General features: G+C 46.1%; 1 protein-coding gene across 1 annotated transcript; it reads right to left on the reverse strand.

Annotated features, from left to right (window-relative positions):
- Positions 1-13,454: 13,454 nt before the first annotated feature.
- Positions 13,455-39,592, reverse strand: LOC144935806 (delta-type opioid receptor-like). The gene is made up of 5 exons (XM_078862578.1): positions 39,458-39,592; positions 37,268-37,610; positions 18,908-19,263; positions 16,271-16,482; positions 13,455-15,408 (listed from the first exon to the last, which is right to left on the reverse strand). Exons 2-5 carry the CDS (start codon positions 37,549-37,551, stop codon positions 14,938-14,940), a joined length of 1,323 nt encoding a protein of 440 aa, XP_078718704.1. The 5' UTR covers positions 37,552-37,610; positions 39,458-39,592; the 3' UTR covers positions 13,455-14,937.
- Between the last annotated feature and the right edge of the window lie 32,497 nt (positions 39,593-72,089).

Below are 72,089 nucleotides of genomic sequence, written 5' to 3' on the forward strand. Positions count from 1 at the left end.
CCGAAGTCTCAACCAGCTCCACGCTGTCTTTCCGACAGCCCTGTTCTTCACCTGAGGACGGCTGCTTGCGTTGTGACCGAAACGTCGTGAGAATTATTTTATTATGTTTTTTTAATTATTATATTATTTCTCTTCTACGTGACTTTCCCGAAAGAACCAAGAAGATGAATCTCTGCAGTCACGAAAGCTTTAAATCGAAAAATGTTTTGTCTACGTGACAAACCTTACTAATTGGCTGCATCGGGTGGTGATCTAACCCAAAAAACCTTATTATTGGCACTTTTGAACCATGACAGCGCGCACAGAGTCAACTACTTTTTTTATTAACACCACGGGATCTTTAACGTCCACTGTGAAGCAGATGGCACGCCTTGACAGTTAACGCACCCCCGGAATGAAACAGGGCAGCCGCTGGGCGCGAATAGCGAACAACCTTTGCATACCTGTCAACCCCTTATCAGTGCCTACCTTATTACAGACTAATTCAGACCTTATTGGTCACCCCGTGCCTTTATAAATCACAAAGTGCATCCTACGAAGTCCCATCACAAGGGAGAAACACAAACAAATAGACAAAAACATGTTTGCCCCTATTGAAACGGCTGTACGCCGTGTGGACCTGAAAACTCAATTTCCCTGAACAAGAATACGGGGTAAACCGTGTGGGTTGACACGGTATGTCTTTGCGACAAGCGGCAAAACGCACTGGTTCACGCACATTTCGGATCAAGTGAAAAATCAATAACAAAAAAAAATACTACTCTAATTTTTTCCTTGTCTGAACAGATGTGATTTAAATGTCCACGAGCAATTCACCGAGAACGCGCCCAACGTCCAGTCAGATCGGAGAAGCTGAGAGCAAGGGTTAAGCGTGCGCGGTGCTTGGGTGGAAAACCAACAAGCGTCCCGTAGACTTTCTGCAGTAGCTCCAGCGATGGGGCAACGGAGGGCAGTGGAGCAACATCGTATCCATTGTTCTGCCCTTCGATGCTCATCAGATATCTTTTTGCTGCCGCTGGGCCTTGACCCACTCGCACTGAGCAGCTCGGTGGAGTGTGGCCAAGTAAGCCTCCACGACCTTATCCTGCGGTGGATTGACAATTACGAGTCCAGAACATCGTTTGAATATTGACGCCAGAGCATGTCTGTTTGCATGTTTTTGTCTGTGCGGCCAATGCAGACTTGTTGCCTTCAAAAAAAAGGTTTCTATTTGGTGTTTGAACATTTTAACACCTGTTTTATTGCCAGAAAGGGTAAAAACTTCATTCTTATTTTTCATCATTTTGGATACTGCAAACAAGAATAAAAAGTGTCCCAAAGACACACCGATTGGGGTGCTGCGACTCGGCGTTCGAGGCACACGCTCTGAAGCCCTCATCACCGCCGCCGCCATCGTGTCACGGCGGCTTTTGATTCAGCCCCGGTAGAGGACACCGCGAACTCATTGCCCCTTTGTTCGCATCCACTTAGCGGTGCCGCAGCGCGTCCCTGGGAACAACAGAAAGCCACCACCGTGTTCTGGAGCGCCGTTCAAGCGTGCGACATCTGCATTGTTTGTCAAATAACAGCACGATCCACCATCGTCGTTGCTCGCGATAAATGTACGCGGCGTACATTTTATACGAATACATTTTAATATTAATAACCCATTGTAATAATACTCTTAGGGTTTTTCGGTAAATTCACGTAGGTAACTACGTGACTTTACCGAAAAAACCTTAGAGTATGAATCCTTGCAGTCACGAAAGCTTCAAATCTAGAATCATTGCAATAATAACCCATTGCTATAATAACCCATTATTATGAATAACACTAAATAGCACAATTTTTGTTCCTGGGTAGTAAGTGTTATTTCGTAATTTCTTATGCCTAAAAAGTTGAGAAAATGGCTATTATTCCCCACAAACTTTGCTTTTGTGATCAGGACAGTGATATTTTGAAATATACCGATTTTCAATGAGAATACGGGCGAATTTGTGTCTTTTCGTTCACATAAAGTCAGAAAAATCAACATATGAATCAAAATTAACATGTATTTATACTAAAGTAATACAAAAATTACTACAAAAGATTTAGAAGTGAGTAGTTTTTTGAGATTTACGATTATACTGTAAATCACTTTCACGAATCAGCCCCCAAATGTAGTCTCCCATCACGTTCTCGTTATACTGTCCTTGGTAGAGGCGTTCAAAGTCCAGTATATCCTTGTGAAAGCACTCGCCTTGCTCCTCCGAGTACGCTCCCATGTTCTCCTTAAATCTATCAAGATGAGGATCAAGAGTCTCAACCAGCTCCACGTAGTTTGTGATTGCTCAGGAAGCCACTAACCACTGCGACAAAGCTGTTCCAAGCCGCTTTCTCCTTACTAGTGAGCTTCTTGGGGAATTAATTGCACTCCAGGATCTTCTTTATCTGTGGTCCAACGAAGACACCGGCTTTGACCTTTGCCTTAGACAGCTTAGGGAAGAAGTCTTGAAGGTATTTGAAGGCTGCCGACTCATTATCTACAGCTCTGACAAATTGTTTCATGAGGCCCAGTTTGATGTGCGGTGGTGGCATCAGCACCTTCCGGGGGTCCACCAGTGGCTCCCACTTGACGTTTCCTCCCCGCAGAGAACTCGGGCCTATGTGGCCAGTCCCGCCTGTGGTTGTGCGCCTTGGTGTCCCTGCTGTCCCAAAGGCAAAAATATCAGGGAAACTTGGTAAAACCGCCTTGGAGACCCATCTGGAATGCCAACATTTTGAAATCTGCGATGACCTCCCAGCCGTACTTATCATACTTCAAGGCGTCCAGCAAGGTCTTGATGCTATTGTAATCCTCTTTGAGGTGCACCGAGTGAGCCAGGGGAAGAGACAGGTACTTGTTACCATTATGGAGCAGCACGGCTTTGGGGCTCCTGGATGAGCTGTCAATGAAGAGGCACCACTCATTCTGGTTACAGGTGATTCCGATTGCCTCGAACAGACTGGTCACATTGTGGCAGAAGCAGAGCCCATCTTTTACAGGTGAAGAAGCTGCAAAAAGTTCTAGATTTGAAGCTTTCGTGGCTGCAAGGATTCATATTCTTAGGTTATTTCAGTAAATTCACATAGGTAAAACATTAAAATTAATGAAAGTATAAGTATAACCCATAAAAACAAAGTTTTTCACTATAAATCCTTTATATGCGTTGCAGCGAACTTAATATAAAGGATTTAAAAATATATTCGCCTGTGGAGGACGCGGGGATCGATCCCGCGACCTTTGGCATGGGAAGCGAGGGCGCTACCAACTACTCCGCCACTCCGCCACGGCCTGTGGAGGGGTTACGCTCTAGGCTCTTACACTGTGACGTTCAGCCAAAGCCATGAATGAGTTCTATTTGAATATATGTAAAAGAAAAATTTTTTGCCTAAAAAGTGTAAAATTTTGGGAATTTTTTTTCACGAACATTAATTGTCTCGCACAACCAGTCTGTGTGGAAAATGTCAGCTCGATTGGATCACGGGAAGTGGGTTAAAAAACGACCGAAAGATTTGCACGGTCGTAAGCAAGCAAGCAAGCACGCAAGCAAGCAAGCAAGCGAACTTAATATAAAAGATTTAATAAAGGATTTAATAATTTTTTTTTGCCTAAAAAGTGTAAAATTTTGGGAATTTTTTTTCACGAACATTAATTGTCTCGCACAACGAGTCTGTGTGGAAAATGTCAGCTCGATTGGATCACGGGAAGTGGGTTAAAAAACGACCGAAAGATTTGCACGGTCGTAAGCAAGCAAGCACGCAAGCAAGCAAGCAAGTAAGCGAACTTAATATAAAGGATTTAAAAATAAAATAAAAATCACGACGTTTCGGAGGCAACACAAGCTTCCGTCTTCAGGTGGATACAGCTGTCGTGGCTGTGACGGTTCCACCTGAAGACGGAAGCTTGTGTTGCCTCCGAAACGTCGTGATTTTTATTTTATTTTACTTTTATTAATTTTAATGTTTTACCTACGTGACTTTACCGAAAAAACCTAAGAATATGAATAAGCTGCAAAAAGGTTGGTGATGCTTCCTCTGATCTGTGACTTGCACACTTTTATCCAACAAGTTCCACTGCTTGAGCCTCAACGTCAAAAGCTCGGCATTGGACTTGGTGAGACCAAGATCTCTGATCAAGTCGTTGAGATATTATTGGTTGGGGTAGTATGGGTTTCTCTCCTCAGCTCCACCTCTGAAATTGTCATCTGGATCTACAACGTCTTCCTCGCTCTCTGACTTGCTGCGCTCTTCTAAAGACGGCTGCTCTCTCTCCGGAGGAGTGGGTACAGGGAGCTCATGGCAGTGTGGCACCGGGGCGATGGATGAAGGAAGGTCTGGATACGTGATAGTAGGGGCATTCTTGGCAGTCCGACGTTTGGAAGGGTCCACCATTCAGAAGTAGCAGCTGCTTGAGTGGTCAGTGGGTTCCCGCCAAATTCTTGGGATATGGAACTTCATGGCTCTCCTTTTCCCTTTGTACCATCCTACAAAAAGAGATTTATTTCACCCATGACTAATGTGTAAGAGATTCTCACAACATTTTTTATATATGATATATTTTTTCAATAACATTGAAAATTATAAAATATTTAAAAATTAAAAACTTTTACAAATTTTTATTTTTACAAATTTTATAACATAAAATTCCAAGCAACAATTTTCCATCTAATTTTCCAGAGTTTTTTTGCTTTGCTCGCTGGTGAAATGAGGTGCCCAGGGTTTGTCTTGATCCCTGACAGGCATGCCGAAATATGCTTTGTAGGCCTCACACATCTTAGCAGAAGCTTTCACAGAGTACTTTTTCGCTTTACATATTCTTTGGTTCTTTCGGTCAAGTCACATGGATAGAAAAATAATAATAATAATAAAGTGAAAATAAAAATAATACTAATAAAATTTAAATAAAAACCACGACGTTTCGATCGCAACACAAGCAGTCGTCATCAGGAAAAGGGGGTTAGCCTCTAAAGGCAAACTGTTTATAAAAGTTTAAAATGGGCGTAGCCCAAGTGTCAGCAGCATGGGCGGGGCAGCTGATGTTAATGTCAGTGATGGTAGTCGTGGGCAACGACGGCGATGGTGGTGGGTTTCCACCAATCAAAGGGCTGCCAGGTAATCATTGCACCTCGCTTTACAAACTCACACTGGTGACGGTAGAGGTTGCTGCTAGAGGTGATGGTAGTAGTGGGTAATGATGGTGCTGGTGGTGGGCTTTCACCAATGAAGGACTACTGCTAGTGGTGATGGTAGTAGTGAGCAGTGACAGTCCTGGTGGTGGGCTTCCACCAATTAAAAGAGCTGCCAAGTCTAAAATGGAAACATTACAGCCAGTTATGACTTGAACTGGTTGATAACGTCCTTCCAGTGATTGCTGAGTTTGTACCCATCTTCTCGGTTGAAGTTGTGTCTATGTCTGATAAATTGGCCGCAGACATAGCAAAATGTGTCTGCTGGATGCTTGCAGCCCTTTGTTGCCATCTCATAAAAATGCAGATATGTATCCACTTAGGCAGCTGGAACTAAACTGAACTGGTGGGCTTAAGGCCCCTGTATTTATACTGCTATTTATATGACTGGAAAGTTCTAGAATGTTCTAGAAGTTACTCCAAGTTGAAACTTGAACTTGACTCAGCACTGAATCTATTTGAAATGTTCTGGAAAATAGGTAAATTTCAAAATATCACTGTCCTGGTCACAAAAGCAAAGTTTGTGGGGAATAATAGCTATTTTCTGTACTTTTGAGGCATAAGCAATTAGGAAATACCCAGGAACAAAAACAAATTGTTACACAGTGTAATAACCCATTACCACCGACGACACGAATAACAAAACGTGGGGCAAAGACATTCCCATTGAAACATTTATTCAAAGACGAACCCGAGTGCATGATGAGTTGAAACACAGTAGGCACATATGTATGTCACGCGTAGCGTTTGAAGGCTTCAATACAGTATAATAGTACAATAGAGAGACACGGTCACGCCACTTTACAGCAAACTACACAGACCTAGCTACAATGCAAGTACTGCATAGTCACTAATTAACTCAAATGACCAGACTATAATGCGCACTCGAAGCATTCCAAGTGTAATTGTGACTATTTTAATGCAGCTATTTTCAAAGCTGTTTAAATTGTGGGTAGCTTTGTCCAATGAGGCATTTTTAAGAGTTGTATTGAATGTTCATTTTAGAACATAACTGTTGTTTTAGAAAGCAAAAATACAAGGTAGTATTAGACAACGAACTAGATTCAGATTATGCTCATATTAATAATATAGGAAAACATTACTATTTAACTGTCAGTGGTAGAGGAAAGATCTTGACATTTTATCCAACTGGTTTTATTCAGCAATTACAAATCATTGTAAATGTTCACTGCTTGAAAGAAAAATTACCTTGAATTTATAGTAATATCCGTATTTTGTGTCAGGATTTATTCATATCAGAATTGTGGCCATTATTAGTTTGACTGCCAACACACACAGATACACTGAAACAAAGATTGTTGCTAACAAACGTCCTTGTATTTTTGCTAAACAACTGATTTTGAAAACGTTGGGTGCAAATAATAATTGTTTTATTTTTTCCATTTTAAAAATGTTTTGCCTTACACTTGGAGCCAGGTGACCCATTAACATTAACGTGAGCGGGGCTTCAAAGAGGTGGATCTATAAGCGCAAAGCAAAGTTGTGCCACAGTAACGAAAAGGCAAAATGGTTTTGATGGCGCTGGCTTCTTACACTGCAGCAATCGAATGGCCATATCTTCCTACCCACAGTAACACTGCACGTGAAACGCCAAAGTTATCTGCAAAGCTTTTGTACCACAACAAAACCTCTGCACCCACGGCTAACTGAACTGCACTTGCCATCCAAATGTGAGGAGTTTTCACACAAAAAAGGACCCGACAGTAGTTTCCACCTCTCCAATCACAAATTACATTCCGTTTCCACCGGCCCTTGCATGTAAACCTTTGTAAATGTAAACTGAATGAGAAGTTCCCCCTCGCCAGGTGAAATTTTATTCAAATTCATCCAAAAAATTGGTTTTGGACAACCCCGCTGGGCATTTGGTTACACCTGGTGGCAGAGTCAATTTGCGTGCGTCCATCGCCACGTTCCGCTGCTCCTGACAAAAGCATCGGAGAGCAGTTCAGACGAGAACCAATATGAGCATGAGCAACTCCGAGGCCTCGTAGTATCCCATCATTCGTGTGTGTGTGCTCCATTGTACTCCCTCAACGTAGCGCGCACACCGATTTGCTTCTTTCTCGCCCCACTTAAACTTGTCAGGCTAAATGTTGGTTTAGATTCAGCACCTTACAGGCATACCAGCACCTGGACGTGCTTTTTTGCCTTATGAGGTTCCTGCTGCAAACAATTGCACTTCTTACATTTGACATAGAATCTTCAAATATTGGAACACCACTGTCGGAGATTAGACGAGCAATGTGTGTGTGTCTGTTAAATCTTCACAACACGATCAACGTCATACATCTGTCAGCGTCTTCAACAATATTTGTATTCTCTGCACTGCGGGGGACATTAATTGTGCAAACGGCTATTTCTTACGTGAGTTGTTGTTTGTTACATTCTCGCCAGCCATGTAGTTCCGCTGCACTGTGTTATCTGTGATATATGCTGTTCTTTAAACAAAAACACACACGTACACACTTGTTTTTGTTACACTGCAGCAAAACCAAAACTCTTTCCCTTCACTGACACAAGTTCCACCGTGTGGCGATCCTCCGAGTCTGCTTCAAGGCGGCAACGGCGTGCGGGATCACGTGACGTGTGTCAGAGTAGCAGCAGTACAAATACAGGATTAAAAATACGTTCCATGACATTCATCCGATCCCCCAAGCAAACTCGCGTACATTTACACAGGCGTCGATGGATTTCTGTTTTTGACCACTTGCAGACTTCAGTTTCCATTACCACTGCCCCCCTCCCTCTCCGTGTTACGGACACAGATTCGGTGCAACCAAACGACTAAGCCAGGGGTGGCCAAATGTTATGACCTTTGCGGACCGCGTGTCGCAATCGTCACATTCGCCCCAGACGCCACAACACGGTAACACCCGGGAGGTGGGATGATTGGAGCGGTTGCGGTCGGAAGATTCACTCGTTCGCTCGCGCCGTTTGGCCGTGGAGTTTGTTTTAATTTAGACATTTACGTTAAGTACTCGTGTCTGTTTCCATAGTGTCTCGGGCCACCCCCACCCCCCACGTTCGCTCACTGGATATCTGCATGTTGAAAAGTTGCAGACAAGCTGCGCGTGGCTCGATCGTTCTTTGGCGGGGAGTCGGATGCGGCTCGCGAAAGCCACAGGTTTGGCCACCCCTGTAACTGAGCCATCGAGAACACATTTTGCAGTCTACCACACACCCCACGGTCATGAATACTAATATCAAAACAACTGCGAATACTTTTTTTTAAACACCGAAAGCTCAAAACACTGAACACAACAACGTGCCTGTATAAGTCCATAAATGACGAAGATGTTTCAAGCTGTCGTATTTTTTTTTTCTAAATCTATTCGCAAACTAAGGATCCTTTGCAGAAAATATAATTACCACAGTTGTGAGATGTACGCTGATTGTGTGCGTGCATCTGCTGCAAACGCACGCGCATGTCTGTACCGTATCACATTAGTCGTCCAAAGGCTTTGAAAACTCAATATGCACTACAGTATACGTATGCACTGACTTATTTTAATTTCAATAGCCACCAATAATATATAACAATGTTGTGTCATATTATGTACGTACACAAAATGTGGTTTTAAGCATCTCAACGATATACTGGTGAAACTTACCGCAAATGTTTTATTCTCAAAACATACTGACTACTCGCAGCTGTACATAATGTATATTAATAATATTTCAGATTTTTTTTTTAATATTTTTTTGCAGTTAAAATTGAATGTACAAACCCAAAGTTCACAGTCAAAAGTACAGCATTTTGAAAAGGTAGTTAATTTGTTTGCGGGATGCATAAATGGTTTACGCGGCCGTGACGATTCTTTAATGACATCAAACACGAGTCAAGATGCCTGGCGCTTAGACTCGACACTGCAGACGGCGTTTTGCTACTGAAAGCGCTATGCTGCGAACGACAGACCTACACACACACACACGTGTCTCTACATAAGTTGCATGGTTTAAGTTTAAAGTCCACATCACCACACACCAATGCGAACGACTGTCTGCTCTTTTCCACTGCACAACCGAGCCACGGCAGGGCCCGTGCCAAGCCAGCCCAGTGTGTGGCATCAGGTGGTTTATTTTTCCACTGCACAACCGAGCCATGGCAGGGCCCGTGCCCAGCCAGCCCAGTGTGTGGCATCAGGTGGTTTTATTTTTCTACTGCAGAACCCGACCCTTGCCACCGATGTAATCAACATCGTTAAAATCGCCCCTGTCTCTAGTTGACCTCAAGTCAGGTTTGGACGTGTTGTGAGGCCAGGGTTTCACAGTTTGGTTATGCATACTCATTGGTTCTTTCGGTAAAGGCACGTGACTTTACCGAAAGAACCAAAGAGTATGGATCCCTGCAGTCACGAAAACTTCAAATCTAGTTTGGTTGTGGCTCGGCTCAGCAACTAGCCAGTGGAAAATCACCCGTGCGTACCACGAGGGCCCCGATACTGGCGCAGCTCAGATGAAGTGGTGAAAAAGAGGCGCGCGCGTGTGCGTGCGTGATTCTGGACGCCCAAGCGAAGCGAGACTGATCACTTTTCCAGTTGAATGGTCGCAGCTGAATCATAAAAGCAAGATACTTCACTCGTATTGAGACATCCATATCGAGGTACATTTTTTTCAGACTTAAAGTACTTGAGCACTTCACGATCGTGGTAAAATATTTCCGGTGTGCGCTTTTATGTCACTGCCAAGGCAGCCCTTGAATTGCGATTTCAACATGTTCACCTCTGAGCTGTGCTACTGTTATTACGCAGCCATCAGGCATCCAACGACGCAACGCTCCATAGATTCTTGCACTCACGATACATGCCACGAATCGTGCGTATGAGAAAAGATTGATTGGCATGCGTGCATTTTAAATATAAATTGTGTGGTGATGTTATATTCAGGCTAACGGAGTGAACTAAACAAAAAAAGAACACAACGAGACAGTATAAACCGACACAATAATAAATTACCACCATAAATCATAGCAATCAAATAATTTTCTTTGTTTTTTTCGGTAAAGTTACGTAGGTAAAAAAATCTAATAAAATAAATGAAAACAACTAAGATAAATCACGACGTTTCGGGCGCAACACCAGCGTCCGTCATCAGGTGGGGACAACCACATCATGGTTGTGGTTGTGGTACCTACGTGACTTTACCGAAAAAACAAAGAATATGAATCCTTGCAGTCTCGAAAGCTTTAAATCTAGAATAAATCAAATAATTTCTGCTTGCCATACTTCCAATAGCCAAGGTTTGTGTGCCAAGCATTCTAACAAGGACACCATCACGATAAATGTGAACATTGATCACGTCTCGAGTGGGTTCGGATTCACGTTAACTTACAAAGGGGTGACCGAAAAGTCCACTGCCTGACATGTAACGCAATGGGTGACCTTGATGAGGCTGTTATTTTTCTACGTAGTCCGCAGAGAAGTGCAGTACACTCGCTCCAATCAAAGTTACAACCGGAAGATCACTTTGCCTGGCACCTCAAAGTACCCCGTCACTATCACTACGTAATATATTATCTTCTTAGTGATTCTCTAGCGGTTCAGACCGGTGAAAATCAACCAGAGCCAGCTCCTGTGAATACAATACAGGTCGTTTGCCCGCTCGACTAAATTTTTCTCCGTATATCTTTCGATTTATTTTTCACGCTTTAATTTTTCATGAACTAAACATCGCAATAATAAACGTGATTCCAAACTTCTGATAATTGTTTTTTTACCCTTTTATCTGGCAACAAAATTGACACCTTATTTTTAACAAGGAGTCATGTTTGCATTGACCACAATACCTGCGGTCGGAATGCAGTTTTGTTGCCAGATTAAAGGGTAAAAAAACAATTATCATATTTTGCTACTGGCAAAGGAGGTTCCAATGGTCCCAACGTCTATTTAATCGACATCGGTAGTCTACTGCTACGGCATTCGGGAACGTGTTCACACTCTTGTACGAACACTCCTATACGAACTTTTATGTCAAGCCACAGACTTTTTCATCACCCCTCGTCGTACGGATGGACTTTTCTCGACTTGGCGAGGAACGAGGCGTTGATTCGTCCATTGAAATGCACATTTAAGCTCACGAGGCATGAGTCAAATGCATCGTGATCGATTGTATTATATGCTAATTAGATCAGTGTGACATTTAGGCTGATGTTGACAACAAAACTGGACCAACGACACAACAAAACATTAAAACATGAAACAGAACAAACGAGGTGGTATAAACTAGACTGAAAAAAATGGATTGCTGAATCGAATCATCTCAATTTGTGCATTTTAATCGAATCGCTAGCGGGAATAGAATCATTACATGCCCATCAGATGCGTGGCATTTTGGATTATAACGTGACACCTTGACGTGAGTGCATGGGTAGGCGAAGTATTCCTGCACCACTGTTACCGAGTTATTGACAGCTGCTAAAACGAGGATACTTGAAACCACTGAGCAGAGTGTGGCTTTAAACGTGCAGTGTCACTTATTAAAGCACGGCTCGTCTGTGGCATTCGCAAAAATTACACCAAAACTCACAAAAGCTGGTAAAAGACTACAGCGCTTAAATCGTCATAGGCAGTGGACACATCCAGTGTTTTGGAATAAAGTTCGGACTACTTGCTTTCAGATTCTTTTTTTTAAATACATTCGCACTTGTAATATATTGATACCACATATGAAACCTGTGCAATGTTGGACGTATCACACTGATATCTTGAATTCTGATGTTTGAGAAATAATGTAACTCAAATGAGGGTTTAAAAAAGGGCGTTTCGCGTGTCAGTATTCATCATTTAATTGAGTGCTTTGTTAATGTTTTTTTATCCCAAGAATATGTTGATATTGAGATTGGGATGTTCACAGGAATGTACCAGTATTAAGGTATCGTCTCTAATATCTTTAATGGGTTATTATATGTCAGTACTTTATCGATGTTGTTCTTGTCACCGGGAATCGCTGTCTGTGGGCACGTTCACACCTTAGCACACGCGAGCATGGTTTTAAGATGACTGCGGTCCAGTATGACACAGTAATTATCCACCTTGAAAGAGCAACACATCCACTACAACAACTGTACACACGTTTCCATACTTATATATTAAAATGTATGTTATATATGCGTACGTACGTATATATATGTTAGTTTTTCAACAACGAACACATACACAGCCTGCATTTTTTTGCAGGGCCATCCCCCGTCCCATATCGTGACCTCCCTCCGATGGGGGTCTGACCCCGACCCTCCCCGTCGAAAGCTCTCCCAGAGAGAGGGAGAGAGGGAAGGGAGAGAGAATCTTGCAGCGAGCCACTTAATCCGCAACAAAAACCCCAGATCGCTCAGAAACCTCAAGTCTCATCAAGTGTTGCGCGAGTGAGTCGCAAGCAGGGCTGCTGCACGGGCGCTCTCCGCCACAGCCAGCGAACTGCGGAGGCGATTCCGACTTCACCGAAGCATTGGTCTGTGTTGAGGTTTCTTTCTTGTTGTGACATTTTTTGTTGTTCAATATCATTTATTGGCAGGAGCCTCGAATGACGTGCGCGCACAGGCGGGCAGTGAGTTAGCAGCGACGCGGTACGCTCACAGACAGCGCGTCGTCCGAAAGGTGTGTGTGTGTTGCGTCGTCTGCCGGGTGTGTGTGTGTGCGTTGCGTCGTCTGCCGGGTGTCTGTGTGTGTGTGCGTTGCGATTCGCCGGGTGGAAAACGCTCCCCAACGTTTCGGATTGCATGTACCGCGTGTGTGTGTGTTGAACTTCTTTCGCACCGTACGTAGCCAACCGTGGCTAATCGGAGGTGCTGGAGAAGGGCAACAAAAACGAGGCTTGTGCCCTAAGGGGAGGGGGATGGGGGTGGGGGGGGCAAAGAACCCCCAGACTAAAGCTGCACAAACTTTGAAATGAAGGTGGTGGTAGCTCTTCACACTTCCAAGTTGTAGGGGAGGGGTGGGGTTGCCGTTCTCCACAGAAAGATAAAACACGTGATGTACATGAGCGGCGTCGACGTTGCGACGAGTTGGGGTTTTCTTTTGCTGCTGCTGCTGCTTCTGCGCGCTAAGTTTTTTTTCGAGGGCTCAAGCGTCCCCCCCCCCTCTTCACCTTTCTCCGATCGAGCCTCTGTTCTGCAACAGCACTTGTATCGCGGCTACTTTAAAATGTCGTTTTAAAAAAAAAAAACGTTTTGCCCCGTTGACACTTTGCGAGTGTGCGGTTGAAGGGCGAGCGACGTGGGAGCGGCGTTGTCGTTCCTCCACGTGCGTCCGTCTCATCTCCGCCTGCGCAATGTGATTGGAGACACGCTTTCAAAACCAAGTGTCGAATACGAGCTCGTCATCGGAAAGACGACGAGGAAAATATTTCACGTCGCTATCCCACAGTTGAAAATAAATGTTATTGCACCATGTGTTTCTTTTTTTTTGGGAACCCAGCACTACGTCTTATTAAAAAAAAAACTGCTGGTATGTTTGTTGTTGTTGTTTTTTATTTATCTATCTATCCACTAACTTTGTCATAAATGTACATAAATATTACAAAATAAACAACTTGGTATTTCTGCCACTGGTACACACTTGCAAAATATAACTGCTTTAAATATATTTTTTCAATGTGAATATTTTATATGTTCACGAAACTATCTGATCGTAACAGGTATATACAGTTTTTTCAGCTTGGTGACAGCAATCATTTGCTCGGCCTTGTATAAACACGATGCAAATTCAAACAATTTTTGCAAATAGAGAATATTTTGATTTCTTTCATCTTTTATCCTGGTCCACTCAGCAACTAAAACTGACAGTTCTGTCAGCATGGAAAGTGCAAAGTATTATGATACAGATGCGATCCGATTATCAGAATGTGAGCACACAGCTTGTTGTTAGAACTGACTCTTAACATAAATAAATTCCTGCATGCCATAGCTTGCAGAATCGATCAGTGTTAACAATCGTGTAACCATTTCACGAAGCCTCCTGGGACAATTGTTTTAAATATATTTACAGTAAATAACGTTAGGTTAAAATGTTAATATCTACAATATTCCAGTTGTATTTTGTTGCAAGCGCAAGATGGAAACCTTCTTCATTTAAAACAAGCATGTGTCCAATGAACACGTCTGATTCCTACCATCATCTACAATGAAATTAAACGTCAAATTCAAATACATTCCCTCGTGGATAAACACAACCTAAATGGAGTGCACCCGCCTTTGTATCTCTTGCCTTGCACAAGTTCTCTTGATGTGTGTGTGTGAAATTTGCTTAAGTTTCTTTTGCATAAAATCACAAGCACAAGGGGGGGGGGGCTCTGGCGGTCTCGCGCTCTCTCCAGTAGCACTCCACCGGCAGAGCCGCGCTGTAAACCTCAAAAGCAGCGCCCACCGTCTGCACCCTCGTAAGGACCCATCTTTCGCGAGCGACGCTGATACCCTCTTTGCACACAAAACCTTCTTGCAGCCGCCTTCACTCGAAGCTTCCCTTCCTCAAGGTCAGGCGAGATCACGCCGCACTTCAACCACCACCACCACGGCTATGATGGGTGTGGGACGTGAAAATGTAGGGGAGTGGGGGGGGGCGCGCGTTAGGGGAAAATAGCAAATAGCCACGGCGGGGGTGGTCGTGGTGATCTCGGCAGTTTAGGGAGGAGGAGGCAGCCTTCGTCCGAGCCCCGTGGTGAGCCTCAGCTAGGACGTGGCGTCGTCCCTCATCCCCGGCGGCGGCGAGGACAACGGCGACAGCTCCACGTCTAGTCATGCGGGCGGGTGTGACGACGTGCGCTCCATGCCGGTGACGGCGGTGGTCTGCTCGGCGAAGAGCGTCGGCGACAGGAGCCCCGCCTGGGTGACCGCTCCGCAGAATCCGACGCCGCCGCCGCTGCTGCCACCGCTGCCCCCCCCGGCGTGGTTGTTGTTGTGGCCGCCGGCGCGCGCCGCGCGGTGGTACGAGGACGACGTGGCGCGGTCGCGGCGCCCGCCGCTGCCACCGCCGCTGCCCCCGCCGCCGCCGCCGGCAGGGAAGCAGAACTCCTTGAAGCAGCGCTTGAAGTTCTCGTCCAGGAAGGCGTAGAGCACGGGGTTGAGGCAGCTGTTGGTGTAGCCGAGCGCCACGCACGAGTACCACGCCGCCGCCACGAACGGTGTCTCCTGGATGGTCATGAGCGCCTTGGCGATGACGAACAGGTGGATGGGCGTCCAGCACACAATGAAGACCGCCACCACCACCTGCGGCCACGGTGCGGGAAAGTGCAGGGCACTTACTACCTTTGTTTTGGGATAAAAATACAGATTCCCCCCCAAGGGTTGCACTGCTCTACGATAGAGCTGAACGGATGCTTTGTCCGGCGGTGTGACGCTAATACCATAATTGGGATGACTTTGGGATTCAAATGTCCACGCTGGCATTATCAGTGTGTGTACTCAGTGGTGTAGGTGATGGAGTGTGCAGGCAGTGCAACTGCACTGGGGCTCATGGGCTGAAGGGGCCAAGGCTCTGGGTAATGAAGGGGGAGACATTGGACAGGGCGTGGGCTCCATTTCATTCCTCGCACCGGGGCCCATGCCAACCACGCAGTGCCACTGTGTCGACTCCGCGTGCATTGCAAATGTTTTTACTCTCTAAGCCAAAATAAAGTTGTTCCCAACAAGGCAATAATATTGCAAACTTCACTCCACGCCAACTACTCCGATCGCATTTAATGCATTTTGGGGGTTTAGCCACTGTGGGTGCACGTGTGTGTGTGTACATGTGTGTGAGTGTGGGTCATGACGTGTGCGTTGTTGTGGGCATCAGTAGTGCAGAGGCTTACACGCTGCGACTCGGGTTCGATTCCCACTCACGTCCAACACCAGTGATGATTATGGTGGGCCTCATCGAGGTCAACTCAGCCTCAAATGAGCACCGTGCAATGTGTAAGCATCACCACTCGGGAGATAAAGACGGCCGGACGTGGTGCTGGCCACCCACCTCCTGGCGTGCCGTGCCGGCCTTTACGCGCGCTCGCTAACTGTACTTGCCCAAATGGTCTGATGAGACTACACGGGGGGGGGCACCTTTGTCATTGTGAACGTTTGACCGAGTTCTCACCAGGACCATGCGCGTGATGCGCCGGAGGTTGCGGTCCTTCTCCTTGGAGCCCGAGAAGAGGCGCACGGTACGCAAGCGCAGAATCATGAGGCCGTAGCAGATGGTGATGATCACGACGGGCATGATGAAGGCGAAGATGAACACGCAGATCTTCAGCAGGGTTTCCCAGAACCAGGACGGCGGCGGGAAGACCACCAGGCACTCCATGTAGCCTGCACGAGAAAGGAACCCGTCCACACCCCCAGGTGTAAACATTTGTCCCGCACGCTATGCCAGTCGTTTGTGTTAAGTGCCAACTGACGCAATTACGTGGATTGCGCCCGACCTCGTCAGATCTCGTCTGCTAAGCTTCGGGTCGAGCCTACATAGTGCTTGGATGGACAACCGCCGTGAAAACAATAGGCTGCTCTGGCAGAGAACAGTGCAGAAAAATCCATTGTTGTACGGTCCTCTATACTCACATCTATGCTGTTCACATTCAACGACCCGCACTGACCAGCGTGGCGAAGATTGATAAAAGGACTCCTGTGACACGAATGGCTTCGGTAGGCCCTCATCGAGCAGTGCATTGACATCAGAGCTGTACATGTGCATTGTACAGCTTCTGGAGGAGCATCCAAACATTGGAAATCTACTGCCCTCAGAGCAAAAGGTACAAACAGCTAAATGCAAAGATAACCTGATTTCCAAGTTAAACCTCCTTTCCAAGAAGAAGCCAGATCCACACTTTAAAAAGTTAGACGGTCACAAGATTGTTATCAACCAGTTTAAGTCATAACTGGCTGTGATGTTTCCATCCTACCTGCCGATGTTAGCAGTTATTTCCGACTCTCTGAGTTGCATACATGCTAAATGTCTCACTAAGACAGCCACCGTTTCTCCTTGTCCTCGAGTTGGCGCTGTCCCTCGTTTTTTAACGAGTTGGATGTCTCACAAGCACAGCCACCGTTGCGGTGGTTCGCTTACAGTGACATGCTAATCTCTCACAACACAATGGCCACCTCCACAGCTGCGTCGTCGTGGAGGTAAATCAGCTCTCCGATCTTACATTTACATGCAAATCCCATCTCTAGCCCCGCCCACTTACCCTTGGGCTAAAACCATCTCAAACCTATTTAACATCCTGCCTCAGCAGCTCTCCCGCTATATTTTTTTTCACCTGATGACTATTGCTTGTGTTGCGATCGAAACGTCGTGATATTTGTATCATTTTTTTAACTACGTGGCTTTACCGAAAGACCCAAATAATATAAAAAGTTACTTCTAACTTAAAATAAGATAAAGGAGAAATATCCGAGCTTTTAAAAAACGAACATTAATTATCTGTACCAGTTGAATTACTCTGTTCATTAAGAGCCACTGCTGCTTCGTGGTGTTTCGATTTTGCGTTGTTGTTGTTTTTTTATTACTACAGTTGTGCCCTGAATGTAAACACCTGTAATCGCATTAAATGTGTCACGTGCAGCTCATTCTGACGTTTCGCTTTTGACGTGCACCGCCGTTTTGCTCCACGTGCGGGGAAGCTTCTTCGGGCACTTGAACGGAGGCGGCTCACGCGAACCCTTCGTCGAGGGTGAACGTTGAGCTGTGCCGTTCGGTTCCTGAAGAAGCTCCCAACGCATGGAGCGAAACGTCGGCCGTCGCGCCCAAAAAATAAAAACACGCGACACAACCCGCGAGCGCACGAGAGTTGCACAGCACAACCGAGGACACCTTACGTTGCAGTCATATTTGTGAGTCGTATTGATGCTTTCAATAATACACAAAGAGTTAGTATCGTTGAGCTTAACTACTACGGAACAGCGCAAGGCTCCTCTGTATATAATCTGAATGCAGCTTAATTGAATGCCAATCGCCCTATTGTTTGCATGTCCCTTGAAATTAATACGCAGCCTGCTCGGTGCACGGTGCTACAAATGTTGCTTGAATGGACGCCTTCTGTAATGTAGCGAGGCGACTGATCAGACCATGGATGGAATGCCTGTTAAAAGCGTGATTAGGCTCGTGCCTGTTTGTTTCCCTCGCTTAATACCGGGCCAGTGTTTTGTACTTCTGGTGTTGAGCCACAAAAAGCCATTCGGGCTTTTACCACCCTGCCTTTGTAAAGTGAATTTCACCGATATCACGTGAGGCGATTGAGCAATCAAGAACTCGGGATGCCCAGCACTCCAATGCTTGGTATCCGATCCCTTGCCTCTAACTCATCGTGTCTGATGTCTGGTTCATGATCTTTCATCCCCGGTCCCTAGCCCTTGGTCTCCAGCCCCGGGGTCACAGTACTTCAGTCCTTGGTCCAACTGAACACTTGGTCCCTGATCTCCTGTCCCTTGTGTCTGGTCACCGGCTTCTAGTTCATGATCCCTAGCCTCCGTTCCATGGTCACCATCGTTTAGTCCTTGGCCTCTAGTAAACCTGCTAATTTCTCTCCGATCCCTGGAACCCAGCCTCGTGTCACTTACCTTGGTCTCCGGCATATACAGTAAAGATGTCCCACTGATCTAGTTGCCATCCCCTGGTACGCAGGTTCGTGGTCGCCACCTCTTAGTCTTCTGATCCCCAGTCCCAGACCCACAAGCTTCTAATCCCTGTCTGCCCCCCCCCCACCCCCACGTCCCCATCCCCCAAAACAGGCCTCACCAAATTGGTCAGGCTTGATGGTGCCCATAATCATGATGGGAACGCCGATGATGGAGGAGAGCAGCCAGATGGCGACGTTGATCAACTTGGCCTTGGTGGGCGTGCGGAAGTCGAGGGCCTTGACCGGGTGGCACACAGCGATGTAGCGGTCGACGCTCATCATGGTGAGCGTGAAGATGCTGGTGAACATGTTGTAGTAGTCGATGGACATCACCACCTTGCAGAGGACGGGCCCGAATGGCCACCTGCCGAGCATGTAGTCGGCGCTCTGGAACGGCAGCGTGCTCGTCGCCAGAGCGTCGGCCAGCGCCAGGTTAAAAATGTAGATGTTTGTGGCCGTCTTCATCTTCGTGTAGCTGCGAACAGTTGGGGGGGGGGTGCCGGGGGTCACACACGGCACGCGCACAAAAAAAATTACGACAAAGAATGTTTAGCTTACATCGTGTACGTATGACACGTGCAGTACCATGTACGGTAACAATAATGCGTTTTGTTAACACCGCCCTCTGCTGCCCACGCGTAGCCCCACAGCGTACAACACCTGTGTGGTGTCTGGTGGTCGCCCATCCAAGCACTATCCAGGCTCAACCCGGCGTAGCTCTTGAGATCTAATTGGGTTTGGGCGCATTCCAGGTGATTTGAGCAGTGTTGAACCTGGTGAGTGCTCGGATGGGTTACCATCAGGGCTTGCCGGGTGTTGTAGGAATGGGACTGCGAGGTGTCCAGCCGATGGCGGTGTTGAATGTTTGTCCCCTTGTGTGGGTGGTGGGCTTTCTCTGGCTGCTCTTGTTTTCACTCACATATAGCCAGACGCTCATTGATGACATCTCATTGCTGTGTTCTCCTGGAAAAGGTCATGTCCTATCTTTAACAAAAAGAACTTGTATTTTGAAAAGTGGGATTATTTTTTCGCAGTTTTTTTGGGTGCATTTCTCATTCGTGTACTTTATGTTTCTTGAGTAAAATCTGAAGGACTTTTATTGTTCGAGTAAAAAAAAAGATTGCAAAGTAAAATTTCTGAATACAGTACGTAGGTTTTTTTTGTTACCCGTGCACAATACAAGATGCCAATGTTCTATTTATTTTCCTGACTCGACTCAGCCCACCACCACGTGAAACAGAACATCTGTGTTGTTTTAATCTGAGAACTCATCAAATTCACGGTGGTCCTCTACTGGCCATGAGAGGGTGGCATTTTCGTCACGTTGCCCGGGAACGCTGCAAATGCCAAACAATCAGTCTGCAACGGTATCACTGAACTTGTGGATCGTAGCCAATCACAAAGGAGTAGGCAGACACACTTCGGCATGGGATCTGAACTCATTTGTTTGTATGCCGAGGCACAGCTGAACGAACTACTTACCCAGATGTTAAAACAACCTTCCTCGGGTCCCCCTTTGTCAGGCTCGTGACAACAATCAAGTTACGTATCATGAAAGATGTATGCGAGAAGATATGTCACGCGGCTTGAGAGCATGTCCGATTGTATTATCTTCACTTTTAATGACACCGCCGATTAGAGAAGAGCAAACGGCGTATGTCTCACTTGAGTCGAGGGGCAAGTGTTACTTTTGTGAATAAAATAAGGGACGAAATTATTCAAGAAATTATTTTATTTTTAAACAACAATTATCAAGCGTTATGATGACTGCGGCCACTAACGCACCAGAGCCCAAAGCGTGACTGGCCATGACGAGACGAATGAGCGAGTCTGCTAATGTAGTCACAGTGTTAAAGACTGCAGTCCACTCACAATTGCCTACACAGTCCAGTACTGTACGTGTACAAACGATTTGATGAGTCCACCGATTGGGCGACCAGGTAATATTGTGTTAAATTTCACGAGAGCTGACTGAGATATATCCAGGTTTGGTCGACAGGGTGGTCCAGATGTCTTGCGACCCCCCCCACCCCTCCATTTAATTTCGAGGCAAACCCGAATTACAGAGCGTCCTCCCGGCTTTCGCTTTGTTGAGGGCCCGTCAAAAAAGGCGAGAGTGGGGAGTTGAATACAACTTGAATACGGTACAGGAGTTGAATACAACTCGAGTAGGGTACAGGAGTTGAATACAACTTGAATACGGTACAGGAGTTGAATACAACTCGAGTAGGGTACAGGAGTTGAATACAACTTGAATAGGGTACAGGAGTTGAATCCAACTCGAGTAGGGTACAGGAGTTGAAAACAACTTGAATACGGTACAGGAGTTGAATACAACTTGAATAGGGTACAGGAGTTGAATACAACTCGAGTAGGGTACAGGAGTTGAATACAACTTGAATACGGTACAGGAGTTGAATACAACTCGAGTAGGGTACAGAAGTTGAATACAACTTGAAAACGGTACAGGAGTTGAATACAACTTGAATACGGTACAGGAGTTGAATATAACTCGAGTAGGGTACAGGAGTTGAATACAACTTGAATACGGGACAGATGACCTTTGCTTCAGAGCGGCATTGTACCGCTCTGGTCACCAGGTGGCGTCACGCTGCCTGAGTTCTTCTCGGTGTCGCTATGTCAAAATACATCATCGTCATCATTCACAATGTTTTGTCAGTCCACTGCTGGATGAAGGTCCTCGTCATACCGTGCTTTGATACAGAATCAGAAAGTGTACTTACACCGGAGGGATCTGATGCGCTACACATATTTTTTTTCACAGGTTTCCAGATACCTGAGCCACCAAAACGAGATGCACCATGGATTACTTTGGACAAATCCCTTTCAGGCTCATCGGAATAGCTTGTGCACAAATGTGTATTGTTCTTCAATGCAAGGTCCAGCAGGAATATTGTATGAATAACAAATAATTAAAAATGTGGTTATCAGCCCTTTGTCAATCCATTGTTGAACGACTTCCCCAGGCCACGGTGGGGGATTGTTAGATCGTACTTCACCACGTTGGTCAATGCAGGTTGAGCAAATGGGGTGCGGTTCATATACAACTCGCCCTTGATGTTAGCCGTGGCAGGAAATGACACTGAGGTCTCCCACGTGCAAAACGCAGTGCACTCACCGCTATGCCGCCTCCATTGCCACCATTCCACTCCTCAACACACCAACGTGGTGAACGATGAGCTCGATATAATCGCCATGCGTATGCCAGTTGTGCAAAACGATTCTTCGGCAAAACACGTGGCTTCTTCTAAGTCACCATTGCATCTTGGGGGTCGATGGCTCCGGATTGTATTTCTCCACGCACTTCTCACGTCTCATTCCACCACATTTTTCCATCTCGCCCTTCCGATTCTGTCCTGCACCAGCAACTCCAAAGCTGTTTAAATTCCATTTGAAACTCAGTGGGGTAGCTTTTGTCGTTTTTTTTCTTCATATTTTATATGTTGGAGGCTTGTTATTGCTACATTGCACAGGCGCATGTGTAGGGGTAGCTGCACGAGTGTGGTGGCTGGGTGGCTTCGAGTTGAGAGCACTGAACTGGCACCACTGACATCCTCAGTTTCCAATCGGATTTTCAGCTTCCCGTGATTAAACCGACTTCTCAAGCGAAGCGAGCTGGTGGTCGCAGTTTGGTCACTGATGAAAGCACCACACCTCCCCACGTGAGTATTGTACATCTGTAGTTTTAAAGTTACGTGGACTAAAATCACAAGCTTTTAGAATAAATTGGTCCGGCTACCCTACAAATAACGTTTCTCCATTGCACATGGCGTTCGAGAAAGGGCCCCTGCCTAGTTTACGTATTTTTATCATGACCACTCAAGCATAATTTGAATAAAACATGGTAAATAAAACTCCTAAAAAAACATAAGTGGTGTAGATGAAGTGTGGCGCATTCCTCTATTATCGCGGTCAATTCTGCTCGTACTTAAATTCTTGAAATTAGCACCTCTGAAACGCACGCCTGACATCAAACGACATTAACACAAAGCCGTTAGTGAAACGCATTAATAAACATAATGGTGCCACCGGTTGAAAGCATAGCGCATTGTATCACCCCAGCGATACTCGGCAGGTATTTTATTGAAGCGCAGAGACTAGGGGGCCGTCTCCCAGCAGCGACGCCGGCGAGAGCAGAGGCAGTGTTTGTATTGCAGAGGCTCGCGGTTCAAGACCCACGGCCACCCTGGTTAATAGAGCAGCATCGGTCTGAAATACAAAATATGCTTCATGGTGGATGATGAGGGTCCCGTGATCTTATGACAAACAAAAAGAGTAGGCCGTGTATGCTGGGGTCACGGTCCAAATGGGAAAATATACCTGAAATATTCTTAATTAGGGGAAAATGCGAAGCAACTTTTCCCCCTGACTGGCATACTATACTCCCTGTGAAACATAGCACCTTCACGATAACCTTTATGTTACAATTGGGGGTGGGGTGGGGGGGATTGGAAGTAGCCACGAGGACTTGGGTCCCTTTGGTCTTTCACCTCACGGGGTAAGCGATACTTTAGCTGGGGTATCAGACTGTGTATTTATCCTGGAGAAATCTGATGAGCTATGAAGCTCTTTTTCCACAGACGTTAAGTAGGGGCGGGTCAAAATATACAGAAGGTATGCATGTATATTGAATCTTATTTCGCACCGTAGCGTAGCCAATCATGCTAATAATTATCGGAGGTGCGGGGAAGAAGTGGGAACTGGTTGTGAAATCTGTGGTGAGAGGTTTTGGGTGTAGGGATGGTGAACATACAGGTGAAATCAGCCCATGAGTGAGGAAGGCGGCTAACGCACCCATTGGCTGTGGTGCAAACTTTCCCAATCAGTGCATGCCCATTTATGTGCAGAATGAGGTGATTAAGACACCACATTGGCCGTACTTATACACTTTTCCAATTAGGATCTTTACCATTATGTGGTGAGCGAGAGCACATCGAATGCCTCATTGAGTGAATCCACTAGGCCTTGGGCTATTTATAGAACCAAACCAAGAGGGTGGCCCACATGAGTGGAACAGAGGCACAAAGCCCCATGGCGGTGTTTGTCGCGAATTTTCAGAGGGAGGGGTGGGGGGGCACTTTTGCCGACAAGATATCAGCGTTAGGGCCGCCACACATTTGAAACCAGCATGATGTGGGGTGTTTTCACATTTGTGTATTGTCGGGGGCCGCACATCAGGGGCCGCTCTAAAGGCCACCAGGGGCCATCAATGGAGACGGCAAGACAGTGCAGTGACCAGCAAAATCAAGGAGCTGGTGAAGGGTTTGGGGGAGGGGGGGCTATCGCCCAGGCAAGAGTTTCAAGTGTAACTTATTTAGTTCATGTTCGAGAGCGAGAGGCCTTACGCTTTGCTCAAGCAGAATTCGCAGTGGTGACCGGAAAAAGTATTCTGGCGGTCGAGTGCGCCACCCATTTTTCAGGGGGCAAGATCTGTGATTTCGAAAGGAGATTCTCATACTCTCGGCATCTGGAGGTTGAACCACATCAGTACCGAGTATCCGTGGTGTTCAGTGGCTTTGCGTTGCGCGTTTCGGTTAGTTGGTTTTTAGTTGCGTTATCTTCTAGATATATAAGAGCAAAAAAATGTATGTTTGTGGGTTTGTGTGTAGCTTTGTGTGTGTTCGCGCGCTTGCAAACGATTTCGCTCTCCAACGGTGGGGTTTTACGTAAAATAAAAATAGCCAGGTACCACGCCGTAAGCCCCGCCGTGAGCAAGCGCTATTCCTTTTTCACATCCGTCAACTTTAAATTAGTTTAATTAGCGATCTAGTGCGATTTTTTAGCGCTTTCCAATTATTTATTTATAACGCGTGCACGGCCATACCAGCTCACGTGCCTTTGGTGGGGGGGCCGGCGCACGCCAAGTCGCACGCCTTCGGTGGCAGTGAGGGGGACATTTTCTTTCGTGTTAAAATTGCTAGAAAAATACACAAAACGCTGACGTTAATTCTTCACTGTGTGATGTCCCCCCCACCCCGATGCGTGCAGTTGTTACTACTATACAGTCGCAAGATGCTACCACTATAGGCCGTAGATATTACTGCAGAGCGGCCGGGGAGATCGTAGCAGCCCAGCCCCAGCCTGCCAAGGTGCCACCTCGGCCGGCTGGACAATCTAGGCGAGGCCGGAGGCTCTGCACGGGACTAGGCCTCACCACACCACTCTGTCAGGTGAGTACGTTGTGCTATAGAGTCGATAAATACTGCTAAAGAGTCAGCATGTACTACTATAGTGATAGCAGGTACCACCACAGTCGGTATGCACTGCTGTAATCATAGCAGGATACCATCACAGTCAGTATGCACTGCTGTTAGATTTTTAAAAGTAGTTTTGAAATAAATGTTGCGGTTGCGACGTGAGGACTGGTCTCCCATTCATGGGCTTGGGGGTTTGTCTGAGTGGGGGTGGGGGAGGCCGGTGGGGGGGGGCTAGTGGGGGGGCCGGTGGGGGGGGGGGGCTGGTGGGGGGGGGCGATGGGGGGGGCTGGTGGGGGGGGCTGGTGGGGGGGGTGTGAGGGGGGTTGTGGGGAGCTGGTGGGGGGGCTGGTGGGGGGGCTGGTGGGTGCACGGTGCCATCAGCTGAGGGAAGAGTTGGAGGGCTCTGAGTGGACGAGCAAACTACGATTGGACATAACGTTAACCTTGATGCTCAACAAATGAATGAGTTATTGAGTCGAATCGTGACTATGAATCGCGACGACAATTTGGCAAAAACAGTGGGAGAGCGGGGGCAGGGTGAATTGTACAGCATTACTGAATCCAGTAATGCGCACTACAAGTTTTTAAATTCACTGCTAGATCAACGCCTCTCCTGCACCACATTCGTGAGTATTATTTGACCATACTTTACCACCCTAGTCAATTGCTGTTGCTGAAGAAAATGCCCTGGACAATTTCATGTATCGCTCCCAACTGGTCCAAGCTATTGCTGGAAATCAAGTGGTTGGCTCTGATAATAGCACAATGTGCTAACCACTGCACCACTGCTCTCTCCCTCCACCACACACCTTTAATACATAAACTGTCATTGTAGTAGATGAAGTACGGGTATTACATGTGTTTGGGACCCAGACGTGGCTGCATTAACAAGCTTGGCACTCATTGCAGCAATACGGACAGCGGCATGGATTTGATGCAAGCTCGCCCAGAGCGAGCCGCTAGTCCCCTTAAGTTCCATCCTTGCCTTTAGGTGTTTAAATCCGTCAAAGCCGCCAGTCAGTCTTTGCTCAGGTGGGAGGTCACTTATTCTCCTCTGCTGTCCAGTAGCGTAACGACACATCCCCCCCAATATTAAAATATGTTCAAAATGCCCCCCCCCCCCCAATATATTGCTATAAAATAGATTGCTGTGTATATGATTGTGGTTATGGTTGTACTTTATTAATCCCTAATCTCTGCCATTACATACAATGAAACAAGAAAAGGTAAAAAAAGAGAAAAAAGAGCAATGGAATACAATACACTATAAGACATTATTGTAAAACATAAATTAAAAGTCCTTCCCATGTGTTAGTAATTTTTTAAATACTTTAGGCAAGAAATGGCAGAAAATAATTTTCAAATTTAGATTTTTTTTCTGGGGGGGGACCCCCAGACTCCCTGGAAGATTTGGTCCCCCCCAATGTTGACTCCATGGCTACGGCCTTGCTTGCCCTCACCCCCCGGTGGCCAAAGCTGCGACTTGGTGCCCCCTTGACAACCAGCGTGAGATGCTTTCAACAGTATTTGGGGCCCGGACTGACCGACTACCGCACCCCCTGAGCTGATAACGTAGTGACTACGCCACTGTTATTGCCCCTATCGTCTGGAACTACCTTTCACCAGCAATTCGTGCCGCCAAATCGCTTTCCCCAGTTCAAGTCCAGGCTCAACCCATTGTTTTCATAGAGCTGGCTGATTAACTAAAAAAATATCCGTTCATTGCAGTCACGTTTAGATTATGCATGAATCCACAATATGATGAATTGGCATAGAGTGGCACAAATGCTCACAGACTCGCATAGAGGCCTATTATTGGCATCTACAAAATAAATATGCCCACAGTTTCTGTACGGCATCTTGAGATGTGGTCGTGCTTTAGACGCTACATAAATCCAAATTGCATGATATAGTACGAAATTGCCGCCCTACTCTTGGCAGGGAAATTGGATATTGGCATTCCAAATCAAATAATTTCCAAAGCCTAATTATTGGCCCTAACTCTAATATCCTACATATTGAAAAAGTTCATTATTAATTTCTGCTTCTGTTTTGCCACTGCTCTTATACTTCGAAATGAATAATGTAATAGACGCACACTGTGTACACTTGTGCATTTCTCACATGCTAATATTGTGCTTGGCAGCTGACTGACAGTGGTGCATTTCCCCCATGAATGTTAGTGATGCACATTTAATTGAGACCTGCAAAGGTCGGTTATGCAACATCTCGTTGGGGTAGGGTCTGCAGTGGTTTATATAACAACAAAACATCTAATGATTAATTTGATATGGTGTAGTGCATGCAAATTGCATCTCACAATCGCTGAGTCGGAACCACAGGCAGAGCTGGAAGGCTGCCAGGCAGTGAACAGATGCCACTAATTGCCCTGCAGTTGTCTAAATATTAAGATGTTTTTAGCCAATAAAGTGGGAGGAAACCCGGAGCACACGGAGAAACCCCTGCGTGCGTGCGAGGAGGCGACCCTCTATCCCATACGGAGGGGACCACGTAATATAAGGCCACAACTTTGCTGGACGGAACTTTGCTTGCAATCCAGGAAACCGCACCTCAATGTCCACGGGAAAGGAGTTCTGAAACATTTCGTCGTCTGCCCGACCCACCAACGCACGCCACCTGCACAGTGCGGGATTACAAGCCACGTGTACAGCCACCATTGCCCGGCTATACCCTGCCCCAGTGGTAGATCCATTGGGAGGGTCATAACCCTGCCCCTCTCCCCTCACTACAAGAAGTTTCTAGATCCACATCTGCCCCTAAATTATGAACCCAGCAACACGAGTTTGATTCCCAGCCATGGCAAACATCGGTAGCAAGTCACATGAAGCCGTCCTGCCCTATTAGTTTACCAAATCCCCCAATATGGTGAAGTACGGTCAATCTTGCCCATGTGTGACCTTCTGCCAGCTGCGGCTTGGCAAAGGGCTGTCCATTACACTTAAAATTATTATGGAATGTTTATTGTAGTTTTGGGCATGGACTAAGTGACACGAGTAGCATATTCATACCTGTCAAATACAGTGCAATTTAGATGTGCATAGCATCCGCATGTGAACACATCTTAAGATTACAGATACAATGGGTTTTTTAATAGTGGCATTCACAGGCACAGACAAAAAGGTCTTAGGCCCGAAATTGGGCAGAGAGTGGAAAGCACAGATGGCTGGGGGAAGGGAGTTTGTACGATGGGCAGCAGAGGAAAATGAGCAGCTGCCCACGAAATGAAGGTTGACTTCGCTTCGACAGAATCCTTGGTTCAGTGTAATAGCTAGTCGGCTTTCGCCACCAATGTTATCCACAATAGAGGTTTTTAGGTTTAGAGCGTGCAAATATAAATGTGTCGTTAAACCTGCCACCACACGACATACAGCCAACTGGTAAGGTTTGTCAAGTAAACAAAACGTGCCAATTATTTACGAGTACAGCACACCGGTGTGTTGGAGAGTGCACAATGTCGTACTCCGATTGTAAATGTTGATTTTCTCTCCAACACGTCGGTGTGCTGTACCAGTAAAGAATTGGCACGTTTTGTTCACGTGACAAACCTCACGGATGTTGGAGAGCAGTGAGTGAGATCAGAGCCAGCAACGAGTCCGTGGATAATTCTGTCAACATTCGGCATGCATCGTATGAAGATGCATTCCTCCATTCTACAGCCGAAATACCCCGGGGAATTGCACCATTCCATAAGAATCAACGTGCTGTTTGTCACACGATATGTGCAGTACACCGACCACTTATATCATGAAGTAAACTACACGGTGCTCTACATATCTTGTGACCCCCATTTAATAATTATCTAAAACTCGATATATATTTTTTTGAAGTGAGGTTTTTTTTTTAAACCGAAATGAATAGGCAAATGAAAAAACACGTTTGGGGTCAATTCATTGGGGGTTTCAATACATCTGGACTTCCCTGTGCAATATTTATATTTTCCTTTAATAGCCCTTGATTGTATTGTTAATGATGATGAAGAAGATGTAGTGATCACCCTAAACACAAAGCCACCAATCATGTTAAATCGCAGAACCAGCCCATTTAGTCCTTCAAAGGAAAACCTTTGGAAACACCAGATGTTGTAGGTTTTGTTCTAGATGCATGAAAAATAATGACACCAGACTTAGTTAACTGCCACATTCAGCGCCAATGGAATCATCTAGTACAACGGCGTTATGCGATAACTCTATGTAATGACGGTGATGTATTGTGACTTTCTTAACAAGTTTGGGCTGCAAGGTGCCCAGGAGATGGCAGGACAGTAATGGATTCTTCATGTGACCCGACTCCCTTTGCGTGTTCCTATCCTCGCATGGATGCAGTTTCTCCAGGAACTAATTTTCCTTGGACATGAAGTCAAACTCCCCATCGACGAAACTATCCAAATATCCAAATCCAGAATTCTCCTGAAAAACATTCCATACTCGTCTTCTTGGTTCTTTCGGTAAAGTCGGAAAGACAGCGTCTGAATTTCAGACGCTGTCTTTTCGACAGACCTGTTCTTCACCTGAGGACGGCTGCTTGCGTTGTGGCCGAAACGTCGTGAGAATTATTTTATTATGTTTTATTTTTATTATTTTATTATCTCCCTTCTACGTGACTTTACCGAAAAAACCAAGAAGATGAATCCCTGCAGTCACGAAAGCTTTAAATCGAAATTCCATACTCGGCGATGATTTTCCTGGATAAAGGACATTATAATAACATGGTCTGAGAGATGTGGGTTATCAATGTAAATGTTTTTATTTGCACTTCTCGAGATGCAGCACTTGTGAAGCACATTTTAAATAAAAAATGGGGGTGATGATCAAAATATATGCAATTCCACCCTTCTCCCTGCAAATTCCCTATCTGGGCATCCACCAATCTCGAACTCTTGCTCGACCATATTTCTGAACTCTAAATGGGACTCCTAACCTCCACTTGGGCAACAGCTGCTACTGCTGCTGCTGAGACTCATCCATGCCCTTGGCACAATCACAATTATGGTGATTCTACCAAGAATGCGAAACTGATCCTCGTACAATTCCCAACACAAGCTAAACTGATTTGTAAAATTATTTTCTTGCATACAAGTATATTCCTTCAGAAGTCGCCAAACATGATGGAAATTGACATGTTCATTAAAAAGAGAATAGATGGTCATGCAAAACTTAGTTTTAAAAATATAGATATATTTTTATATTCTGTGTTGCATTGGGAAATGTTCACATGCTCGTGAAAGAATAAAATTAAAATAATAATAAACTATTCTGGTCACTGCTCTGAGCCTGGTACAAATGAAGGTGAAAAACATATACACGTGATAAATTAAATGGGGATTTACAGACCACTGATGCAGCTTATGATCACGGCTACTACAACACTTGGCACGTTTGGGAAGCGCACAATAAACCGTGTTCCGTATTCGATATGGTGGAAGGAAGAAAAAATAACATTTGGAAGAAGAGACCAATTTATTTCCTCAGCTGCTCAACTTTCAAACGAGGTTCTCTTGAGGTGATAAAATGTCGGTGATACTCGATGCGACAGATGGCGGTGCTTGTGGTCGATTGCATTTTTACAGGGATGAGGATTGATATTTGAGTGCTGTGTTTTTTTTTCAACAGCTTTTTCCCAAAAAAAATGTATCGACTAATACGGGGGGCATGTGTTACACTCGCACAGTGAATTGTCGCTGCTGCGCTCTTGATATTAAACCCGTCATTGTGTTGATTGCTCATTTTCTTAATTCTTAAAGTCTGGAGTTGGAAGAACAACGTCTTTAACTCCGAGACTGGGTGAGTGAATCATGCAAGGGTCTGAGCTTTAATTACTAGTTGACATCGTGGTAATTTACTGCTGTGTGTTGTATTTTTTTTATGCAGAGGAGGTTTCTACAAGCAATTGCCCAGACGTCCCTGAAAAAAAATTAAAAAAGGTTTCGGGAGGTTTTTCCAATGTGAGGATCGTATATTAGTGTTATTGGAACGCATGCATTTTTTTACGTCACAGAACAGGTTAATATTGTCGATAGTTGCGTGGTCACTGGCGACCATCTTGTAGCGCTTCAAAGAAATAATGTCTGACATTTATGATGCCTCACGCACATCACCTTTTAAAATGCTCGGTTGGGGAGGGCGGGGCGGTCGGAATCATAAGTGTTGTGCGTTCTTGTTCATGGAATCATTTGCACATCATTTCAAGGTGCAGCCGTAGGTGCATGAGGCTCATCGGCAAATATGTTTACTCCGGTTGATCGATGTCTCTAGGTGTAGAACGCGGTGTCTCGCGGCTTCACCGAGACACCCCGAAGCACGGTGAGTGATTTTGTGCGACCACAGAATGGGAAGCATCCGGAGAGATGAAGTTGAACTGGAAAAGCACCGGCCACGCTCCGGCGACTGCATATCCACGTATCCATGGCAAAGAGCAGTCTCGTCAGAGGAGGATCATTATTGATTAGTGTTTTCACCCAGGTGGTGCTCGTTGTAACCCCGAGGAAAGATTGGCTAAATGTATCCCAGACAGGATTTGGCCTTGAACCTGACAATCTACCTCGTGAAATATGAGTGCATTAATAAAACAAATTACATTTGGTATTTACGTCATCCGTGCAACATAACGGCTTCCTCGAAGGTGCTGTGTTTCACACGGACATAGTCGGTCCGTGGACGGCAATGTTGGTACGTGGTTTTACCCATTAACTAATTGGCAGGGTTTTTTCTGTAAATATAGACCGTGAGGGCATCGTGTAAGATCTGTTTTGTCCACTGTGAAGCAGGTGGCACGTGCCCACGGTGAGTGCACCCGCCAGTATTAACCAGGGAATGCCACGGGTGCCGAACCACACAAACTATGCAAAAGGCGGCACGGCCAAGTCGCATCTCCCCCCGGAAGTGACGTCACAGCGCGGGTTGGTAGTAAAGACAAGGCAGACGAATCTTTATTGCACACTTAATCCGTTTAAAGATTGTAATGTTGATATGGTCCATTCCTCGGTGGCCACTCCTTCAGCATCAGCCATTATCCCATCTAGCAGTGTGTTTTGCCCAAGCAATAAGAATTTTAAGGCAAAAATGTGCCGATTGACACAAACCCTGCCTATTCCATACTCATAACGTCGCGCTCAAAGCCACAGGTTTTGGGTAAATGAAAACAAACCCAGTTTGGGAATATGTCCCGTAAACATCTGTGACGGAGTCGTCGTTGAGTGCCTATCCTTGATGTTTATGCTACGCCCGGACATTGCGACGGAACCGCAGTGTGGTATCCGTGCACGGCTTACAATGATGTTGCTGAAACCTACAGATTGCATAACGGCCTCAGAGGGCAGCACCAAGCCTATTTGGCATCCATTTTCGAAAGTGCCCCTTTGCAGAAAACGTCTCGTACCTGGCATCTGAAACACGGAGTTGTATAATAACATCCATTTGCCCAGGAAGCCCGACTCGTCTTAAAACTGCTTCGGGAGATGCATCGTGCATTGGGGATGTCAAGGGATATTTTTTGCCAGTGTCAAGCATAAAAAAGAAATAACAATAGGTTTTACCCTTTCTGGAAATAAAACAGGTGTTAAGACGCGCAAACACCAAATAGAAACTCCTCTGGTCTAACACCGTTTTGAGACGAGGCTCAAAAGAAAGCTGTCTCTGGTGTGGATCAACCAGTTTCAAGGACAATCCATATGTTATCAGAGTATGTTTTTTGGTTGCATTCTGACCACAAGTATTGTGGTTAATGCAGACATGATTCCTTCTAAAAGGTTTCAGTTTGGTGTTTTAACATCTTAACACCTGTTTTGTTGCGGAAAAAAGGGGGAAAACCGATGATCAGGGTAAACCCTATTTTTATTTTTCATACTTTAAGACTGGCAAAAAAGGTCCAATGATATAGCTGCTAAACCCCGAACCATTAATGCTCTTGCTTGATACAGCAATTTTGCTGTGACGGTTTCACCTGAAGACGGAAGCTTGTGTTGCTTCCGAAACGTCGTGATTTAATTTATTTGTTTTCTTCTTTAACCTACGTGACTTTACCGATAAAACCAAAGAGTATGAATCCTTGCAGTCACGAAAGCTTCAAATCTAGAACTTGCATTGTCTTTGGACTGTTCGCCTTTGGCATTCTCTCGTCTGGCACTGTTTCTGGTGCAGGCCAATCAGATTCAAAGGCGATGCGTAAATTGCCAATGCTTGTTTGTTTGCATATTCACTCCAAGTACGTGTGGTTAATGTCGACTCGATTCATTGCAAACAGGTATCTATTTGGTGTGTGACCATCATAACGCCGTTTTTACTCTCAGAAAGGGGTCAAACTTATTCCTATTTTTCATGCATTGAGATGTTGGCCAATATACTGCTTTTCAGTATTTTTCTTGTGTGAAGAGACTAAGAGTGGATTGATAAAAACCGATGCAATTGAGGGGCAGGGGGGAGGATCATTACATCACGTGACTGTGAGGTGGCGACAGCCTAGGGAGATTATCATTCAGCAGTGGATTGATGATGGTTGTGAGAAGAACTGTCAAACTCCACACAGATTGGGTCGCCAGCCTACTTGTTCCGCTGCCTGCAGCTGCTACCTCATTGCTCTTTTCAGGTGGTTGCCACGCATATGTCGAGCGTAAATCTTCGTCTCCACCCTGCCATCTGGACCGCTTCTTTTTACATATTCCCCCAACCCCCCCTCCCCCCCCCCATTATGTCGCGAGACGACGGAAATTTCCATTCAGATCTCTTGCAGCTGGCATCGCATGTGTCAAAGAAGAGCCCTGGGAGATGACGTCACAGAAAGACGACTTCATGGGGTGACATCAACAGGCCTCCGATTCCACACTCGGGGCACACCTTTTTACACGCTTTCATTTAACTCACTCTGTCTGTTGTTGTTGTTGTCGTTGTTGTCGTTGTTGTATCCTCAAATCTTGTAACTCAATTTTAACCCACTTCCCAATGTGGTATCGACTGCAAACTTGGTATACTTATGTCATACTGATGACAACACTATATTCTATCATTACAAATATATTTTTTTACATTATTTTTTATATGTTATGTTTCGCTTAGGTCTAATTGTCCACGGTCAACTGACGTTGGCTGTAATTGGCCACAGTCCCTTACGTTCTGGCAAGCTTCGGTGTCACTTCCTGGAGTCGTGGAGTTCTTCCATTACTAGTATATTTCATAAAAGCGTGTTTTTAAAAAACGTTGTTTTAAATATTACTTTTTTTATAGATGCCCTGCAAAGAGATGTCCTTTGCATGGCAATCCAACCGGAGGTAATTCTTAAAGCAGGAATAAGCCAATTTCAGCAACAACAACAAAAAACCCCAACATTTAAAGTTTAGGATTTTTGTTGAATCATTGATTGATGACCAATTGGAGACTTTCAACTCTCGACACTTAAACATCCAGTTTAATCGTGGAGGGCTGAAACCCAGATTTGAACTTTAGGTTCTCGTCGGGATCTCTGACACCTGAGCCACCTCCAATGCCGGTGTTGTGTTAAGTGTTGTTCTTATTCATATACTTGTTGAGTTTTCCAGGGAAAGCAGAATGCAAAAAATTCTACGAACAATGCACAGTAAATAAAAAAACATTTTTACAGAAGTTACGATGTAATGTAAATTTGAGAAAACCTTTTAAACTCTGCTGTTCTCGGAATTGTTCATGTGTGTAATCTGACCATTTAAATAAAGCAGTGAAATTATCAATGAATCTTACAAAGCACATTACGTCCACACAAAATTGTGCACACACTCCATCCTGCATTCAAAACCATCCTGGGCCACCATTACCAATGGCCCATCAAATGTCAAGATAAAAATGTGATGTGCTGATTCATAATGAGCCTCGGCCAATCTACTGCTGGATGAAGGCCTTCCCAATCCATCTCTAACGATACTAGAACGTTAATAATTAATCTACTCAAAACCTGCACGTGAGGTGCGTACGCATTCATCCGAATGCCTGTTTGAAACCTTCATATATGTTGCGGATAAGCTTATATTCATATCATATTTCATGTATCATTTTCCCAATGAGCCTATGTACAATTCACCTGGAATGCGATCAAGCTAAGCAAAGTTGAGCTTGGATAGTGCTTGGATGGGTGACCACCAAGCCAAACAGGTGTTGGAGGCTCCCGTGGGGCTACACGATGGACAACAAACATCTATTGTTCTTTATATCCATGCTTCCACATCCACACTCTCCCCCACTTCCCTGCCTCACCAACCTGCACTGGCCAGCCATGGGGACGTTTGTTAAATGACCCCTACTACCAGCTTAGTGCAGAGAAGCCCTCATCCAGCAGTGTATTGAAAATGGGCGAGCACATGTGCGCACCCGTGATTTATTTCCAACAACAGTTTTTTTTTTAACATTAACGTGGTGTAGGAAAATATAATATCAGTAAGGGTCACGTTTATGCATGTAGTATGTGGTGACAGTATAGACCTGTATGTGCCACGCATGATACGTCTTGTTTCTGCAAAGACTGTTGGGAAAATGCTGTTATACTGTTTGATTTTTTTTCGGTAAAGTCACGTAGGTTTTTAACAAAATGCTGTTAACAAAAAAATTTCGTGGAACACTGACTGATGGTCACGCTTGGTACATCATTCAATCTGGAGAAGGCTCGGGCCAGGTTCTGATACCAAATGCCGCTTGTGTGCACAGTCAAGAATGTAATCTTGATGGATAGACTCATTGTTCAGTGGATGAACTAAATTCCACTGCTCCCTATGAAAAAAATCGATCTTTGTTTTTCAGACAGAGTATACCTCGCATAGTAGATAAAACAGTGTTTCAGCCTTCATTGATAAACGTACAGATAAATTAACCTCATGGCGGGTCCCAGGGGTCCCATAAGCCCCCGGCTCTCGCGATAAACATATTATAATGTAAACAAAAACTTTGCTCTTTTTCACCAATGGATTTGAAGGATGGTGGCAAGTGTTGTCTTGTTAAACTGTGCATTTAAAACTGAAAACTACTTACCTAGAGTACCTCTATTTGAATACACTATCGAAAAGATTATTTACACCCCTCTGTCAATCATCGTGTCTCTCCGTGTGGATTTGTGAACACACTTTGTAAACAGTACATAAAATAGTGCGCGTCTTCAATGCGCTGTTCATATTGTAACAAGCGTTTATACCAATGTTACTCTACAGAGTTGTGGGTCGCCGCTCCTCTTATACGCATTGATACGAGCGGTATGTGGGGACTATGGCTTAACCGCAAAAAAAACCTATCTGCACAGATGCATACGGGCAAGAAAAGTATTATCAAACAGGAGGAATTCACGGTGCGACGCATCTCATCTGTTAAATATCTGCAGGTAATAGGATTGTCATCGATTTTTCCTTGCTGCAGACATTGGTAGGTCACAAAAATAATGAAGATAAGAGAGCAGTTTCACTGTATTATGCATACCGTTATGACAAATAAAGGACTTGAGTCGTGTAGGCAGTTTGAGCAGCTTTGGATGATAAGACTTATGATCCTGCCCATACCCGAGCATGGAGTGCGTTCGCTTGTTCAGCTCTTCTGCGCATTCGTCCTCGCTGCTGCGCTTGGACACGACATGACAACAGAATGATCCGCGCCAGGCGGGTCGCGGCGTTTATTTGCGCGGTGGGACGGAGTCGCCAAAAATAAATTAATTACGATTTTGACTTCCGTTTATTCGGGACCCCGTGGTCATGCCATAAGGTTCATATCTCTACGTTCTATATTTAAGCCCACCCTGAGAGTTGACGAATAATGGTGGTGGAATGCTTAAAGTTAATATTGTGGGACCCATTTGAAGTGTGTCATTTTGGATGCTTTTAGGAGACGGATGCAAGGGCAGGTAAAGGTAGAAGATTATTTTAACGGCTGATAGATCAGCTGACTATGCTGTCAGATTGCAGAAAGAGCCCTGACACAATGTCTTTTGAAATTAGGCTGGTTACATAATGCCGCCACGTTCATTTTTTTCGCAGCAGCAGCGTTCCAAACAACTTGGCACAATGCGCAGCACATCCCAAGCACAATTCACACTTCGGGTAAAATAAATTCTGCTGCAGCCTCGGCAAAATATCAACAACTCAGCAAGCAATTCGCATATTTCAGTCAGAGATATGGTTTGAACTCCCCGCAACCAAGCAGCAGTTTGCACAAAAAACAAATGCAATATTAATGAAACGAGGGTTGGCTGGGCACCGCTGGGGAACGAGCGCGCGCGAGTGTGGCGTGCGGTGCAGCTCCTTACCGCAATATGACGTACATGACCAGGATGTTTCCGATGAGGCCCACGACGCACACGACGGCGTAGAGCGCCGTGATAATGCTCACCACGATGGGCGACGTGGAGTAGCCCTCCGTACCGTTGCACGTGATGTTCGTTCCGTTGAAAGCACCCCAGGGCATATCGCTCCCGTTGGGCCACAGCTCCATCGGGCTGGGGCAAGGGATGTCCCAGTTTTGCCAACTACCCTCCATGCCACTGTCATCGGGCGACTCCGGCGCGGAATTCTGTGAGGTCGCCACGCCCATCGCGGTCGGTTTGATTGCAAGAGGAGCTTGCGCCCGCTGTGTCTGGTCCTCGTCTTTATCTGCAAAGCGGGTAAATAAATAAATATAGAGAGACGGGGGCCGTGGATGTTTGCGCCGTGTAACCCTTTACCCGCTCCAGCTCCATGCTGGGGTCGGAGAGACACCGCGCGATTCTGTCTTCAGGGACATATGTTGCCCGAAATCTACGACGATCGCGGATGAAACATGCAATGCAGTCTGACAAATTGGTTAAAAGATAAGTGTTAATTGAATGCGTTAATTACAAAGCAACTGCACGTGCTCATGGGCAGATATTGCGCCATGTATATTGTTTTTTTATCGAACCGAAAGCAGAAACGCCCGCGATTCCAAATAATCGCATTCGGAGCACGAACAGCGCACGATAATACAATCTACGATTTCTGAAATTAAAAGCGGCGCATTGTAATTTTTTGGGTTAAAAAATAATTTCTAATAGCTACATTAAAATACATCTATTTTACGCACCGAACTCTCAAAATAACCACGGTGAATGATAATTTTAAAGCTGGGCAAGAAAAAACGATTTAAATACCGACATATCATGGGAGGTGGGAGGGTGTGGTAACGCACAGCCTGTTGCTTCGTGCTGTGAACGGTTTGATCGGAACAGACATAGCTGAACAGAACGTAGGATGTGATGGAGCTTGGATGCTCTGATGGATGCTCGGATTTGTATCGATCGCAACAGCAGCGTGGGCCCCTATGGCACACACCCCCCAATATGTCACCCCTCCATTGACAATTTTCAGCCACATCTACCGCACACGGCCGCACCTTGTGGTCGCGATTTTTCCATTTGTGCAACATCAAAAGAATTCACAGCGGCTGTGTGTTTGGGAGAGAAAAAAACGAGGCAGTTTCAGCCTTTAAGACAGTTTTTGGTATGGTATTTGTTTTAAAATGGTCCATTTTGAGACACTGATTTTAAAAAATAAATGACGTTTTATCTTTAAAAAAAATTAAATGTCCCAACTCTATTCACGTTTTGCAGATAAATAAACGGAGTGCGTTTTTTTATGCATTCGAACAGTCACATCAAATTAACGACAATGTATTATTTAGCTAAAGTACACATTAAAACTGTTTAAATACAAACGCCGTTGATGCTGGAGTCAATTTAATGATATAAATCAGCACGTAGTTTTCTGGATTCAGACAACACCGGACGACTGACCCAATGAAAATGCTCCGAAGCATGGGCGCTAGACATTTGGCGGCGATACTGCAGCAGTGGAATGCATTGACATGCAAGGAGCGTGTTGCGTGTCTGGGAGCGCACGGGAGCGCCCGCACACCCAGAGCGCGGGCGGTGCTTACAGATTAACATTGCCAGACCCTTATCCTGACGGGACGAATGACTCCTTCGCACGGCAATAGCAATAGCAAACAAAACATTGCGCGAGGCAATATCAATTGATGACAACACGGATGAGGACATTAACCGTGCACGATAATAATTCCAATGTAGCCGCTCGAGATCCTGAATGAAATGCCACATCACGTTTTGTACCCATGATCTCAAATATCGGCAGCTTCTGATTTAAAATATACACAGCTTCTCACCACGAAGCGCATTCAATCACAGTATTAAGTGCTAGCGTTTCACACGTAGAATGTTCTGCTCAAAACACACGCGCACACCAGCTAATAAATCATGCTACACACAGACAAAAACACCTACCACCATCCAACAATATATATTTATTTATTTTCTCTCTCTCTCTCTCCGGAGCTGCAATACAGGACTGTGCAAATGTGCTAGGACAGTTATTATTTGGCCGGTGGTAAAAGCGGACAGTGCTGCTTGTTGTTTAATACGCGTGCGTGCGTGCGTGCGCGTGAAAGCTCGGTGTGCATGATTTACCTGCTCGAGGTCTGCGGGAGAAAGGATCGCGAGGATGTTTCTGCAGCCAGCCAGCTCCCTCGCTCGCTCGCAGTGCAGGGATATGGCGCGCGCCAGCGGTGATGAAATCGAATGCAGCAAGACCCCCCCCCCCCTTTAACTGTGCACGCGCACGCACGCACGCGCACGCACGCACACGCACGTGTGTTTGTGTGTGTGCATGTGCACGCCCGTGCTTCCACACATTCACACAAACCATGGCAATTGCAAATAAATACAAAAAGCCAACAATTAAGATCCCTTTTGTGATTGTAATGATGATTGTTACATCGGTGGTATTTGAATCAACGTAAGCTTCGTTGGAAATAAATGCTGCGGGAGAGATTTGAATTGTGTTCATATTTTTCTTCCAATGAGTGCATGTGGATGTATTCAACTTCAAAATAACGACGTGAGATATGGTTACGATATAAATTTAAATATTGCATGTAGATAGTGAGCACACTGTGTTGTTTTCGTTCCATTTAATGATGCAAAAAATAAATTGTGACATTAAATCCGTGACGTTTATGCATCGAAATGTCTGGTTTACGGTGGTTCCTATGCAAACTATTTGTGTGCGTACACGCACACATCATATACACAATTTTGAATGCCACGCAACCGTTTGATGACGCTACACCACCACCGTCACAAAGACCATCCGTTCAAAATTCAAATCCCATAACTTTAGCGGTTGCCATTGGACCGCAGACGTTGCTATGACAAGCGAGAAAAGAGCCCATGGTCTGTGCATGTGTGCGCGTGTGCGGGGGAGCCGTCGTGTACGTAGCGGTGAGCGCTCGAAGCGACGAACCGGGTGACCCGAGTTTGATTTCCGCTCAGGGCCAACACCAGTGAACGAATTATCCGAATCGGTCCTGAGCCTCCGTGAGGTCGACTTAGCCTCACGAGTACCTGGTGCGGTGTGTATACATCGCCACCACCACGACGATGATGATGACCACCCACAGCACTTCGCGTGCCGGCCTTCATAGCTGCTTGCTCGCTAACGACGATTGCCCCGAATAAAAACACAAAAAATAGATTTAAAATTTCGGGGATCTTTGTCTCGCTCGTGGATGCATGCGTGCGTTCTCTGGCTCCGGGCCTCTGAACGCACACATCCCCCCCCCCGCAAAGGCCAAGCAGACAAGCAGCTGAATGGTGATGAGAGGGTCGCGCGCTTTCCCTCCTTCCCCTGCAGCTCCTTCCACCACCGCGCACACGTCCCCCCACCAAGGACCCTTGGCGCCCGCTATGGCAGCCGCGACTGCCGGTGAATGTCCCTCCCTCCCTGCCCGCTGCCAGCGCTGCACCCAGCGCCACGGTGGCGCACGTCTCAATTTGGGTCCCGTTCCTCGCCCAGCTTGCGCGGGGTTTCTGTGCGTCTCTTCAACGTGGCAAGATACCTATTCTTTCATCGTCGTCTATGAGCTGTCCACCCGCCTCCACCTCCAGCAACTCTTGCTTGTAAAGACAAAGAGCCCCCGTATAACCTGAACAGCCTGTAGGGGCAAGTGCTGTTAGCGAGCACCTACGAAGGCCGGCACTGTGACACACGAGAGGGTGGGTGGCCAGCACCACGCCCGGCCGCCTTTGTCTCCCCAGTGGCGACGTTTACACACCGCACCAGGTACTCATTTGAGGCTGAGTCGACCCAGGGGATGGCCCAGGACCGGTTCAGATAATCTCCACCGGTGTTGACCGTGAGCGCGAATCGAGCTCGGGTCACCAGGTTCGCAGCGCTAACTACTACACCACCGCTCCCCACACTAACACACCCCGACCAAACACCTGCCCCCTCTTTGGAGAACAGCACGGGGGGGGGGGGGGGGGGTCCCACGTACCACGACTGCTGCTGCTGCTGCTCAGCTGCCGTTTATTCCAACAGATTTGCAATGAATGGCAGCTCGATGGAGAGAACGAATCTCGATTGGGATCTCAATGCGGCGCATTTGCATTCTGCAGGCAGGCCCTTGCAAGCAAGCGAATCGTAACCTCTTACACAATTGCACGTCTCGCGGCCCAACAACATCTGGAGATTGGGTGGGGGGGAGGGTTGGCGGGCGGGGGGGGGCTGTGGATTCGCAGTGCACGTCGTACGGCACCTGCACGCAGCGCACATTCTAATGCGTGTGCCGCTCTTTTTTTTTCCTCCTCCTCCTCCTCATATTCCTCCTCCTCCCTCCTCCTCCTCCTGAGAGCGGTTGCTAGGAGACGCTGCAGGTCGCTCCGCACCCGCCCTCCGTCGTGAAATAGTCTTGACAGATGCCTTTGACGGACTCGTGTTTACTTATCAGCCGTCACCGGACCCCTGTGTGGCACCGCGACACGACGGACCCTCGTTAGAATTTACGGGCGTGAAAATTAGAAGGGGATTATTGAGGAACTCTCCAATCAATGAATGCATCTCAAGACTGCCTCGATGTGGTTCGTTCTGTTTGACTCGGTCAGAAAGTGGACAGCTCCCCACTTGCACAGATAGGGGAGGGGTTGTCCGAAAATCTCTCGTTTAAATTATTAGAATATATTTTCCAAATCGGTTTCTCCCCCAGCTTAAAAATGACAACTAAAAACGTAGTATATGTAGGCTATTAGATATACTCCAGGTTACAGAAATACATCTATGCAGAGGATTTTCCCATTTAGAGGTTGTAAAATGACCATGATATCTATTGCATTTCTTTCGTAACTATTGACGAGAAATTTGATTAAATTCTGCTTTTTTACAGCCTGCATTATGCCTCTAGCATATGAACTGAATAATTCAGGATTATGCTCAAGATTCTAATTATGCATGAGATAAGTAAAAAAAATTCCACCGTATAAAATTCATGTATGCTACCTTGGCATCTTTTGTACAATTGAATCTGGATAGAAGCGCACCTTATGCAAGTACAGTTCTGATATAAGCAAGATAGTTACATTACGCTGATGGTGTAAAAGAGGGGCAATTTATGAAACAATCATGCTATTATGAATAGAAGCACAGCGGGTCTTGTTCCCAAGCGGTGTGCTGATATCCGGCTCTTTCCGTGGATATGCACCGTGCGTCGTTCGCCATGCTTGTTCGCTTTTAGAATAATTTAAAATCTTAAATTATCCTCCATTTTCCGAAAATTGCCCCGCGATGTGAGCATGTTATTGCTGCCGTCCACGTCCAATAAGATCTAGAAATTGGCGTTTCATTAATTAACTAGTTTTGCTCGTGAACTCACGGCAATCTAAACTTTGCCCATAGACGAACATCGCTCGTAGACTAACATTGCCAAAAGACTAACATTGTACATAGATTAACATTGCCAGTAGACTAACATTGTACATAGACTAACATTGCCCATAGACTAACATTGTACATAGACTAACATTGCCCATAGACTAGCATTGCCCGTAGACTAACATTGCACGTAGACTAACATTGCATGTATACAGATGTAGTGACATCGCGGATGTCACTGTGTGGTGCCGGGCCTGGAGGGGCACGGCGTGCGATGTACTCACATCGCGGACACCCCGTAGGTGGGTGTAGTACCACACCTAGAGGGGCTCGGTGAACGCTGGGATAGCGCTCAGTGGCACCACGCGTGGTTGCAGTGCCGACCCCTACAGGAGCGAGTGTGAGAGTGTCAGCCATGGGATGAGGTTACCCCGGGCCATGGCACGCTGGTTGACCCTGGAAGGCACGTGACCAGTAAGATCTACACAGGGGCTCCAGGTGGGGGCTATGGGGTGGTCACGTGTCAGGGTGAGATCCTACGGGAAGGGTCAAGAAACAACAAGAGGTTTCTCGAAGGTGGTCGTGGCCAAGGGGGAGGCCAGCCACAACCCAGGAGCATATAAACTGGGGTCCGCACAGGGACCGGGGCTCAGCGTTGCTGTGGTCATCTGAAGATATACGATGTATGTTCTACGTCCAAGAAGAAGTCACCAACACGTGGACGAGGACCCAAGCTAGGTCCTGTCCGTTGTAGCTGCTCCCAGTAACTAGCATAGTTAGCCTGGTGGTCCACCACCAGAGGTTATCTGGTGAAGGGGCAGTAACCCATTTGTGTTTCGTGTTGGTGTTAATAAATGTGTAGTGGGTTCCAGAGACACTTGTAGAGGTAACTTCTTTACTTCAATACAACACTCCAACAGTCCTGATACTCTGTTACAGCCTAGGTACACAGCCTAGGTACACAGCCTAGATACACTACTCTGGCTACGCTCTGGTGTCCTCCGGCTACAATTACCCTAGGGGAGGCTACCTGACCCGACCCAGCCAAGGTGCGGGTCTGGACTCTGGCTTCCTCGGAACTCGCCCTTACAAGGACGTAGAGCCGGGAGTCCCAGAGTCCCACCACTGGCCCTCATAGCGTCCCGGCCCTTACAAGGACAAGCGGGACGAGGGGGTCCAGGGTCCTAAGCTGGCTGGCTGGCGGGTCTTGGGTCTTGAGCTGCGACTGGCCCCGATCGGCCAGGAAGCTGCCCTTTTATGCCTCGCCCCAGCAGCCCCTCCCCTCTTATGGCACAACAAATGTGTTGCCTCTAATAAGTACGTTGGCGACTCAGTTGAATCCACGACACTAACATTGCATGTAGACTAACATTGCACATAGACTAGCATTGCACAATAGACTACCATTACACGTAGACTAACATTGCCCGTAGACTAACATTGCCCATAGACTAACATTGCCCATAGACTAACATTGCCCATAGACTAACATTGGCAGTAGACTAACATTGCCAGTAGACTAACATTGCCCATAGACTAACATTGCACGTAGACTAACATTGCCCATAGACTAACATTGCCAGTAGACTAACATTGCACATAGACTAACATTGCCCATAGACTAACATTGCCCATAGACTAACATTACCCATAGACTAACATTGCATGTAGACTAACATTGCAAGTAGACTAACATTGCATGTAGACTAACATTACATGTAGACTAACATTGCCCATAGACTAACATTGCATGTAGACTAACATTGCATGTAGACTAACATTGCCCATAGACTAACATTGCACATAGACTAACATTGCATGTAGACTAACATTGCATGTAGACTAACATTACATGTAGACTAACATTGCCCATAGACTAACATTGCCCATAGACTAACATTGCCCATAGACTAGCATTACCCATAGACTAACATTGCATGTAGACTAACATTGCAAGTAGACTAACATTGCATGTAGACTAACATTGCACATAGACTAACATTGCCCATAGACTAGCATTGCATGTAGACTAACATTGCACGTAGACTAACATTGCCCATAGACTAACATTGCATGTAGACTAACATTGCATGTAGACTAACATTGCCCATAGACTAACACTGCACATATACTAACACTGCACATAGACTAACATTGCATGTAGACTAACATTACCCATAGACTAACATTGCATGTAGACTAACATTGCCCATAGACTAAGATTGCATGTAGACTAACATTGCCCATAGACTAACATTTCCCATAGACTAACATTGCCCATAGACTAACATTTCATGTAGACTAACATTGCCCATAGACTAACATTGCCCATAGACTTACATTGCCCATAGACTAACATTGCCCATAGACTAACATTGCACTTAGACTAACACTGCCCATAGACTAACATTGCCCATAGACTAACACTGCCCATAGACTAACATTGCACATACACTAACATTGCATGTAGACTAACATTACCCATAGACTAACATTGCATGTAGACTAACATTGCATGTAGACTAACATTGCCCATAGACTAACACTGCACATATACTAACACTGCACATAGACTAACATTGCATGTAGACTAACATTACCCATAGACTAACATTGCATGTAGACTAACATTGCACATACACTAACATTGCACATAGACTAACATTGCCCATAGACTAACATTGCATGTAGACTAACATTGCACATACACTAACATTGCACATAGACTAACATTGCCCATAGACTAACATTGCATGTAGACTAACATTGCCCATAGACTAACATTGCATGTAGACTAACATTGCCCATAGACTAACATTGCACATAGACTAACATTGCCCATACACTAACATTGCATGTAGACTAACATTGCCCATAGACTAACATTGCCCATAGACTAACATTGCATGTAGACTAACATTGACAATCATCATCATCAGCCATGATCGACGTTGCTGGATGGAGGCTTCCCCAAGCCGTCCCCATCTCTTGCGGCCCCCAATGTTTAAATGGATGTCACCACTTTAAATGATGCATTAACAACCATGGCCAGGGCCAGTGCATTTATAAGTGGGGGAAAGGTTACTCCACCATGCTGGCCAAGGCGGGGCTGACGAAGGTGGGGAACGTATAAATGTGTGGAAGGTCTACTGCCCACCGCGCAAGCCCCCCCCACCTTTTTAGCAACCTGTGTGTGTGTGTGTGCATGGTAGGCAGTCGCCCTCCAGCAACAACGGAGTGCGGAGGAGCGACGCTCACAACAACGAGCAGAGCGCCGGGTGGCTAAAGCACAGCAAGTTGGCACAGTAGGGGGCACAGGTAGTGCATCAGCCAGTCATCTCGGTCATCTCAGTCAGTCGACCCGTGGCACCTGGGTCTGCCCCGTGACCTCCTGGGCGTTCGACACTTCACGTGGCCTCAAGGTGCACAAGGCCTGGCACAAGCGTCGTGGTGACGTCACCGCCACTTAGTGGCGAATGGCGGTTGTTGTTGTTGTTGGTAGTAGCGGTAGTGTCTGGGTTAGCGCGCTGCGCTACGGATCTGGCGACCCGGGTTAGATTCCCGCTCACGGCCAACACCGGTGATGATTATCTGAACCGGCCATGGGCCTCCCCTAGGTCGACACAACCTCAAATGAGTGCCTGGTGCGGTGTGTAAACATCACCGCTGGAGAGACAAAGGCGGCCGGGCGTGGTGTTGGCCACCCAAACCCCTCGTGTGCCGTGCCGGCCTTCATAGGTGCTCGCTAGCAACACTTGCCCCAACAATCTGTTAAAGGCTATACGGGGAATCGTTGTCTTTGTTTGGTAGTATCCCATCCAGGAACTATCCAGGCTCATGCCTGCTTAGCTTCCGATATCTGACGAAATCGTGCGCATCAGAATGGGTGATTTGGTTGCGGACCCAACCGTCCGAAACTATGACGAAAATAAGCTCCCGACCGCAGCCTTCCCTGTTTGCTTTTGGTTATATCATCATGGCGAAAGAAAACGCAGTTATTTATTATTTTATATCCCCCCCCCCCCCCATTTCATGCGGGTTGTGCTATTGACGTCATGAGCCGAAGAATCCACGACGATGCAAGCGGTGCAAAACGTGTAATAAAAATATCACGCAGCAAGTTGCCTTCCAACATCCCTTCAACAGACACCACCTGGGCAACATCGTAGGGGACGGCACTTTGACGACCAGTCCTGCCACCGAGAATAATGGGAGAGAAAATAAATCTTCCTTTGCATTCTGAATCATTTGGAAGCTCCCGATGCGTATATTTGCAGACGTGTGTGCATACACGTTGGGTTTCAGTTAACTTGTGTAAGAATAAGCATATGTTTTTATTGTACATGTCTTGCCTGTTTGTGCATGCGATCAATCCACGACTGGATGAGAAGCCTGCATATGCTGTTAAGGCGGTGACGGTTATTTGGCCATTCTACAGTATGCTGGACCAACAATGGATCTCACTGCACGTGAGAGACCAACAATGGACCTCACTGCACACGACAGACCAACAATGGATTTCACTGCACACTGCAGACCAACAATGGATTTCACTGCACACTGCAGACCAACAATGGATTTCGCTGCACGTGAGAGACCAACAATGGACCTCACTGCACATGACAGACCAACAATGGATTTCGCTGCACGTGAGAGACCAACAATGGATCTCACTGCACACTGCAGACTAACAATGGGTTTCACTGCACATGAGAGACCAACAATGGACCTCACTGCACCCGACAGAACTACAATGGATTTCACTGCACACTGCAGACCAACAATGGATTTCACTGCAGACCAACAATGGATTTCGCTGCACGTGAGAGACCAACAATGGATCTCACTGCACACTGCAGACCAACAATGGATTTCACTGCACACTGCAGCCTAACAATGGATCTCACTGCACACTGCAGACTAACAATGGATCTCACTGCACACTGCAGACCAACAATGGATCTCACTGCACACGACAGACCAAGAATGGATTTCACTGCAGACCAACAATGGATCTCACTGCACACTGCAGACCAACAATGGATTTCACTGCACACTGCAGACCAACAATGGATCTCACTGCACACGACAGACCAACAATGGATTTCACTGCACACTGCAGACCAACAATGGATCTCACTGCACACTGCAGACCAACAATGGATCTCACTGCACACGACAGACCAACAATGGATTTCACTGCAGACCAACAATGGATTTCACTGCACACTGCAGACCAACAATGGATTTCACTGCACACTGCAGACCAACAATGGATCTCACTGCACACGACAGACCAACAATGGATCTCACTGCACACTACAGACCAACAATGGATCTCACTGCACACTGCAGACCAACAATGGATCTCACTGCACACTACAGACCAACAATGGATCTCACTGCACACTGCAGACCAACAATGGATCTCACTGCACACTACAGACCAACAATGGATTTCACTGCACACTGCAGACCAACAATGGATTTCACTGCACACTGCAGACCAACAATGGATCTCACTGCACACTGCAGACCAACAATGGATCTCACTGCACACTGCAGACCAACAATGGATTTCACTGCACACTGCAGACCAACAATGGATCTCACTGCACACTGCAGACCAACAATGGATCTCACTGCACACTGCAGACCAACAATGGATTTCACTGCACATTGCAGACCAACAATGGATTTCACTGCAGACCAACAATGGATCTCACTGCACACGACAGACCAACAATGGATCTCACTGCACACTGCAGACCAACAATGGATTTCACTGCACATTGCAGACCAACAATGGATTTCACTGCAGACCAACAATGGATCTCACTGCACACTACAGACCAACAATGGATCTCACTGCACGTGAGAGACCAACAATGGATTTCACTGCAGACCAACTATGGATTTCGCTGCACACGACAGACCAACAATGGATTTCACTGCACCCTGCAGACCAACAATGGATCTCACTGCACATGAGAGACCAACAATGGATTTCACTGCACACTGCAGACCAACAATGGATATCGCTGCACGTGAGAGACCAACAATGGATCTCACTGCATACTGCAGACCAACAATGGATCTCACTTCACACTGCAGACCAACAATGGATTTCACTGCAGACCAACAATGGATCTCACTGCACACGACAGACCAACAATGGATATCGCTGCACGTGAGAGACCAACAATGGATCTCACTTCACACTGCAGACCAACAATGGATTTCACTGCAGACCAACAATGGATTTCACTGCACACTGCAGACCAACAATGGATATCGCTGCACGTGAGAGACCAACAATGGATTTCACTGCACACTGCAGACCAACAATGGATCTCACTTCACACTGCAGACCAACAATGGATTTCACTGCAGACCAACAATGGATCTCACTGCACACGACAGACCAACAATGGATTTCACTGCAGACCAACAATGGATTTCACTGCACACTGCAGACCAACAATGGATCTCACTGCACACGACAGACCAACAATGGATTTCACTGCACACTGCAGACCAACAATGGATCTCACTGCACACTGCAGACCAACAATGGATTTCACTGCACACTGCAGACCAACAATGGATTTCACTGCAGACCAACAATGGATCTCACTGCACACTGCAGACCAACAATGGATCTCACTGCACACGACAGACCAACAATGGATTTCACTGCACACTGCAGACCAACAATGGATCTCACTGCACACTGCAGACCAACAATGGATTTCACTGCACACTGCAGACCAACAATGGATTTCACTGCAGACCAACAATGGATCTCACTGCACACGACAGACCAACAATGGATCTCACTGCACACTACAGACCAACAATGGATCTCACTGCACACTGCAGACCAACAATGGATCTCACTGCACGTGAGAGACCAACAATGGATTTCACTGCAGACCAACTATGGATTTCGCTGCACACGACAGACCAACAATGGATTTCACTGCACACTGCAGACCAACAATGGATATCGCTGCACACGACAGACCAACAATGGATCTCACTGCACACTACAGACCAACAATGGATCTCACTGCACGTGAGAGACCAACAATGGATTTCACTGCAGACCAACTATGGATTTCGCTGCACACGACAGACCAACAATGGATTTCACTGCACACTGCAGACCAACAATGGATATCGCTGCACACGACAGACCAACAATGGATCTCACTGCACACTACAGACACACAATGGATCTCACTGCACGTGAGAGACCAACAATGGATTTCACTGCAGACCAACTATGGATTTCGCTGCACACGACAGACCAACAATGGATTTCACTGCACCCTGCAGACCAACAATGGATCTCACTGCACATGAGAGACCAACAATGGATTTCACTGCACACTGCAGACCAACAATGGATTTCACTGCACCCTGCAGACCAACAATGGATCTCACTGCACATGAGAGACCAACAATGGATTTCACTGCACACTGCAGACCAACAATGGATTTCACTGCACACTGCAGACCAACAATGGATTTCACTGCACACTGCAGACCAACAATGGATATCGCTGCACGTGAGAGACTAACAATGGATCTCACTGCAAACTGCAGACCAACAATGGATCTCACTTCACACTGCAGACCAACAATGGATTTCACTGCAGACCAACAATGGATCTCACTGCACACGACAGACCAACAATGGATTTCACTGCAGACCAACAATGGATTTCACTGCAGACCAACAATGGATCTCACTTCACACTGCAGACCAACAATGGATTTCACTGCAGACCAACAATGGATTTCACTGCAGACCAACAATGGATTTCACTGCACACTGCAGACCAACAATGGATCTCACTGCACACTGCAGACCAACAATGGATCTCACTGCACACTGCAGACCAACAATGGATCTCACTGCACACTACAGACCAACAATGGATCTCACTGCACCCTACAGACCAACAATGGATCTCACTGCACACTGCAGACCAACAATGGATTTCACTGCACACTGCAGACCAACAATGGATTTCACTGCAGACCAACAATGGATCTCACTGCACACTACAGACCAACAATGGATCTCACTGCACACTGCAGACCAACAATGGATCTCACTGCACGTGAGAGACCAACAATGGATTTCACTGCAGACCAACTATGGATTTCGCTGCACACGACAGACCAACAATGGATTTCACTGCACATGAGAGACCAACAATGGATCTCACTGCACACTGCAGACCAACAATGGATATCGCTGCACGTGAGAGACCAACAATGGATCTCACTTCACACTGCAGGCCAACAATGGATTTCGCTGCACGTGAGAGACCAACAATGGATTTATAGCACTGCCCTCTACTGCCCACAATGCCTACTACCCCTGTTCGATACGCACGGTGGACACAAATCAGTCTCAACTCTGTTTCGCTTCTGAAGTCAGCTGTGATCAGGTGCATTATGAGTTTATTTCCGTATATATCATTACCCTCCTTCATTGCTGAAGTGGAATTTCCTCTTAAAATATGAACTGCAGAGACCCGCGTTGTTAATGGCGCAATATGACGACTGATGATGACAATGTTGATGAAGATTTTCGTGACAATTCAAGGTTGCATCAGCATTTCTATTAACCATCAAATTGTTTACAAATCAAGACAAACGGCACTCAGAGAGACGTCGCAGCCGATATTTATCGTGCGTCGTCTTCCCCCAATGTTTGTTGTACCAATTCTACCATAATATTATCAACCTCTGCATATTAACTCATTCATTTTAGTCAACCGTATCGCACAGCCCTGCCCTATTTATAAGCAGAAATTATAGTGCGTACCTTGTCTGGCGCTGGATCTGTCACTGTTTAATGCGCAAGGGTTGGCGATGTTAAAACGCCCTCTCTACAGGCAGGTTCATTCCCTTTCCACTCACGCGTCTCGCACACTGCTTCGCATGCTAATGAAGACGCCTCTCCACCCAGCCTCGTGCGTGTGCGCGCACACACAGGCCGGGCTCGAAGGACTCTGACCCCGCGTATCCACGAACATTCTGGAAACCGCGTTCAGTCGGCTCATCTGCTATGACCACCGCCGACGTGTGGCGAGAATTCCACCCTTTTCCAAGGAGCGGGACACATTAATGAATGTTCCCTTCTGAAAATAAGATAGGGTGAAGCTGGAATAGATGTGAGTGGATGGTGCATGGTCGTTTAGACAGAAGCGGATTTAAGACAGAGAATCTGATAATCATACTCTTTGGTTCTTTCGGTAAAGTCACGTAGGTATAAAATAGAATAAATCACGACGTTTCGGGCGCAACACAACGTCGTGATTTATTAATTTTTCTACCTACGTGACTTTAGCGAAAGAACCAAAGAATATGGATGCCTGCAGTCACGAAAGCTTCAAATCAAGATTGAACCTGATAATCGTAAAATGTAACGCAAACTTCATTTGATAAAAAAAAATTGTTAGCTTCTAAATGTTATTTATGCAGAAGGTTGATGTGATACGCCCGAGAATCCCCGCTACATATCCGTGTCTGTTATTCCAGCATCATCGTTCTTGCAATGCCGTTGCTGCGGAATTGCCCACATCTAAAACGAAGGCTTGTGATTATAAACCTCCATGGTGCTGTATGTACACGTGTGCTGAAATTCTATAAACGTGAAGAATTAATACAAGGCCAACTTTTAAATTATTCACACGTCCCTACGAGAGACAAGACGTTTCTAAAAGCGATTGCATTCGTTTTAACCGATGGATAAAGATTGCGCAACGTGCTGTGTCAGAATGGTTCGTGCACACGGCAACCATCCCAGCAAACACAGACTCATCTCCAGCCTACGATGCACATTATTGGCAGCTGGTACCTGAATCTGGCCTGAGCGTCTCTGAGGTTTATTCAATCTAAAACCATCACGCAAACTCCGGTCATCCTCGCCGCGGCTTTTGGCGAACCATCGAACAAAGACGGCCACTGCGTCGCTTTCTTCCAGGCGCGCTTCTGCGGCCGTCTGGAACGCTCTTCCTTCCGATATGATGAAGCCACCGGAGCTATGCACATATAAAATCTCGATTGAAATTTCTTTTTTTTAGAACTGCTGTTTGTAGTTTGTTGTCCTTGCCCCGCACCTCCGATTAACACGGTTAGCTACGTACGATGCGAAAGGAGTTCAACATACATGCAGACTATACACTGCAGTATACTACTATACTACACCGCTATACTAAATTGAAAACTAATTTCCTTAGAACTGCTTGTTGTCGTATTTAGTGTACTGTCCTTCTCCCGCACCTCCGATGAACACGGTTGGCTACGTACGATGCGAAAGGAGTTCAACGTACGTACAGTGAGGGAAGAAAGTATTTGATCCCCTGTTGATTTTGTACGTTTGCCCACTGACAAAGAAATGATCAGTCTATAATTTTAATGGTAGGTTTATTTGAACAGTGAGAGACAGAATAACAACAAAAAAAGCATGTCAAAAATGTTATCAATTTATTTGCATTTTAATGAGGGAAATAAGTATTTGACCCCCTCTCAATCAGAAAGATTTCTGGTTCCCAGGTGTCTTTTATACAGGTAACGAGCTGAGATTAGGAGCACACTCTTAAAGGGAGTGCTCCTAATCTCAGCTTGTTACCTGTTTAAAAGACACCTGTTCACAGAAGCAATCAATCAGATTCCAAACTCTCCACCATGGCCAAGACCAAAGAGCTCTCCAAGGATGTCAGGGACAAGATTGTAGACCTACACAAGGCTGGAATGGGCTACAAGACCATCGCCAAGCAGCTTGGTGAGAAGGTGACAACAGTTGGTGCGATTATTCGCAAATGGAAGAAACACAAAAGAACTGTCAATCTCCCTCGGCCTGGGACTCCATGCAAGAGCTCACCTCGTGGAGTTGCAATGATCATGAGAACGGTGAGGAATCAGCCCAGAACTACACGGGAGGATCTTGTCAATGATCTCAAGGCAGCTGGGACCATAGTCACCAAGAAAACAGTTGGTAACACACTACGCCGTGAAGGACTGAAATCCTGCAGTGCCCGCAAGGTCCCCCTGCTCAAGAAAGCACATATACATGCCCGTCTGAAGTTTGCCAATGAACATCTGAATGATTCAGAGGACAACTGGGTGAAAGTGTTGTGGTCAGATGAGACCAAAATGGAGCTCTTTGGCATCAACTCAACTCGCCGTGTTTGGAGGAGGAGGAATGCTGCCTATGACCCCAAGAACACCATCCCCACCGTCAAAAATGGAGGTGGAAACATTATGCTTTTGGGGTGTTTTTCTGCTGAGGGGACAGGTCAACTTCACCGCATCAAAGGGACGATGGACGGGGCCATATACCGTCAAAGCTTGGGTGAGAACCTCCTTCCCTCAGCCAGGGCATTGAAAATGGGTCGTGGATGGGTATTCCAGCATGACAATGCCCCAAAACACACGGCCAAGGAAACAAAGGAGTGGCTCAAGAAGAAGCACATTAAGGTCCTGGAGTGGCCTAGCCAGTCTCCAGACCTTAATCCCATAGAAAATCTGTGGAGGGAGCTGAAGGTTCGAGTTGCCAAACGTCAGCCTCGAAACCTTAATGACTTGGAGAAGATCTGCAAAGAGGAGTGGGACAAAATCCCTCCTGAGATGTGTGCAAACCTGGTGGCCAACTACAAGAAACGTCTGACCACTGTGATTGCCAACAAGGGTTTTGCCACCAAGTACTAAGTTATGTTTTGCAGAGGGGTCTAATACTTATTTCCCTCATTAAAATGCAAATCAATTTATAACATTTTTGACATGCGTTTTTCCGGATTTTTGTGTTGTTATTCTGTCTCTCACTGTTCAAATAAACCAACCATTAAAATTATAGACTGATCATTTCTTTGTCAGTGCGCAAACGTACAAAATCAGCAGGGGATCAAATACCTTTTTCTCTCACCGTACGTACAAGAAGTTAGGAGTTGTAGTCGTGACCTCTTTAACCAGGAGATGAAACATACAAGGGGGCCCGTTCAGCCACGTGCAACATTGCTTCTCTTGCAAGGTCGACCTCGACGACATCCAGGCAATTAGAGTACAGAAGAACACGAGTTTAAATACATTTAGAATGTTACAAAGCGAGAGGAGAGTCGCTGATCCGGGCTGTCGGGGTGTGTTTGGTGGGGGGCATGGGCCGATGCGACCCCCCCCCCTCTCCCGACGCTGCCCACCCTTTGAGACCCCAAGCGCATGCGTTGATCGTCACCAGGAATTATACATTGAATGTTACTTTTGTAACTTGATGTCAAATTAACATTTATAAAGCTTAACATTTCGCGACCCCCCCCCCCCACCACAACCTTATTATTTCAGGAAGTTTCTAGATCCACCTCTGACCTCAACTTTATGTAACAATTAATGTAATTCACATTCGAATATAGAAAAAAATAAACGTGACTGTCGTTAAAAAATGTGCTTTTGATTTTCAAAGTTCCGATTTGCTTAAAGTCCAAATCAATTGGCATATTTTCTCGCGTTGACAACTCGCTATGATTAGCTCTGTCAGGTGGTGTATGGTTATAATGAAAAAAAAAACTGACGTTTCAACTCGACGACGATATCACCCAAAATAGACTAATTATGAATCATCATATTGGTCGTGAAAGCCTACGTAAAAGAAAATTGTGCGTAAGCAATCTAAATATACAATAAATAAGATGTCATTCAATCTAGATTTGAAGCTTTCGTGACTGCAGGAATCCATACTCTTTGGTTCTTTCGGTAAAGTCACGTAGGTAGAAAATAAAATAAATCACGACGTTTCGGGCGCAACACAAGCGTCCGTCATCAGGTGGGAAAGCATGGTCTGCTACTGAGGCAGACTGTTTTAAAAAGGGCTACAGACCATGCTTTCCCACCTTATGATGGGCGCTTGTGTTGCGCCTGAAACGTCGTGATCTATTTTGTTTTATTTTATACCTGCGTGACTTTACCGAAAGACCCAAAGAGTAAAAATGTCATTCCTGGAAAGAAAAGTGACTTGACCAGCCACAAACTATTTGCTGTACAGGGACTCCTCTACTTACGAACGGGTTCGTAAGTAGAAGAGTTCCAGATGACTGTTCATAAGTCAATTTGTTCGTAAGTCCAACTTTACTCATGTCGATATCCAAACATGTTGTACGACATTTACACTAAACACGGGGAATGGATTTAAAAGTTGTATAATCTTCTATAGATGTAGATGCCACCACCACCATCTAATGCGACTCTCGATCCGAACAGGCAACTGGCTATACGGACAGGTTTGTTCGTATCTCTGAAAGTTCGTAAGTCGAATGTTCTTAAGTAAAGGAGTCCCTATACTATGCTTCTATTCCCCCACTTACGTAATAATCTTTATTTAGACTGGAGGAATCCGATGAGTTATGAAGCTCTTTTTCACCAACCCGCCATTGACTCGTGTGGTAATGTATGGTCAAATTACCACCATGACTCACGCGTGGTGGCAAGGCCCTATCTAGCAGTGGATAGACAAAAGGGCTGTGCTTGTAGATTTGTAGTGACATAGCGCTGACTGTTGTACAGCAGCAGCAACTGCAGGTGGACACTTAGCGCACACGCCACTGAGCATACACGCGGGTGTGCCGGCAGGGCGGAGGAACTGGGGCAAGGGTCACGGTAGACCTCGCGTGGAAGCCCCTGGAACTCTCTGCTGGGTTCGAGAAGAGAGGCGCGGCTGGGGCGGAGCCAAGTCGCGCCGAAGGGAATATAAGCAGCAGAGAGCGAGAGCTCGCCTCGTCGTCACCGCCATCGTCGCCGCCACCGCCTTCGCCCGCTCATTGCGCGGCCGGACAGTGGTTGGCCGTCCCGGTCGGTGCAACGCGGGCGGGGTCGTGCATGGGAGAGAAAGGGGGGCCCGAGTGGTGGCGTGAGCTCGGCAACAACAATAAAGAGGGCAGATCGGTGCCTCCTGCGACCGCCTTGTCTCCGGCTGACCTTGTGTGCGACGCACGCCATCCGCACGCACAGACGACACTACACATTCATAAGGGAATGGTGATTCCAGGTTGACGCATAAATACAGTATCGTTAATATCTTGACATAAAGCTTTCGTGACTGCAGGAATTAATATCTCTAAACTTTTATAAACAGCCTGCCTCAGCAGATTTCCCTCATTTTCACCTGAAGACGATTGCTTGTGTTGCGATAGAAACGTCGTGATTTTGATTTGTTATTTTTTCTATCTACGTGGCTTTACCGAAAGACCCAAAGAATAGTATCGTTAATATTTTGCAAAAAACTAAAACATATTAAAACCTGGTCAGTAATAACTGCCTCTTCTCCATCATTACTCAAGACGTGTGATTTATTTAAATGTGACATGCATCACAACAGTTCAGGTTTCTGATAAATCAACAAAGCAACACCAACAACAACAACGAATTTCCCAGCAAGTGCCAATCATTTCCTTTTGTTTTAATTTGAGGGAAGATGTTCAATACGCCATCACCTTCAGCCGAGGGCAGCTAATTGCTCGCCCGACCAATTAATTCCCACAGAAACGGCATTCCAGTCACAGTCGATCGCGTCCCACGTCAACGTCTAAGTGCACTCAGTTCAGCGTTTTGCATCAGAGTACATCACTCGCGTCTAACTCCCCCGAAATGCGAAGCGACAGTTCCTCATATAGCCGAGCAGAAGGCAGTAATAAGTCATTTACATTTGCCCCCCCCGCTCTTCCACTCTTTGCAGGGGCGAGATTGCATGCGGCCGTGCTGGGAATGATCGTGTGGCTCTGGGTGCTAAAGCGTATTACCGAATCCCTCCCGCGGGTCCCCTGCGAGTGTTGGCCGAGAGTGAGCGCGCGGCTCAGCCCATTTATCTCTCGTCGGCCAATGTCGCTGCAGCCCGATCCAATTAATGGGCACCCCCCCCCCCCAACACACACCACTCCCGGGTGAGCGCCACGCGACCACGTAAAACAGCTCCCAAATGAGGCAAAGCTCTTTAAATGCCTCTCGAACGTGGCCGAGCGAGCGATTAGTCGCGCCTTTGCCGCCTGATGCAGAGGTTTGCGGTTCAACTCCCCCCCCCCCTCTCACTGCCCCCCTCCCCTGCCCCCCTCCCATGGGGGGCTGCTCCCCGGTGCATTAATCGCCCGGCTCCGTTGGCAATGAGATGCGCGCTGCCTGCACCGCAGTGGACGTGAAAGATCCCGTGGCGTTATTCGGGAGAGAGAGAAAACAAACGAGTGGGCTAACGGGTCCAGGTGTCACGGCTCACATTTTTAAATTGACTCACAAGTCACTTAAGTGGAGTAACCAATAGCAACATCGCGCCCTACCGACTGACTAATGCCGACTTGCGGGCGGGTGCTGCGTCGGCTCATGCTGCACGGGGACAGCTGTCATCAGGGGGTCCCCTAGGCTAAACATGTAAACTGCAGCGGGGCATGAACATAATTGAGATGAGATGGGATGTATGAGGCATTTTGAGATGCTGGGCCATTTAAGCCCCCACATTCGTGTTCTCTATTCTTAACAGAGGAGCCCCGGGGCACGAGGGGCAGTTCACTGAGCGATATATGTGTGGTTCTCGCTGGCCCTTAATAGGTGCTCGCTGACAACACTTGCCCCAACATCATTAAAGGGTATCGGAGAATGGTTTTGCATGTGCAAGCTCTGTGTAGCGACGAAGACTCTTGCGGGAGTGGCAGTGCAGAGGTTAAAGCGATGTGCTATGGCCAACACCTGTGACTTATCTGAAACGCCATTGGAACCTCATTTGCCAGTAGCAAAATATGATAATTGGTTTTGTTCAGTGGCGGCTCCTGCAAAATCTCTCAGGGGGGGCAAATGTCTGGATGATTTATAAGGATAAGGTCCACCCGTGCAAAGGATAAATTAACAGCTTAAGCATGTAAAGGCAACTTCACTTCTTTAATATTAATGAAAAATAAAGTGACTCTTACAATACATCTTGTTTGTTTCTATACTCACTATTAATACAATCCACTCAAGTTTCTTTTATTAAAGATTCCACTAGGTGGCAACAAATAATATTGTTGGATGCAACGTGCTTACGTATGATGACGTAAGCACGTTAGTGCGAGCCCTCCCGGAAGCCATAGAGAATACATTGCAGCGCCCCCGTTCGAAAAAAAACATCTTTGAATGTAAGTCTATGGGAACACTCGGGGCGATTCTCAGCCGGAGGGAAATCGCCCAAAAAGAGGCGGTACTCCACAGAACGTAGCATGACGCTGATTGGACTATATCCAGAGGCACAGTGACGGCTAGCGTGACTCTGTGGTTGAATGACATTGGTGGTGCGTCGCCCAATCGCCCTAATGAAGAAACCGCCCCTGGTTTTGTTGCCAGATAAAAGGGTAAAAAAAGGATTATCATTATTATCTGAAACGGTCATGGGCCTCCCCTAGGTCGGTTCAGCCTCAAATGATTACCTGGCGCAGTGAGCCGGGCGTGGTGTTGGCCAACCAATTACCTCGTGCGCCAGGTCGGCCTTCATAGGTGCTCGCTAACGGCACTTACCCCAACAGTCTGTTAAGGCTATACGGGGGATCTTTGTCTTTGTAGCGACGATTATCACACAGTGCCACAAACACCACGGGAACCCAGCTTCAATTCCTGGCCTTGCACATCAAGGGGCTGTCCATAAATTACGTCACGCACCTAGGGGGGAGGGGGGTCAGACATTTGTGACGATGTGTGACGAGGGGGGGGGGGAGTTTAGAAATGTGACGTCACATCAAAACACGCAAGTTTAAATAAATATAGACGACACGTTCTACTTAATTAAATAGACTTTTTAATACATGTTTTCTCCTACAACATCAGAGTGCAGCGCCACATTAAATACGCACTACAATAACAATAGTTTAAAGCGATTTGAAGCATGTTTTATTTGGGGGGGGGGGGGCAGAGCTTTGTGACGTCATAGTTGAGGGGAGGTCTGACTTTTTGTGACGCCGTGTGACTAGGGTGGGGGGGGGTCAAAAATCGTCAAAAATCGCGTGACGTCATTTATGGACGGCCCCCAATGGCAGGCGGTAAATATAAACATTTCCTCGCCCTCTCCCCCTGACGCCCATGTTTCTCGCCCCTAAATGAATTCCTGCTGCGGCGTGTGAACATCGCCACAGAGGCCATCGGCGAGACTGCCCAAGTGTGCAGGTGGTGTGACTAAGAGGAGGGAAGGCGGACAGGGGTCTCCCACGACAATCCCTTGCACCAGGACCCGTGCCATTCACACCTCGCCGCTGGGATACAAAGTGGCCAAGAGCAGTGTGCCGCCTCCTCCAAGCAGGTGCCTGTTTAGCAACGCGTGTCCCCGGCAGTCTGTACGGCTAAGCGAGGGGAAGTTGTCTTTGTTTTGTGTTGTGTGTGTGTGAATATGTCCAATTGCGTCGTCCTATACTGCAACTTTTATTTATTATTATTTTTTATTTTTTATTTTACTTTTATTAATTTAAATTTTAATTTTTTACCTACGTGACTTAACCGAAAAAACCTAAGAATATGAATCCTTGCAGTCACGAACGCTTCAAATCTAGAATTATACTGCAACTCCCAGGCTAAATGGAGTACCGACTGTACCCTGGCTTACATCGGCAGTGTGAGGATGAAGGCGGATGGGGCGATGGGGAGGCATGTCCCTGGCTACACCAGCCTTCTTGTGGCATGGCAGCTTTAATAGGTGTTCGCTAACCACAACTACTCCAGCGATCTATGCAGTTATATGGGGCATCTGTCGCGCTCGTACGGTATGTGTTGATTATATAATTGTCCGCAGCGACCATTTTGCGTCATTTTGGGAGCGTCCATAAATGACGTCACGCGATTTTGGACGATTTTGACCCCCCCCCCCCCCCCTTCGTCATACGACGTCACAAAAAGTCAGACCCCCCCCTCAAATATGACGTCACAAAGCTCTGCCCCCCCCCCCCCAAAAAAAACATGCTTCAAATCGCTTTAAACTATTGTCATTGTAGTGCGTATTTAATGTGGCGCTGCACTCTGATGCTGTAGGAGAACACATTTATTAAAAGTCTATTTAATTAAGTAGAACGTGTTGTCTATATTTATTTAAAGTTGCGCATTTTGATGTGACGTCACATTTCTCAAACCCCCCCCCCCTCGTCACACATCGTCACAAATGTCTGACCCCCCCCCCCCCTTAGGTGCGTGACGTCATTTATGGACGGCCCCAGTGGAGAATATAAATGACAAAATAAATAAACAAACAATCGTTTCTCCACGTAAAAAAATAAAAAGTAAAAGTATTTCTTACATCACGCATCAGCATGCTGCATCTCGGTGTTGATTCCAGCCAAGCAAACGCTGCGGTGTCTAAGCAGCAGTCACAGGCTCGCTTGAATCAATGCGGGCGAACTGCCGATATTACAGGCAAAAAGACATTCTCTTTACCATATGGATCCAAGTTCGATGCAAATGTATAACCTCACATGCCTCTAAATAATCGTGGGCGTAGTTGTGGATGGGTTGTGTAAGAGACGTAAATGTCAAGACATTTGGCCGACTTATTTATTGGCTATTGTCCATTTCATGTTGTTTCTGCGAGCATTATACACATTTATGCAATTGTGTATCCTGGTTATTTGTATACATGAAGACAAACATAACAAGACATATGTATATTTGTTTTATTTTCATGTATTGCAGCTCATTAGTGGCTCACTTATTTTGCAAGTCGTTAAATCATGTTATAAAATGTTGGCTTACACAGGCCTGTAGGTAATTGAAATAGTATCAAAGTAATACATCCTTAAACATTTTCATTTTCCTCCAGGATCACTTCCGATGATGCTGAAGCTCCCAAGGATCTTGTTGTTGTTGTTCTTGTTGTAAGCGGTTGGTTACGGAGGAGTGGAAGTATTGTACAGGCCCACCTACCTCCTCTGGTTTAGCAATGAGATTTTTAAAAAATGTATGGTGCTCTCTCAGAAGGCAAACATCCCTAGACAGTCCGTTGAATTTAAGCCAAAAAAGCTTTTTGTCATGCCACTCGTGTGCGATATGAAATCAAATCCAGGGAGATTTCGCCTTGCAGTATTGCATTCTCATCTCACAGTGACTCATGCATCTACTTAAAGCCGCTCTCCCGTGGATTGTCACTAAATAGTCTGTTACTGTACTCACCGCAGACAAAAACATCTATCGCCGCCTTCGTCATTTACACCGATGTATCACACACACACACGTGTAACACGCAAGGGTGTGCCCGCTTACGAGCGGGTTCCACTGCAACAGGAATTTGAAGAACGGTGCGGAGATAAAAGATGTGGCGATTGAAATTGGTTCCTTCCTACATGGTGCCAACCGGATATATAAGAACGTTTAGGGACTTAACAGCCCCGATGAAGGCGACACTAAATTTAATGATTATCAGGCTCTATATATCATGCTATAACTCTGTTACTCTGGAATTGATAATAGGATATACAGCTTTTTTTCAATCCAATGCTGGAAGAAGGCCAAACCATGCTCTGTCGGTCATTGGGGGTTGCTTAAGGGGCCGTCCATAAATGACGTCACGCGATTTTGGAAGATTTTTGACCTCCCCCATTCGTCACACGGCGTCACAAAAAGTCAGACCCCCCCTCAAATATGACGTCACAAATCTCTACCCCCCCCCCCCCCAAAAAAAAAATATGCTTCAAATCGCTTTAAACTATTGTCATTGTAGTGCGCATTTAATGTGGCGCTGCACTCTGATGTTGTAGGAGAAAACATTTATTAAAAAGTCTATTTAATTACGTAGAACGTGTTGTCTATATTTATTTCAAGTTGCGCAATTTTATGTGACGTCACATTTCTCACCCCCCCCCCCTCTGTCAACACATCGTCACAAATGTCTGACCCCCCCCCACCCCAGGTGCGTGACGTAATTTAAGGACGGCCCCTAACCATGGGTTAGTGGACGGTGGTCGCAAGACGGGTTCAGATATGACTCGCCACGAGTTTTAGACATCGCCAGGTATGAAACTCAGGTGAAGAGTTCACAGCGCAGTGTGCGATCTACTTAAACAACCGCTCCACCCCGATAATCTAGAAATACAATTCTTCCCAATCAACAGTACGTTATGACGGGTAGGTTTGCATATGTGTTTTTGTTGCCACTTATTATCAGAGTTAATGATGATGGCGATGAGCTTAGCTGCGTTTAGTGCTTGCGACCACTGCCAACACGCTGCATTCATTACCTTTAATTTGAATGTAGTTGTCGTGAAATAAACAGCAGTGGTGTGAACAAGCAATTTGAGGGCTGAACCAATACCTTAACGTTTTAGGCAACAGCTAGCCACTCAACATCCTGTCACTGATAAGTACAAGCTACAGTGGGTCACACTTGCCTCGTTTTATTCATTTGCACCCTCCCACGTGTTCTTGAATGCCTGCATATGATTGGCTGTATGACCCTTCTAATCTCTCGCCTAACTTTAAGTTGACGTATTGCAAGCAACACGACCGCAGCAAACTTCGGCTGACATGTACTTAATATACCGTACATTTGTCCGGCTTGCAGCTGAGTTGCAACCTGATTACCAACGCCAGTTACAAATTAAAACCTACATGACAATTAACATCACAGATTAATTCGCGGCTTTGTACGTGACTAACGTGTGGTCTCGCAGGGAGACTAAATGGCTTATTATGTTCGAGTTTTAAACCGAGGGGTGGGGGGGGGCAGAACTATTGTATGTGGAGACAAACATAGACGCGTGTGTGTGTGTTGAACTTCTTTTGCACCGCACGTAGCCAAACGTGCTAATCAGAGGTGCGGGGGAAGGGCAACAAACTAAGCACAAAGCGTCAGTTTTTAACAAATGAGTTTCAAATCGAGACATGAAAGTGCACAGATCCAGTGGCGTCCTAATATCGGAAGAGCGTTCCAGATGGCCGCAAAAGCGCATCTGCAAGTGCGCGCTGCGGTGACCCTGTTTGTTCTGTGGTGAGCCAAAAGCCGCCGCTGCGAGGAAGACCGGAGTCTGCCGTGATGGTTCATGCTCTTTGATGAGATCAGCAAGGTCTTTGTGGTTCCTTTGTGGCGAGCACTTTGTGTGTAGTGAGTGCGACCTTAAATGATGTAAAATGCCGAGCTATCTCGTCCCATTGCAGATGTCGCTGCCACTAGCTAGTCGCACCGGTGTGTATCGTTACCTCTTCATTTCAACGTAAAGCTCCATTTGTACGTCAATTACAATGTTCAACATGATTATGCAGTGGGTACGCATTGAGCGACAAAGGTTAAATGTTCCCCTTTTTAGACGACAGTGTGGAAAAGTAAGTCGTGCACAGATGTCCCAACGAATCATGTAATGTTAAAGGAGATTAGATGGAATTTCCGCAAGGCAAAATTGGGAGGAACACAGTGACGCCCCTGGAAACGGGAGCATCTTGGCAATCCTGCCACGACACATCCCAGCAGATGAAGGCTGGCGGACGACTGCGAGACGCGGCATCTGTCGCCGAGTGTTACCAGGACGGTGTCCAGCGCGTTGCACATTCACAACGCCAGCGCTGCCCACGAACTGAACATTTGCCTCAGTGGGCAGAGGCCGAGACACAACCCACACACCCAGTCTACCTCGGGGCGACCGTGGACCAGACACTGCCCTACTACCAAAGGTCATCCCGTGGCGGGTGGCGCTCCGACTCTATGGACGTCAAACTAAGCTTGTCGCGGTGTCGTACTCGACGGAAGTGTGCGCCTGCCTGGGGTCGGGCATCGCACGTCAAAGTGCGTTGACGTGCGGTAACATTTGACAATGGGCATTGTCTCGGGAAATCTTTGAGCGACTCCCCTCCGTTGGACTTCCAGTTCTGAGCAACATCGCCCCTCCGCACATGCGTCAGGAGGCTGCGGCCGCCGAGTTGCCGGAGGATATTTGCGCCAAACCGAGTCTGCCGCTGCACATGTATCTCTTTTGACCACTTGCCGGCAGTCTGTTACCCCGGCACCCGCCGTTCACCAAAGTGCCACGACCGGGAATGTGCCGGCAGAGTCGACGTGGTGTGAGGAGTGGCGGCGTCGCGGTGGCGAGATGTTAACTCCCTCGCCTAGTATGCAGGAGGCACGTGGGGTCGATCCCAACCCTGACGCCTATAAATTTTGAAGTTTGCTTTCTCTCTGCCCTCCGAAATTTAGAGAAACATGCGTTTAGAGTATTGGCTGCGATGCCCTTGCACGTGATAAGCCACTTGGTTGATCTATGACGTGTGGCCAGGACACTTCTCAAAACGAGCTACATAGCTCGGCGGGCCTTACCTGTTAAACACATTTTTGTAAGTAGTTTAGTTTTACAGTCAGTTTTACAGTTTTGTCCTCGTGGACAAAACCTACGATCCGCCCGCCAAATGTGTTTGTTATCTTCTGCGCCGTGACTGCTTGACAGGTCTCAAACCGGCCAAGGTCTTCTGTGTGCAGCACGCCTGCACAGGGTAACGGTGACGTGGCAGCGATGACGCACATTGCTGAAGGCTGTGTCCTCGAACTTAAGCTTTCGTGGCGGTTTGAGGAGACTGCGTTTTGCAAGTGATGAAGCCGCCGCCTGTTTCAGCGCAAACGCGCACGCTGAATAAAGACTTTGATATTAATAATCAACTACTCGTCTTCGTAAATCCACGATTTGGATGACGGTTTCCCACACCGTGTCGGTCACGAGGGGCACAGGAATGGTTCAGACATCGCACGTCACTGAAGTTAACCGGGGGTTAGATTAGAACTCCGATTGCCAGGTCAATAGCGCAGTGTGCTAACCAATGTGTCACCACAAAGCATTACATCACATATACAATAGGTGTGTTTAAAAAAACAACTGTTGCATGAACATTGCATACAATGCACCCTCTAAACACCTATCAGAAGTATCCTTCGGTGGCGAACAGGATGTTCTCTCTTCACACACATGACGTTTAAATGTTTTATCAAGTTTTCGTCGCTTGCATTTCACAAAATTGCGACAGCTGTACATGCCTGATTAATGGACGTGTATGCATCGGGTTATAAAAGCCCTCTACTTCACATACGGTATTTTATTATTTCAGAGTAGGAGACCAATTCATAAATTCAAAGCATGCTCAACATTCATGTTCTTAAAAGCAGCCAGGGTTGGAAATTTGGCACAAGTCAATGACGCAAACCGAATAATGGAAGACCACTCGATACCGTGTTTTTTTAAAAATATGTTCATACAAAAGACTAAGCGTTAAAGTCTGTGACTAATGTGTGCACCAGTTGGTCAAGTAAAGTGCGCCCATTGAAACTACAGGAAGCAATGACTGCAGCACAGAGGTTCTTGTCCATTATTTATTTGAGACTTTTGTCCTTTATTTATACTCATTGCTGAAAGAGGTCAGCACTGACATGATCCAATTTTCACAACTATTGTTCCGACTCAAAATTAAGTCCTGCCCCACTCGAGCTGGCCAACCCTATCATTAAGGCCCATGCATCTCTATGCATCCGTCCAATTGAAATAAGAGTGCATTTACTTGAACCAAGATAAGATCCAAAATTAAACAATCTTTTCTCTGGCTGGAGGATGTTGTTGCCACAGACTTGAGAGATGTCCTGGAAACCTTGATACCCTACATGTCTTTCAGATTTAACGTCCTTACGATTTAAACATTTCCTAATTTTAAGGGCGATTTCGGGAGGGGAGGGGGTCGAGATTTCCAGATGGTTTAAATTACGTGGCAAGTTAATGTGTCTTCGTGCTAACAAAAGTGACATCACCCGATGCCACGTGACACCACTTTTGGAAGGAAAGGCACAGACGTGATGCAAGTGATGTCACTTACCGTGACATCATGCTTTCGGATCAATACCAAATCATTATTTTTTTCAGCACATCAAAAACGTCTTATCTAGGCCCAGTTTTTTTCTGAATTATAAAAAAAAAATCAGGAACGCATCCCTCATGAATATGATAAATCAGGTAGCTTCAGTGAAACATTTTACAATACATTATTGTCTAATTTATTCGCACAATGAATATAATTATTAATTCCCCCCAGATGGTCACGCAATGAATTTAATAATTAGCAATGTTCATCCACTTAATCCGCCTACTTCAACAAAAGGCCACTGCTTGGACAAGGACATTTTGAATGTCATCGAATAATCTTTCATCCAGGACACCCTCATTGATCAGTTCCACAGTGCTGCGTGATATCTGCAGGCATCATTCCATACCCATGATACGAGGACTGGCAATGCCTGCAGGTGTCACGTAGGAGTGCAGTCAAGAGTTTTATTGAGTTTTCTTTTGAAACTGCCCGACACTGCTGCATGAAGGCCTCCGCAAGATGTTTCGGATATGGGGGGAGGTGGTTGCTTGACCCATATTTAACTCTGCTGGTTGATGTTGGTTGATAACGGGGGGTGGGGGAGCGGGGGCAGGTGCGGATGCACCCGGGGCCAGTTTAATTATCACTAGGGGCGTCAGGTGCACAGCACAGTGCGCTAACTTGCTCTGACACTGCTCCACCCCGGTCAGAGGTAAATGTGAAATTATTGCTGGGAAATCTGATAGATTCAAAACGCATTTCCTTTTAGAACAGTTTTTTGTGTTTAGTTTGTTGTCATTCCCCGGCACCTCTGATTGTCATGGTTGGCTACGTACGGTGCAAAAGAAGTTCAACATACAGTCCGTTCTATTACGGTGTGTTGTTTTCATAACGCGAAGAATTTGGATGTAGCGCAATGAATGTATTAAGGAACACATTTTTATAGCGCGGATGCAAATTGGATATAACACGATTGAGTAAGCGGCTGTACCGCTGCCTCGGCGTAGCATCACACAAGGCGCTGGGATGCTGCTGGATGCTTCGAGATGCTACCCACGCGCCTCGGTCTTTGTGCAGCCTGCGTACGCATCTCACGTGTTATTGCGGACTGTGGTTTACCCTGTCTTATATATTATTTATTATAGTACGACTTTTCCATAACACGATGTTCTTCAGGAACACAACTATCGCGTTATAGGAGAACAAGCTGTACATATATACATGAAACACCAAAGCGGTTAGTTTACCCACTAATTTTTCACCATCACATCACTCACTGATTTCATAATACCGGCATAGTACGATACAATTTTTTTTAACAAAAAAAGTTGATACATTCCACTTTATATCATGTCACTGAGCCGTAAAAAATGTTTTTTAGGTGAAGAGGGACACTTCGGACGAGGAGCGTGCTGGTTAAGATAATTTATTATAAAGATGTCAACTACCTCGCCTGGTATACAGATCGTGGGTTTAATCCCGACCATGACGCCTGTATATTTGGAGTCTGCATGTTCTCCACGTGGTCTCATGGATTTTTCTCCAGGTCCTCCAGTTTTTCCCTCCACATTTAGAACCATGCGTTTAGAGTATTTGGCTGTTATACATTTCTACGTGATAAGCCACTTCATTGGGCTATCATTTGCGGCCAGGTCGCTTCTGAAAAAAAATCTATATAGCTCAATGGAAGTGAACTGGTAAAAATAATAATTAATAGTTCAGTTTTTTTTTAATCAAAATATTGTCATGATGTAAAATGGTATTGTTAGTTAGTATGGTTAGTAATGTTATTGATGACAGCAATACTGCTCGTCCGCTACTGTGATACATCACACGGTAATTTCAAACCCTACATTGGAAAAAATGATATAAAGTTTGCTTTTAAAAAATACGTACTTATTTTCTTGTTGAACAAAAAGTAAATCACCTTGTGTTTCGAGCCCGCAGGAACATTTTTCTCCAACGAGTTATTATTGAGAGAAAGTGGTAGAGTTAGGTTAAAAGTGAAGTGGCTATACCGTTTATCACACACAATGCAGTGACCACCATGGAGACCGTTTCATTGTTCATATTTTACAGCTTTTTGATTTGTGCCAAGCGTCACAAAATAGTGCGCTTCACACAATAAGTAAAATAAAATAAACAAATTGACCATTGCTCATACGTGGCAATAGGGCAGTCATTGGAGACCGACCTGCCACAGCCAGCCAGCACATGGATCGAAATAAGACATCGTCGACTGAGATGCAAATGAATCATTTTCGCTCCTTAGTAACAGTTTTAAATAACTGAATGAACGCATTAAAAAAAACAAGTTATAAATAGTTCAACATGAATCAACAAGTCATGTGTGTGGGACTGTGTATGTGCTGTTGAATAACGAAACCTACATAAAAAATCCCCAAGTGGAATATATATTTTTAAGGTTTTCACATTATTCGGAGAAGAAAACAATATACGTTTGAATATTTAATGGAGCGGCAGGGTGGTGTAGTGTACCATAGGGACACGGGTAAACTTCCATGAGATTTATGTATAAGGAAAAGCATTTGAGAAGAACATTTTTTTCCACACGATTATTCAAATTGTATTTTTTCCCCCCTCAAGCTAGCCTTGTCTCTTATTGTTGGGAATAAATAGGTTTCAGCCCACGATTAGACCAATAACATGGCCAGAAATCTCTGAATGTGTACAACCCGTCTGAGAATGTTAACATTGCTCCCGGCAATGTATGCACAGCCACGAACCGCATGTAGCACATTTAATCCCTGAAGGGATCGAGCTACGCTTGATGCATACACTAAGGTGTAACCCTTTGTTTGCCGTGGTCTTCACCGTGAGTGCTGCACCCAGCGAGGACGATGCAGAGACGATCGTGGAGACACGAGTGAGAAATGTAGCCCTGGTTTTAGTCATCCGATGTTGTTTATCACGGACCGTTTTTTGTTGCTTTTTTTCTTTTTTACACATTTTATCAGAATTCTGCAAAGTGAGCTTCGTGTCATTGAATGGCGCATCCTCCACCGCACGTGAGAGAATGGCCTGCAGAAGGAGCTATTACAGAACTGCTTCGGGGATCCCTTCGTTAAGTGACCATGCTTATCCACAGCATGCGATGGGGGGGGGGGGGGGCTTCACTTTCTCATGTACTCCGCTACAAATACATGTTCTCACTTGGCAGTCAACGCCAGATTAAGTGAAAAACTAAATTTTATATTATTATTTTTGTGCCGACTCGGTGACTGGCTGGAGACCATGAACTCGCCGGACTTGATAATCTGGCTAAGCCATAGCCAACTTACACCCGAATTTTAACCCTGAATCTTAGCAGTGTGTAGCGCAGCACGCTGGTCAGTGGGGATCGGTGAAGATGGAGTGGGTGGAAGATTGGTTTAGATGATCGCTCTCCACTGCTGTTCAGCTGCGACTGGAAATTGTACTCAGGTCATAGAGTTCAAAGTTTAGTGCATTAACCACAGTGCCACCACTCCGCCCAGATGCATTAAGCATGTTTGCATGGGCTTTATTTTAAATAATGGTTACGAAGCACATTGGGGCCAAAAGTCCCCAAATATGCCAAGTGGCAAGTAACAAACAACGCTCTTCATGATGCAATTGATTCGAGACAATGAATCGTAAATGAGAGGAAACCAATGCATGAATAATAAAACAAACTCTAGATTTGAAGTTTTCGTGACTGCAATGATTCATACTCTTTGGTTTTTTCGGTAAAGTCACGTAGGTAACAAATAATAATAAATAAATAAATAGCTTTTTATAATAATTCTTTTTTTGTACCTACGTGACTTTACCGAAAAAAACTAAGAGTAAGAAAACAAACCCCATCATACAAGGTGAGAGCAGCAGCAGCGGACTCACGTCCATACAGGCCGGTCAGCAACTCATCTGCTGCACTGCCATCTACAGGCGGAGCACCATTGCATTGTTATCTCTCGACGAGTCCACTCGCCCCTTCCCCTTGCAGCCTCCTTGAGCGTGGGGATGACGCGTGGCTTCGGCCGCAATCGTTGAACAAGAGGCGATGAGATGCGTGCGAATACAGTGCGTTGTGTCCCGTCGACTCTACGAATGACGCGGAGAAGATTGTGTCCTGCGGCTGATCACACGCGGTCGTTGCGTGCCTTGAATTCAGATCGCCGGTTATGAACTGATGTATAATGCGCTGGCAATGCCTCCCTTAGGAGGCGGGGTGGGTGTGTGTGGGTGGGGGGGTGTTTTCAGCAAAAGCATGTGCAAATGCAGCACGAGGTTGAGACTCGAGCCGCATGATTGATCGGAGTAATTCTGCTCTGAAAAAGTCAAGCGGTTGGGTGCTTAATCACTAAGCCTGTTGAATCCGATTATTTAATTTTTCCTCTCATTTGTGTTTGCTGGTAGATTCTTGTCAGTATCGGCGTATTTATTTGTATTGTTAGCTTATCGTATCATCACCAACAACAACTTCATCATCAGCCTTGATCAATCCACTGCTGGATGAAGGTCACCCCAATTTGTCACCATAATGATTGATCTGATTTCATCGCTCCATCTAATCGGTGGAGCATCCTCCTGGGCATGGTCAAGTCCTTGGCTGGCGCTCCATCATCATTCTCGACCATCGATCACCATCCCGTCTAGCCACGTGTCCCATCACATGTTCGAACCTACAGGAGTCGCCTTGTAGCGGTATGACGCTGAACTATTGTTGTTGTTGCACGGTTAACGGCACGCTTTTGCTAATAGGACGAGCGCTGACTCAGAAGCACGTCTGGGATTGGGCCCTGTGAAGAAAGGTGGCCACCGTGGATGGAAGAACACAAAACCGGGAATCAAGGCCGGGGAGAGTGGGGGCACGGGTTGAGTTTGGGGCATTTAAGATGTATTTTTAATTATATACAACCGCGATTCCTAATGTGAGAGATAACCCCATCGCCCCCCCCCCCCCACGAAAATATCGAAGTAAAACTCCGCCTACGGTGGGGGGCCTGTCTAGGAGGGAGACGCAAACATTTGACCCGAGTTGTAATCACTGGCGAAACGTCGCACTCAGATTGTAAATGTTGGGGCTTGGCTCTCCAACCTACCGGTGTTGCTGTACTAGTGACGAATTGGCATCTTCTGTTAATGTGACAAACCTAACTAATTGTCTGTGTCGAGTGGTGGCGGGTTTAACAACACTTATATTTACGCGATCTAACCCCAAAAAAACCTGTAATATGTGTAATAAATGTCGTTGAGGTGTCTTCTGGAATCCTTCTTTTATTCAACTTGTATTACAGCTTTCCTTCACGCTGCTGACAGGCAGCGTGAGAGGGACAGATAGAGAGAGAGACACACCGCCACGTGGCAACCCGGAGCCCCGCTCCCGCGTGGCCCCCTTCCTCTGTTCGTTCCCGTTCTGACCCCGTGTCGTTCGTCTCCACCCCTATGTAATACCCGGGTCACGTGGTACGTTTCCACCAATCCTGGTTAGCCTCCATGGAATATTCCAGGCTCCCTCGTAAGCTCCCGGGACCACGCCCCTGACTCATCTCCCCATTGGCTGTGGCCAAAGCCAGCAGAACCAATCCT

The sequence above is a fragment of the Lampetra fluviatilis genome, chromosome 14 (genome assembly GCF_964198595.1).
Source record: "Lampetra fluviatilis chromosome 14, kcLamFluv1.1, whole genome shotgun sequence".
NCBI classification, from domain to species: domain Eukaryota; kingdom Metazoa; phylum Chordata; class Hyperoartia; order Petromyzontiformes; family Petromyzontidae; genus Lampetra; species Lampetra fluviatilis.

Coding starts and splice junctions, on each gene's coding strand:
- LOC144935806 (XM_078862578.1), bottom strand. CDS start 37,551: ATGGGCGTGGCGACCTCACAGAATTCCGCGCCGGAGTCGCCCGATGAC. Junction 19,264..37,267: donor GTCATGTACGTCATATTGCG/GTAAGGAGCTGC, acceptor AACTGTTCGCAG/CTACACGAAGATGAAGACGG. Junction 16,483..18,907: donor CATCAAGCCTGACCAATTTG/GTGAGGCCTGTT, acceptor TTTCTCGTGCAG/GCTACATGGAGTGCCTGGTG.